The sequence below is a fragment of the Tuber melanosporum genome (assembly GCF_000151645.1).
Source record: "Tuber melanosporum whole genome shotgun sequence assembly, scaffold_52, strain Mel28".
NCBI lineage: Eukaryota > Fungi > Ascomycota > Pezizomycetes > Pezizales > Tuberaceae > Tuber > Tuber melanosporum.
In genome coordinates, this window is record NW_003299098.1 from 18,193 (window position 1) to 85,170 (window position 66,978).

Consider the following 66,978-nt stretch of genomic DNA (forward strand, 5'->3'; position numbering starts at 1 on the left):
TCCTGAGTGAGTTCCCTGTCCTTCAGTCCCCGGGGCAGAAGACTGAAACTGGGAGAACCAGAGACGAGATGCTGGAAACTGGTTGGCATGGAGCCTGGAAGGAAAAGAGGTGCCGGGAGAGTAAAGGCGAGGAGAGGGATAAGGAGGGATTCGAACGGCCCTAGCAGCCATCATAGCGACCGATGGCATTGTTGTTTGATAGAGTTTGCTGGGTGATCCTGGTAGCGGGGAAATTAAAAGGGGAGAGGTAGGTAGAAGCTGGCGAGTTGGAGGAAGAGGAAAGGACAGTTGTCAACCAAATAGCAAACAAACTAAACCATAACCCCAAACCCTATCTTAGATAAGCATGGCGCAACAAGTAGCCCATGAACCCTCCTGTGAGGCTGGTACCCAAGAAACTAGCGGCTGTGAGTTGAAGGGGGGTGGGTTATCACTCTAAACCTAATCACATAACCAATCATCCAAACAAAATAATAAAAAAAGCTATGTGCTGGAGCGAAAAACTTGGAGTCCTTGTTCTCTATATATTACCAGAGGTGCCCTATATATACAGACTTTTCCTTTCACAATTCTTCATCTTACCTTCAACGTACATGTTTCTATGGTGGGGGGTCACACTTCTACTTTTATTTTTGTTCGCAGAGATTTACATTCTCATAATGGGCCAAGGCTCTAGTTTCACTCCAGGTTATGTTTGCATGGTATACAAGGCAGGATGGCATGGAAGCACTATCCTCCCCAGATGAGGTTATTACGCATCGTCTAGTAACACTTCATTTCTTTAACGCTGAGTGATAGCCCGTGATAGCCCAATCTTGCCCGGCCAGCTTACTATTGAAACCTAATAATATGAATCCACTCCCCTGGAGCCGCAATACATCGGTCCACAGCCAATGCGCCCGTAAAGCCTATTCGTCGTGATCGCAAGAGTACAAGGTACTGGCCTTAGCTCTCCACAAAAATTAAAACCCGCATGAGGATCCCGGCATAAAGTAAGACCAGGTTCTCATTTACTCGTAGGACCAGAAGCCTGACCTATGGCACACAGTGATCCCGGAATCCAAATTTAACACTTTATCAATCAATCCATCAAGCAACGTTGAACTACTCGTAGGCAGAGGATAGGCCGCAGGGTGTAGTGTTCCCAACCGTCCAGCCTAGAGCTCGGACATTCGGTACAAACCCTAGTAGAAATCATATATCATACTACCAAACGAATAATTATAGTATCATGAAGCATTACTTGCACCGTCCTGTGTAGTTTCGCGAACACTGGCTGGACGAGTATGTTAAATCACTGTGCCCCTTACCTACTTTGAGCACTAACCCGGGGTGGATGGTGTCGGTATTACAAGTAAATCGTGGTGGCGCTCACCTAATCTGGGTGCTAACCAATAGTGGATGAAATTTGTTGGGTGAGTATATTGGTGCATATTATACTCATCCAAGGTTGTTCATCCGCTTTGAGTTAGCGCACAGATTACGTAAGCGCCACATGAATTTGAATTTAGGATACTCATCCAGTGGTCCTTTATCCACTCTCGGTTAGCACTCAAATTGGGTAAGCGAGACACTTGTTCCGCCTTAGGTTAATTTTAGGTAATCATTGCCTGATGAAGGAGGATTGACAGAAGAGGGATACCAAAGGGCCGGCGTCACTTTGCAGCGATGCCTAGAAACCTATTTTACGGTAGGTGAGGGTTCGGATCACAAATCAGGACTTCGTCTTCCGTTGTGCCGGGATGTTCCTCAAGGTTTCGGTGCGCATTCAGTGCCCGGGTAATCGGTATGGAGACGCTACTGTAAGGCTTGTACTTTGTACTCTCAGGATCATGATGAATGAGCTACTGTTAGAGTGTATCCTCTACGCGCGTATAACTCTTGCCTAATGTACTGTAGGCTCCGGGGGGCGGATTCGTGTGACACATGTCGGTCAGCCAGAGTGGCTGGCGGGAGTGGTGGCTGTTCACGGGATATCACTCGGCATCATTCAACGCTGTTTAGATAGTTGGCATAGTGAGCTGGAACGATGATTTGGGAAATTGAGGAACTCTTAGTGAGGTTCAGGATACCTGAACTATCTACTGATTGGGGCGAGACATAGAGCAGGAGCGAACGATGGTAGGAACGAGTGAAAGAGGTCCATGGAGGTATATTCAATCGTGTAAGAGTTCGAGGTGCGGCCACGGCATTTAATGGAATTGTGAAACTGTAGTAGAGACGGAAGCATTTTCAGTAATAACAGGAGAACTGAAGTGCTTCCCCATGCATGATGCGCGATCACGGCATATCACTCGAGATCAAAATAAAAAAAGGAAGTGCTTCTGCATGATGAGCAATAACCCCACTGGGTGGACATAGTGCTTCCATGTTGCCCTGCGATGTAGGCCGTGCAAACGCAACCAGGATCGAAGCTAGAATCTGCGGTGTAGCCCGCTATGGTAATGTAAATTCTTGTGAACGAAAATAGAAACGTACAGCCCCAGCCCTAGTTAGAAAACCACAGACAGCCTTTTTGCACCCTCCCACTACCGCCACCTATGCCCACTACCACATCCCAATCCGAATGACGAGGATGAGAACGCACTCAGCTATCGCGAGGACTACGAGATGTACTATGTAAATGGCGAGGACCATACCAGGAGCATCGGAGTAGGCATGGATGTCGGTGTGGGTATCAGTGGCCTGTGGTGTGATGGGTGTATCATCTGCGAACCCTTTCCTATTTCGGCCTGGACCCCCCCCCCCGCGAAGCTAAACGAGTATTCATGGCACGGGCGCACGAAACCCGTGATGTGGCTCCGCCGCACATGATCCCGATTAGGAAGCCGATAGCTATAGCCCACCGCCAGGTCACAATCCAAACCGTGCCTGTATCATGGCACTGTGCCATGTGTTGATCTATGTGTTAACATGTCGCCCCAGTCGACGGCATAGCTGGTGCTTGAGCGAGGTGGAAACCAATGCTGGCCGAATCCATGGCTTTCGAGGGATAGCAAATACTTTCCGGGGGTGTCGGTCGTGGTAGCTGTTTAACATGTAGGATGTATTAACGTGGTAGCTATGTTTAACGTGTAGGATGTATTAACGTGGGAGGGTGTGTTTAACGTGTCTGAGGAGCGAGAATGGGGATGGGCGGGTGGGTTGTGGGTGAGGAGAGGAGACGGGGAGGGAGACAGGATAGATGGTTGACCACAAAAGACCAGGTGCTGGTAGACATCTTGGCTGCCCGTTGCAAAGGATTCCCAGCGATTGGATCTGGTGAAAGATCGACCCTCGCTCCATTGTCCAGTAACAGCTTAACAATATCAGGGTTTTTTGTAGCAATGGCAGCCTGCAGTGGGGTGTCCTTCTTGCTTGGCGAAGAGTTTACATCAGCGCCAGAATTTATTAGTCGCTGTACGGCATCCAAATCTCCCTCGACCACTGCTGTTTGTAACTCACCGCCGTGGCGATCCACAATTCTTGAATCCAGTCTGTCACTGTCGAGCTTTTCCAAACTTTCCAATGCACCGCGCTTTACCACATATCTAAAGAAGTTCTGGGATATGGGGTGTTGATATTGCAGAATCGGTTTATATATCCAGGCTTTGACTAGGTTCCGAATTTGTCTGTTGTTGGAGCGCAAATCATAGGGATCACCGACTTCCGGCCAATCGGGCAAAGCAGGGAAGAAATCCGGTATTGAGTCAGTGAAGATCCGAGTCTCAAGAGTGCGGAGATAGCTTCGGACCTGTTTGAAAGAACACTCCAAGCAATTGGCGATCCAGATGGCCACTTGAACGGGAAGTGAAAGGCGTCTGCCTCTACATTGGACCCCTCTTCCAGGTTTTCCTTCTCTCGCCCCGCTAGCATATCCGCCATATCGTTAGCTTCGCTCGGCTCGAATACGAAAAGCCAGTGCAGTGGTACGGTCCCGAGAAGTTTGCTTTTAAGAGTTACATCGGCTCCCCTTCGCACCAAATAACGGGAGGTCGAAGCATGGCCGGCCATGCATGCCCTTTGGAGCGGTGTCTCACCGCCAATATCCAGGGAGTCGATACCATACCCACTCTCTACCAGGCGTTCGACCTCAGTAATCTGCCCAAGAGCAGCTGCCTTGTGAAGTGGATAGTTTCTGAGCCACCCGAGGGGGCCTTGAACATTGTAGAGAAGGCCAGATGGGCTGTACGCTCTCTCCTTCTCGATCGTATTGTAAGCGTAATGTGCATTGTATCCACCCGACTGACGAAAATCTGATAGGGCTAGCGCATATTCCTCCGGGTGCTCATGTGCAAACTTCCGGGCAAGAAGAAAGCCCGACGCAACGGCGTCTCGTTGCCATTTGGTGTCGTTATCTTCTAACATTTCTCGGAACCTACCATTGTTGCTTCCCGGGAGCAGCTTGCAAATCGCCTGAGGTGAGAGGTAACCTCTCATAGCCGACACCGCAGCACATGCTCCCCGTTTCCTCCGATACACGTTTGCTCGATCAACGCCCAACTCCAGGTCATCGAGCCGTCTTGAGAAGCACAACCTTAGCAACTGATACCCACTAATTTCCCGGCCGACTAGATCCGCAGATATATTCACCCGGGGTTTCCGGGATACTTCATCAATGCCGTTAACGTAGTGGGATGCAATATTAGCATACATATCGGCATCAACTTCCTCGAGAAACTTATGCATCGGTAACCAAGAGTAGTTCGGGTTTTTCGTTTTTTTCGGGAGCAGGATCCCTTTTTTCCTGTCCCTTGACTGAAAGTATTGGAAGGCTCCTAGAATCATAGATGAGTCGTTCACCGGGGCTTCGTGCTCTTTCCAAGGCGTATCGTCGTCGAATCGGCCTTGGACCCTATTTCATTGTAAGCTGCCGTCTTTTTTTGAGACTATAGGATTCTCATAGGTACCAAAATCCGGTTCGGTCGAATTCCTGCTGATCTACTTGTGAGAGCTGGTCGCAAACTTTTCCTAGATCTGACGCCCTCTCCTGAGGCCGACTTGGCAGTAAATATTGCATGACATCGCGTATACAATTTTGGGTTGGTTGGGAAATATTTGCACGCTGTAGTATGCTGCTCACTTCCTCGAGGCCAGTCTTTTGATACCCGTCGTGGGCACGAACAATTGTCCGTGGGATGAGAAGCCCAAGTGAGAAATAGTCACATTTTGTCAACATATCAATACTGACACCAACATCACCTAACTCCGGGGCCTGCCAACCGGGAGTTCCGATATTATATATCTTTTAATTCTTCTCCATATCCAACACAGAAAACCCAAAGTCCGAAAGTTTGGCAACACAGAAAAAGGGTGCTTCAGCGGGGAATACCAACACGTTATCTATTTTGATATCATCGTGGATGATCCCAGCATCGTGGAGAGCACCCAGCCCCTGGGCGACATCAAGACCCAACTTCTGGAGAACTTGTTCAGGAGGGTTCGGTATTTTCCTCTTGTGATTAGAGAGAAAGTGTCGCAGAGAACAATTGCCATTCCATGCTCGAGAATAAGTAACAGACTAAGTGGCTCAACCCTGGTACCACTGTCACCAAAATCAAACGCCCAAGCCAACAATTTGACAATATTTCGGTGGGTATGGATTGCAAGATTTGTGAGTGTGCGGACTTCCAGAGTCAACGCACGCAATTGTTCGGGGGTCCCAAAGCCAAATTGTTGAGATGTTGATGCCGGGGCCTGCGCATAGCTATGCATAAATCTTGCCCGTTTAACAGCAACAACCACCGGAGCTTTTCCAGAACCCTGGATCTTTGAAATATATGGTAAATCAAAAGGTGGGAAGGTTTCATGGACAAAGTGTTGGTGGCCAAATACGTCGAACTGCGCGCCGGAGCCTAAAGATTTACAACCTAGATGAACCTGAGACTGAAAATGTGGCCCCTCCACGTTTGCAAATTTCATCAACCTAACAAAATCCTGAAGATTCTCTGGATAATCTGAACGAGGGCTTGAAACTACTGGACCAGAAGATTTTTTGGTTTCGCGAGAAAGCAAGAATTCACTCAGAAGCCGGTTTCTCGAAGGATCGTATCCATCGCCGAGCAGGGGTGTTTGGAAATCGTCAAGTTCCATGGTAGGATCGTGCTAGGTACGATCCTGGTACTGTATGCTGAGCGACGATTCGGTTTCGTGAGCTTTTAAAAATGTTGACACATGTTTCGAATTGCTTGGATCTTGAAACACGTTGGGATTGAGGACCCCGCCCTTTGGCAGCTTCCTTGAGTGAGGTGTTCGATTGCACAGGTTACTCGTAGGGTTACAACTTGTGAATATTGGGTGGCTTCAGCCGAAAATCGCAAAATTTGACGAATTGTGAGGAGGGATGTGTCCCGCCGCGCCGGCACTGGTACCAGCACCCGTGCGAATAAAGTTACAAAACATGGCGCCAGGTGTTGACTCGGGTCGCACCGCATCCTGCACGGCGCCCTATCAAGACGAGCACTCGAGTATTGTATCGCATTGGAGTTCTCATGCAGGCAACATTCAACTGAGACCTCAGCCACTCAAAAATTCTAATTGGACACCCTTGAGTACAGTACCTACCGGTAGTACTCGTACTTGTATCGTGCGCAGGCTTTTGTGATATGACACTTTCATAAGATAAGGCATGAAGGTGCCCTGAAGGTCTTTTATAGTGATGATAAATAGCTCCCATTTTCTCTCCAAGGATGGTTGGCGCACCGATCTAGGAGTCTTGCATGTATTAGATTCACTCCCACCTTCTAACCTTCCCAGTTTCTTAACCATTCTTAGAGCCAATTTTGAACTTTTAGGTTCCGAATCATCAGCTATAATACCGCCATATTTCGGCAATGGAGGCGGCGGCTCTCGCTATCGCAGTCTTCAACGAGGTGTTCGTGATTGGAAAATTTATTAGGCAAGTCCTGGCAGATGCCGGAGACCAAGACGATAGTTTCCGGAGACTGGAGTCGGAGTTCAAATACCAGCAGACGCTTTTATCAACGTTCGGTAAACGATTCCTTGAGAGTAGATATATATATGAAATCGAAGGTGGTTTGAGGGACCAAATCAGGACGATTTTAGAGGAACTTAAACGCCTAGTTGGAGAATATGGTCGCCTGGCGGCGCGCTACGATAAGGAATACGCCGAGGCACTTAAGGGGGTTGACAAATGGTGGGAAATTGGCATTGGAAGTTCCGAAAGACAAAAGGAAGCAGAAGAACCCAAGGTGGTCCCCTTAGAGTCGATCGAAACCCCGGGACCAACGAATCCAGTTGTGCATGAAAAAAAATGCGCTTGGAGTAGCTGGCGCTTTCCTCGTGCTCAATTTTCCCAAAAGTTCGCGAGCCTGAAGTGGGCGCTGTCCAACAGAGAGAAGCTTGAATCTTTAGCCCGAGACCACGGAGATTGGGTGGGGAGGTTGATGGAGGTTATGAAGCTGACACTTTTCACCCGGGATGCCTTCTCGTTGAATTTGGACGAACTCCGAGATTTCCAGGGAAAGGATGCTAGAACCCTTGGAATGTCCAAGATCACCACGACTCGCATGTTTATCCTTGATCCCTCGCAGGGCGAGACGGTCGAACTCGACCCGAAGCTAATCACCAATACGCCGCAAGGACATTCCAGGTTCCCAACGAGCGCTGTCTCCCTGGTTGGGGAGGGCGACTTAAGGAACGGTAAATACAACAACCAAAATGTCTTGATCGAGTATAAACACGATCCAGAACCCCAACAAGGTACCAGTAACCCGGAAGTAGCAAAGGCGAGGATCCAGCTCTTATCCAAACTCCTAGGTGTCGAGTGCCGTCACGATGAGCCGACCAAATCAAACAACTTTACACTCCGTTGTCTCGGCTTCTTCCGTGAGGCTGGAGAGTGCCGATATGGTCTAGCATTTGCGCTTCCCCAGGACCGTAAGCCGGAGCCGATGAGCCTCCATACCGCCATCGGTTCCTTGACGGGACGGTCGCGACCGACTTTGGGCCAACGGTTCGCCATAGCACACGACATCGGCTACACGTTGATAGAATGGTTCCTCGTAGGTTGGGTTCATAAAAGCATCAACTCCAAGAATATATTGTTTTTTTCGCCAAGAACATCAAGGATTAGACTTCGATTCGCCTTATCTCTGCGGCTTCGAATATGCACGTCCCGGTGGGGAGGTTTCGAATGTCCATTGGGATCTATACCGCCATCCAGCCCGCCAAGGTTTGCCCACAGAGGCGTTCGGAAAGATCCACGACATATATGCCTTCGGAGTCTTGCTCCTAGAGCTCGGTCTTTGGCAGCTCACGCTCAAACTTATTGACCCGACGGCGAAGACCACGCCAAGTATCATTCAACAGACACTAGTAAAAAATGCAAGAGAGAGGTTGGGGCACTTTATGGGGCAGAAGTATCGGTATGCTGTCCTGCTCTGTTTGGAGAGTTCCCTGGCTGTCGATATGGATGATAAAGGGGATTCGAGGCTGATTGCTGCCTTTAAGGAGAGGGTTGTAGCCATCCTTGAGGAGGGGCGAAAACTCTGAGAAATTGCAAGCTCCTATCATCATAATGCCATCTTTCACGGGTGGTAACTAGCATTAGATCTGGGAGAGCGACTTTCCCATAGAAAAAAAAGTTACTGGCAGGGTGGCCGGGATGGAGAGCAGGGTTAGGTTTCGGGGGGTCGCAAGGGTGAATGGAGGTCACCTGCGAGGGGTATCATAGAGAGATACAGTAGTATTACCGGTAGTATTGTTATCATAATTATTATTATCATACGGTAGTTAGGAATGTAAAAGTCTGGGAAACTCTTCACCCTCCGCCCTTAAATACCACCTCTTTCGCACAAGAGATAGCCCCACTCCATGTCACTGGTATGATGTTGGTGAATCGGCAAAAAACTCACAAACGTTCCCAGGGGGCAGATTATTTTAATTAAGAGGAAGATGGATGGATGGGGGGAACTGGAGAGTTATGATATCGTACTTTTGTAGAAACCGGCGGGGAGCTTCGGGAATTTCAGTGGATACGGGGGAAATAGGAAAATCTTACTATACGTATACGCCTGTTTCTATCCGTCTGGTGGGTGTGTGATGCACATGACGGAAACGTTAGATGTTGCTACCGGTTACTTGCCGAGGTAACTTGCGTGAGTGATTATACGTGACACAGTAAAAGATTGAGCCAGATCAAGACTTCACCTCGAAGACGCGAGCTGTTCGAGCCTACCGTATTAATTAGACAGGCCGAGTTGACTCGGGTCTATCCCAGCTACCCGTAGTCTCCAACTGGATCGTGCCATACCAACTACTAGGATCTTTGATGGGGCAAGCTTGGTTCACGGTACGAGTAGACTTCCCGGTTCCCGACCACCAACTGGTACCATGGCCCACGGTGCTTGCTGGCATAGTCTGCTGACCGCACAGTTTGGCACAATTTGCCTACTCGAGTACTAGTTGGGCTAAACCAAAAGTGACGGTTGCCCATCCAAGACCCTGCTCGAGTGCCGTACCTTGTTAGAACGAAGGAGCCAATCATTCGACTTCAGATGGGAGCCTCCGAAAGCAACCAGATGGGAACCTCTGAGAACAACGAAGGGGGAAACCACTGGTCAATTTACGCCAAAATGGACTTGCAAGTTGGGGGTGAAAAGGGAATATGCCCCCCGGGATCCCTTCACCAAACCATATCCTTGACATATCGCAATATGGTATTCATGGATGGTGTCATGCCTACAGGTAGGGTGTTGCTACCCCAGACTAACTCTTGTCCTGGGGTTCCGGACAATCATCGGGAGGAGTTTTGCTCCAGTCTCGTGCCTCCACTCCCCTCTCGGGTCGTAGACATAAAGTTGTATCATACCACAGACGGCACCGCCGAAGTAAAAAAGAAACGTCCCCAATCCTTTAATTCCGCACGAATAGCTAGGACATTGTATCATATAATCAGAGGAAAGAAAGACGCAAGATAACGAATGATATCGGAATTTCAATTCAGCACAGTCGAGCCCTTCCACCCCACCCGCTTCGTCACTCCCATTATCAGCATCAAAAAAGAGAACGAAAACCAGGCGGAAAGTCCGATTCCAAGAAACTGACAAGAAAAGGAAGAAAAGAACAAAATTCCCCAATCACATTCAAAGAAAGACACCTTGCGGGTTGCAATCATCTAACTAATGCTACATTGTCACTACTCCCCTCGACCCCATCCAACCCAATCTCGTCCAACAACCCTCCACACTTTCACTTCCCCGCTGCGCAGGTCACCTATCTTGAAACTGTCGATTTTGACTTTTCTGCTCTCTCTACCCTGATCATAGGCCCTGACCTTCTTTTTTGTTCCATCCCAGTCCACAACTATTGCGACGTGGTCCGGCTTTCCAACATCCATTGAGTACTTTTGATGCAGGCCTCCTTTGTGTCCTTGGAATCTGGCGTTTCGAAACGATAGGATATCTCCGGCTCTGATCTCATCATTCAGTATAGTATTGGCATTGGCAAGGTTGGCATATACAAGGGCGCCATATGAGCGGTGACCGGCAGGGCTTAATGCATTAGGAACAAGTTTGAATAGTTCGTAAATTAATGTATGAGGCTCTCCGTCTCCCACGACAGTATTCTCGCGGGATTTAGCTCCATTATAGATATTGGCCCCGTATTTAGTCTGAAACTCTTCGAGTTGATCCTGTCGAGGGTTTGGCGGAGGCGGCTCATGTCGCTGCTCAAGGGACGTATTGGCGGAGTCATCGCGATCATAGCGTGCAGTCACAACTGTCTGGGAATAATCGTGGAAAAGAACATAAACATCCTTGGTCACTGTTGTTCTTCCGCCACGCCTAGTTGAGGTGGATTCTTCGACTTCAAAATAGAGTTCCTTAAAGCGATTCTGGAAGATAGGAGGAGGAGTGTTGGGGGTCATCCACCACTGAGACCGTTCTCCTAAATCAACATCTCGAGCAACAAACTCCGCAACCGGTCGGCCTTGCTCCATTGAGCGCCTGCCGGCTACGGGTCTAGAGGAATCCATGGATTGTCTACCGGCGCTGCCTCGGGGTTGGTCTCGCTGAGAGGGAGGTGCCTGGTGCGGCGGTGGTGGAGGAAGCCCGGATGTAGGTGGGGGAGGCGGAGAGGCAAGACGGGGAGATTCGTAACTGTAAGGATCGTAGTCGCCAGGGCCCTCATATCTCTCTGGCTCTTGAGATGGTGGAGCAGGTGGTGGTGGGGGTGGTGCAGCCCGTGGCATATCCATTGACTGCCGCCCTTTCCTAGATGGTGGGGGATTGGATGGTGGGGCCGGAGGTGGTGGTAGTGGTACGTTCCTAGGGGGTGCCTGGGGGGCGATAATAGGTGAGGGCAATGGTGTTCCCTCGTCGTCGTCATGACCGTCTCGCCTTCCGACCTCCTTGCCCTTTAAAGCATCTCTATGCGCTACCTTATTTCCAATATCCGTATCATAATCTGCCTCATACTCGGTCACTTCTTCCTCAGTATCGGATTGCCTTTGGCTTCCTGCAACATCCGGCCGGGATTCGTCCATACTGGCTCTGGGAGGGGGGGCGGTAGGAGGAGGTGGGGGGGGAGGGCGGCTCATAGAGGGAGAGACCATGGGGACTGGAGGCATTGTACCTGCTGCCCTCTGATAGCTAGCTCGCTTGTTCTGGCCTCCAGGTGTAACCGGTGAGGCGGTAGGTGAGGACTGAGTATTGGAGTAGCCTTGAGAAACACGTTTGCTCGTGGGTGACGTGGGTGATAAAGCATCGTAGCTAGAGCCTGGGCGTCCGCTGGGAATACTGGGGGGTCCAGAGGGCGGTGGGGGAGGGGCCGCCCGAAGCTCACCAAGTTCAGAAGTAGAAATAGTGAGTTTACCCGCATGAACGGAGAGTTCGTCATCAGAAACAGATCCATCGGAGGGTGTTCGAGCTGCTAGTGGCGGAATTTGCGTAGTAGGCGCTAAATAAGGTTAATTAACTTAGAAAAAAAGGGGAAAGTAATTATGATATAAACTCACGTTCGCTAGGAGGCGGAGGAGGTGCAGACCTCTCATTTGGAACAGGGGGTGGTGCAGGGCGGTCTGATGCTACTTGATTAGCAGGCCAATTCATATAATACGAAGAGGGGGTGCCCACCCTGAGGTATTGAAGGTGGTGAGATCTGCGAATGTCTCTTCTCAAGTATGGGTGATCCTGGCATAGGCCTCGGCCCCTGAGGATGTGGAGGGGTCGTCTGCTGGCTTTGCTGTGACTTGATATCTTCCACATCTACAACCTCATCCGGCGATTGCTCTTCGAAAACCCTTTTGCTTGTTCCACCTATATATCTGGCGGGCGCTTCAGCTTCGCTATCGGATTTTTGCTCAGCGGCGGGTGGGGATTGAACTCTGGGCAAGGCAAATGGCAAGGCGACTGGTGGCGATTGTGTGTAATCGCTCGAACCTTTGTTTTCACTCTCATCACCGTCATTTGAAGACCTCCTAAGACTCTCATCTTCCTCTTTGGGAGGCATAGATGTCGAAGAGCTCTTCTTTTTCTTTGGCGGCGGCGGAGGAGGCCCTCCCATGGGCATGCCGCCGAACATGCCATGCATACCCATCCCGCCACTCATCTTGGCTATTCTCTCCCTGATAGCCAGCTTTCTCGCTACCTCAGGATCGATCTCCTCATCGTCCGAATCCGGGTTATCTGGGGTGTCATCGTTCGCGCCCTCGTCGTCCCCATCATCCGATTTATCTTCCCTATGAGAAGTGGTCGGGAGTCGGCTTCTGCTAGTAATGGTTTCTTCACCAGTATACCCCGAAGCAGAAGAAATATCTGCATCACCCGCACTCGATTCCTCCACAACTGTGTCTTCGCGGGAGATATCGACACTCCTCTTCTGTTTCGGTGCCGCCTCCAATCCTTCCCCTTCAGTAGTCTGGGGCCTGGTGGAATCGTGAGACCTGTGTTCGTGGGAACTGTCCTCAGGGGCAGCACAAGACTGATCATCTTCCAGGGTTCTTTCGCTCTCATTTCTTTTCGGCTTCGAGGGTCTCTTGTTTTTCCATCCAAGCCCAGTAGGGTCTAGCTGCTGGTTTTGTAATAATGCCATCCTATCTTTTAGCGTCATTTTGGGCCCTTCGTCTTCCCTCTCCCTCTCTTGCTCCGTAGAACCCCTCGCAGGCGCTTCCCCTTGATCTGGGCGGCTGTAATTAGAGTCCTCATCTCTCCTGGGTTTTGGTATGTTCTGGATTGGCGGAGGGACATATGCGTGTTTGCTCGGGGGAGGCGGAACAAAAGGTTTCTTGATAAAATTGACGGGTGGCTTGTGAGGGTTAAAGGGCACAGGAGGAGCTGCAGAACCCTTATTAAACAATGCAAGGCGGTCCTTAAACGAAGATGGTTTCTCCAGAGGTGGGGGTTTAGACGATGACGGAGCTGATTTCTCAGCAGATGGTGCTGGAGTTTGCTTTGGGGGAGCCTTGAATGCGGGCGCCGCCTTCGCTACGGGTGGCGAGGAAGCAGGTTGAGCTGCCTCCAGCTTTTCTTGACGAATGGCAGTTTGAGTTTCAGAAGCTTTCGGGGCCGCAATTGATGACACTAGGTAGCTCTGTACAGCGGGGGGCGAAGGTTCGGCGACAGGGACTGGAGGAGGGGGGGACTTTACGCGAGGGGCATCGTCCTGATACTCGGCCGGGGGTTCCGGTTGATGTTCCTCCGTTACTTTTTTCCTACCACCCCCACTTCGAGTTGGCCTAGGAGGAAGCTCAACCAAGATCCTCTCAACGAAATTCCTCGGGAATATTCCCTGCCTCAACTCTCCTGTAGCCTTATCATGATACTCCCCGTAATACCAATCAGCATCTTCCTCCTCGGTAACAGTGATAACTTCATCAGCCGGGAAGTTGAGGTCATCGTCGTGTGGAGAGTTGTAGTCAAACAAGGCCTTGACCTTGAACGGTGGGACGGAAGTATTAGCCATGACAAGGAGCCAGTCACCGCCCAGACGGACGCCAGGTAGTGAAAGATAAGGGCGTAGATGGGAGGAAAAAAAGGAAAATTCTGGACAAAGATGTTAAGTTTGTTGGTGGCGATTCAGTGTTTTCGGTGGCTTTCTACCTGTAGGAGGCGACCCGGCCAACGCACGTCAGCGCATCACGGAAGTGATCACATCACCAACACCCCACCAAAAGCTACCTGAAGGAGTTCTCACCTGTAGCAGGAGTTAAGAAGAAGGGAGCAAAATAAGACCGAAGAGTAACAATGATGGAAAATGGTTGGTTGTTAAGGGAGGTTACAAGGAGTGAATGTGTTTTTGGAAGTGAGGTAAGGAATTAGCAGCAATAATGGAGGTTCTTGCTAACAGAAAGAGTTGACGGATGGAGCAGCGAGGGGAAATCCGATCCGTCCGTGTGGAGGGGAAACCGACCTTACCCACATCAAGGATCTCGCAGAGTGGCTTAAAGCGGCGCAGGTAGTATCTAGTGGCGGGTCTCGGCGAGAATCCGCGGCAATTGTCCCAGTTCGAGGACGCTGATTGGCCAATTATTGTGAGGATTAAACCTAAAAAGGGTCTGCTAGATCTGATATCGCTTATCAATTCGTACCGTTATCGGCCGGGCACATGATTTGATGCACCTTTGCGACAAAATGCCCAACTTCCGTGACAACTGACCTCGTCATCCTCTGAACGAAGCGAATAAAACCTCAACACATCATCTTCCCGCTCACCACCTACCACCCTTTCACCCTTCTCTACCGCCCCTGAATTTTGGTACTCGGATCATGACTGCCAAACAGCCAAAATCCATTCTCAAGAAAACCCGAGAACCTTCTTCCTCTGCCACAGCCGTCGTTGGCAGCACAATTGTTAGCGCGGGTCCACCAACATCCCAATCGAAGTCCCTCCCGACCCCAGAGGAAGCTCAGGCAATTGCACTCTCTCACGCCCACTCGATCCAGATCCGTAAAGTCCTCGAGCTCTCAATTTTAGCCTCCTTAGAGCAATTAGTAGACTTTCCACTTCCGGACAGCACTTCTACCGATCTAAAATGCCACCTCCGTTACTTCCAGCCCTCCGACTTCGATTCCTTAATGGAGGAAAGGGGGATCTGTGATAAATGCTCGAACCCACTATGTCCTAAACCCCGTAAGAGGTTAGCTGGCGGAGGGAAGTCTACCTATGCCCTCGTAGACAAAGGGAAGAAAACCATGAGGTTTGTGGAAAAAGAGAAGCTCGAGCAGTTTTGCAGCGATATTTGCGCTCGACAGGGGTTGTGGTTGAGGGTTCAACTGAACACCGAGCCTGCATGGACCAGAGCAGAAATAATTAGCGATGTTCAAGTCGATGAGAAAGGCGTTGTTTCGGGGTTGGATCTCACCGGCGAGAAGTGGCGTGGCGGGCTTGGGGCTGCAATCCTCTTATTGGAGGAAGCAGAAGAGCAAAGACGGCAGGAAAAATGGAACAACACCAAGGAAGCAGATATTGAAAAGCTTGCGGAGGAGTTGATGGAGGTTGGGATCAGTCTTGACAAGGAAACTCGAGGGATGAAGCAAAGCGATTCCTTGTCCGTTGATATCAAAGAGAGGGAGAGTGAAGGAGGCATGGCCGAACTCCCAGAGTTAATCCTGACAGATGAGAATGGCGACAGGGCTCGAGCTATCGAGGGGTATACACCAAAGATTGGCCCCGTATATACTCGAAAAATTAGCGGGGAGAAGGAAGAATAAATGTAAACTAGAGTTTATATCTGGCTTTCTAGATAGGCTTTTTTAGCTTGCTCTCTCAGCCTCCTTTATGCCCCCCCGGTGTAGTATTAGGCTAGATCTGCCGCAATATCATCTCTGTCAATACCATCCCGCAATTCGGCCGGTGATTCCTATCGAGTACTGTACAGCATTCTAGCTCCCATACTGGTACTGTACATTTTCTACCCTGAGGGTATTATCTAATGGGTAATCACTTTGGCAACACTCGTGAAAGACTTCCACTCTTGATTTAGGGCGCATCTGGTTGCCACGCTGAAACATCATTCTGACCCCGTGTTGTCTGGTTGACCAAAACAGAATGATCAAGTTGCGCTCAAGGCGAAGGTTTCCCCACCCCTTGATGATGAAAAGCCCTAACCCAGCTATCATACCCGCTATGCATATGCCGCAGCAACTCAAAAGACACTCGAAAAATATTCTCACATTCTCCCTCCCTCTACGATAGTATCGTACCGGTAGGTGACTACGTATAGTAATACGGCGGTCTTCCCCCCCCGCGGAACTTCGCTTTTGGGCGTTGGCTGGCTGCCAAGTGCTTTTATGTAAAAGGGTCGGGTCATTTATTGTATTGAACGAGTATGTTTTGAGTATGACGGGGTCAATGATTTTGTTTTCGGCTTTTTTTTTCTCCCCCTATTCTTTCTTTCTGTGATCTCCGGATGGGAATGTATTCGTGGTTCGTCGTGGAACGGGAGGGGGGGTAGTCATTAGGGGGAATAATGTGTTGTGGATACATGGGGGGCTTCGTATCGCATGATATTTGGATCGAGTGGATTTTGTGTGACTTGGGGTAGTAGGGAATTGGCCGCGATGGGCTTGATTAAAGTGGGTACAGCGAGATTCTATGTTCCAATAACAACGATATTAGTTAACCGTCTAGATTAAAAGATGCTAGTAATAATATCTGTTCGCCACCATCTATCTATACCACGCCACCCAATGTCAGTTGCTTTCCAACCATTCATGGCGATAATCTGGTCTATGTCTGAACAAAGTACAAACAAGCCACTCAACTCCAGCCTAAATATTACCATACAATTTCACCTCGAAGCCTCGCCCGTCTCAATCTCCACAGCAAGAATCACCTTGTTCCTCGAGACAGCACCTTTCCCATCTACAGATCCATCCGGAACCTTTTCAAGATCCACTTCCAACCCCAGTATCTTCCGAAGGATAACGTGCGCGCCAGGTTTAGAAATAAGTGCGTTTCTTTCTTGACAGTGTTCGCTCCTAATGCCTATACAATATTCTATCAGCAATCCAAGCCTTGAATAATAACGTTCAGGTGCAATACATTCAAAACATCCATCTAAACATGCACACCTTTCCATCCTCTCAACCGCCTGCTTGAGCAAAACATGGACGGACTCGAACGCCCGGAAGGTATACATTCCCGTCGCCCCCGCGTCATAAAAAATCAACCTAGCCGGACGTGTTCTACGCTTCTTCTTCAATGTGGGTTTCCCCTTTCCTTTTCCCTCAGGCTCTTCACTCTTAACAGCACTCTTACATTCCGTCTTGACAGCCCCCGACACGCTCGTAACGAAATTCCCAAAGAGATTCAAGACTGCATGTTCAGCTGCGTGCACCGCCGCTGCAGCATCTATATTTTTAAGCGTTAAGATGTCTAGTGCGGACACCGGCACATCCAGCCACATCCCCTTCGCCAATTTGGTAATGGGTGGGGAGTCAATTTCCACGGCGTCGAGGACCCGCTTCGCTCTATCAATTTTGAGAAATCCATAGATAACGGTGTGAATGCGGATGGTGCCGTAAAACGCCTTCGACAGGGACTCCGGAATTATGTGCACGACGGCGGTTTCGATGGGGTCTATGTCGGTGTAGTCCTGCGGTGTTGTGGTCCAGTCTACTGTTAGGCTTTCCACAGCTGCGTACCTGCTACTCAGATTGACGTTCTTGACGATGTATGTTTTCCCCTGAGAGAGAAATATACCGCCTTCGTAGAGGGTGAATGCCGCGTGATCTGGGTCTAGGGTTTCGATGATTTGGTTGGTGTGGTTTGTAGTATTTATTACGGATATGTGTGTTTCTAGGTCAGGACCTTCTCGGATGGAGACGTGTTTGGATGGATAGGGAAGGTAGCTTTCGTGAGGGTGGTACGATCCAGCGTTTTTCTGGGCTAGTTTGGATTCGGCGAAACCTTCGAGGTTAGGCCCAAAGTATTGGTGGTCTTCCAGCAGGTTTATGGGAACTTCGTAGGCAGCACACTGAAGATGGCCTTCACGGATTACGGGGTTCTCCAAGTCGACCTGAAGCTCGGCATTTGGTTTGGTGAATATCTCGTCGGGGTTGTCCATGTGGAATTGGTCCCGGGGGGTTGAACCTGCTACTAGAATTGAGAGTGAATCTTTGTTTCTTCTCCCGGCCCGCCCACTTTGCTGGCGTAGGCTGGATATTGAGTGTGGGAATCCGACCATAATAACGGCATCTCCCATGCACGTTAGCCCGGACAAAAGGCTGCTATCAGTAGATAGAAATACCTAAGCTGCCGATGTCCACTCCCAGCTCCAATGCACTTGTTGCCACGATGCCTAGCAAATGCCCTTCAAACATTTCCTTCTCTATCCGCCTTCTATCTTGCGGGGTGTATCCTCCTCTATAAGCCATAACTCTGGGCGCAACCTCCGGACGCCCCAGTCTTGCGAACTCACTCCTGACCTCCTTCACCAGCAGCTCGCAAGCGTTCCTCGCCCTACAAAAGGCAATTGCCCTAATACCACGTAATATCAACTGCGTAAATAACCTGGCGGTCTCCATGACTGGATCCACACGCCCGAGCGATAGATTTTCGGGGTCTTTGTATGGTGAATTCCAGCAAAGGAACTCTTTCCTACCGGCGGGAGATCCATCCACGTCAGTTAACTTAACAGAACCGACTCCAAAGATAGTCCGCATGTGCTAATTGAATTAGCTATTATTTAGTGCGACCAAGATATAGGAGCATTTACAGCTTCGGGATTGGCAACAGTTGCTGAGCAAGATACGAATTGTACCTTGGTATTACCAAACGAGGCACATACCCGCCGGAGCCTTCGCATGATAAATGCAGTGTGGGATCCAAAAGATCCGCTATAAACATGCAACTCTACCAATAGATCAGTCTTTGGGACTCACTTCACACACTGTAGTGGAGACACACCGTCAACAATTACGTATTTCAAGTTCTGGAGAAACTCCTTCCATCTATCCTTATTCGGCAATATACTGCAATGTAGCATATCCGGGTTAGTAAATATTACCCGGGCTTCTTGTCGCACCCTGTCTCTGTCTTCCAGCTCTGTGTCTCCATCATAGGTATCAACTACTACTTCGCCGAGAACATCCGTCATGTATCCCAACACTTCCACAAGACTCCTCTTCTGATCTTGCGCCAACGCCTTAGTCGGGAAAATCGCCATAGTCCTTGCGCGGGCACTCTGTTCCATCATATGCAGGATTGGAATCTGGTAAATTAACGACTTCCCGGAAGAAGTAGACGTAGAAACGATAACACTATGTCCATCACATAAATTATTAATTGCTTCCACTTGATGAGCGTATAATCGAGTAACGTTGTGTGCAGTATACAACGCGTTAACAAGTGCCTGCGAAAGTAGAAATTTGAGATCCCCAAACGCAGCCTCCTGTGGAGGTATCACCCTGTGCCCGTTCGGTACGATCTGTTCACGATAAAGGTCCAAGCCTTTAATTTCCTCGATGATTTCCGCAATTGGCTTGCGTTCCTTGGGAATATCGGAATTACCCCTCGTGGGCAGTGATTCCTGGGAGCTTGGCTGCGGATGCCCCGGCAATCTAGGAACATGCTCGTGACATCCATCCATGAGGAGCCCAACAGCATCAACCTCCTTCTCCGCACAGCCCTTTAAAAATTTGTTCACTGCTGCAACAAACCTCTCATTCCGTCTCTTTATAAGTGCCAAAACTGCCTTCTGAGAAACTGCCGGTGTCTTCCCGCTCCTCTGATTGATTTCCCCATCCAGGAACTCCAGGAATAAGACCATCCCCAGTGTCTCCTTCCCGTCTTCGTATATGTCTTTCGCCTGTCCCATAACGTGCAATTGCAACAACTCCTCATCGACATACGAAAACCGCAAACACTTCGGCGCAAGAAACTTCATTTGTGCAACGTCCTCGACGGTCAATTCCATCTTTGTCTGACCCTCGACGGCAGATTTTAGCATATCAAAGGTCGTCGCGACATGTTTACGTTGCGCACAAAAGGTGTATGTGAGGTTTAAGGCTTCGTGAAGTTTTTGGAGGTTCTTGAAGTGTGGTGGCCATTGAATTGGGATTGAAGCTGGGGTGATTTCTTCGGTAGGCCCTTTTCGAGGCTTCTTGGCTGCACTTAGTTTGGTCTTTGGGGTGCGTTTTCGCTTTATCTCGGGGTCCATTGTCCTCATAGTTCGGGTGGGTAGGGGGTTGTGATTATCATGGCTCGGGGAGACGCGTTAAGTGGTAAGCGGGCGGACTGTGCACGTGATTTAAGAATATTGCTTTTTTCATGATCGATTTCAACCTTTATAACAAATTATCGAAACCACGCCCATTCTTCACAAAATCTCACTTAAAAGCTCACAGTTAGAGCCTCAAACAGGATGCATAGTGCGGGAGGCGGCATACCTGAAAACCCTATCCACTCGCTGACAAGGGAACCTATCATAACTCATGCCGCTCGACTTGAGAGCCAAACACACCTCACTGAATGAGAATACCGGTATCATGGGCCCCAAATACCATAATATTATTATTGTGTTATATTATGATACCGTATCATAGTTCTTCAGTAACACACCTATTAGTAATGAAGCCCAACCACCCCTCTAGGTATGACGGGCTAAAATATTTGGGATTGAGCATTTTGAAACCCCTGTTACTGAGGTAATATTACATTGTGGCTTCCTTCAGTGTAGTGCCACTTGACAAGGCACCATTCCGTACGTACAAGCAAGATATAGATAATCTCTCGATGAAGACAAATAGGAAATCAGGGAGAGGTACATTAACCCTACTACCGCCATCTAGTCACAAACCAGTATGATACCCCCCGAATCATCTTGGGTTATTATTGACTATCCATGGATCAGGGCAGGAGAATTAAGAAATTCTGCCCTCTGGGGACAGAGAGGTTGAAGACCTAAGCCCTATTTAGCAACACGAAGTTCGAGTATGATATGATAGTTTTCTCACTCAAGCCGCATTTTCAGTGGTTTTCTCAACCAAATCGTTGTTTGAATGGGTTGGTGTGCTTAGCTGCATCCGTTTCCAAACAGGTTTCTACAATTTCAAAACTGCAGTTTGGGAACAACCTTTTTGCAGGGAGGGCAATATTCAGTTAATAAACCCTACTTTTTAACACCAGCTTTACTTAATCGATGTTGCTTAATTGGGATTTAACTTCTTGTCTTGATTATTAATTTTCTCCTTCTTTAACCTCAACTTTCACGATTACCTGATGTGTTTGGCAATGCACACCACTCAAATGTCGTGTTGCCAAACAGGGCCCTAGGCTTCCCCGATAAGGTTATAGAACCGAACAGTTCCTGCTATCATATAACGAGGTGGCAGAATTCGGTTCCAGACCACACACCTATCATAGGCAGCGGAATAAAAGAGAAAATATAAGACAAGAATCTTACAGAGTGTTTGGCGGAGTGTTGTTTGCAAAACTTGTTTTGAGACGACTGTCGTCTCAAATGACTGCATGCCAAACTGAGCCTAATTAGTTTGCCACTATTGATTTGGAACGGCAGCTGCAAACCCTTGGTTCTATACGGACTCTAATTCAAAACTGAATCTGAATCGGCCCGTGAGGTTGGGTATTGGCTGCCAAACCACTGGTAAACTTATCGTATTTCCTCAAATTTCGAGTTCAAGGAACTCGCGATCACGCTTTATCACTCGGTAGAAACCCCCCCCAGCAACGTTACCCACGCACCGCCAAAAGTAGTCGTAACCCACTAGTTAGGAGGAAACACCTCAGAAGGTTCGAGTATTCAACGTAATTGAGTCCGTAATTACACTAGAGTCTAAAAGAGGATCGTGCGAGCCTTGGATTTAGATTCTGAGTTGGCCTCCCACTTCCTTCTCCCTGTATTTTACCCCTATCACTCAATAAATACCACACTCTCCAGTATACTCTAAGCAGAAATGCCCCCTAAATCCTTCAAAGAAGATCCCCCCGAGAGCACAGAGCCCCGGCCACAGGATCCAGAACAAATGCCCGGAGCACCGGAGCCGGAAACAAGTGAGCCGGGAGTGCAGGATGCTCTCCAAAGGTTATTAGATATGACGCTGGGCCCAAACCAGGGTGTAGAAACTAAGGTTGAGAAAAATGTTGGCGGTGGTGGAAATGGTGACGGCGGTGGTGGCAGCAATGACGATGAGGAAGATCAGCAAGTATCGAATCTCTTGGAGTCCTCACTCGTTCTAAACTACATGTAGGTCTCTACCCAAGATTTTCGGTGCTGCATGCTAACAAAAACGATAGGCTCTCTGGGCCCACCGGCCCCACGCGGGAAGTATAGTGCAATTATTTCAGACTCTAGCCTTGAGCCACTTACCAATCCTGATTCCAGACTTCGATAGAAACGATATCAAACGACACAGGGGTCGAAAGGAGCGCCATTGTCAAAGCCCTTGAAGATTTCCTTGATGCCGATAATGCCCTCGATAACATGGCCAGCTTCGAGGACCCCCAAAAAGCAGTCGACAGAATTCGAGCACTCGCAAGCGAGGCAGGAGTCATCTCCTGGGATAGCACTCCACCCGATGGGAGTCAGGAAGATGGCGTGCCCAGACTGCCCACCGACGTTGTTTTAGAGCTGACACTTGGGAATCCATGGGAGTGGATGGGGCCTCTAAAAGACCAGACACTTCACATAAGTGAAAGGATACGATTTCTGTGGAAATGTGTCGAGGAACTTCTCGCGTTGTGCCATAGAGTATCCCACTTTTCCGGGAGATTCGCGAAAAGAGATGAACTGCGGTACAGTTTGATCAAGCTCGGTCTAAAACAGCTCGAAAATAGGGAGGTAAACCGGAGTCGAGCCAAGCTTAAATGCTTTGAGATTCTAAATTTGGCGTGTGCACTCATCGAGGCGTTCATGGAAAAGATTTCAGAAGAGTGTGAAAAGGGGGAGAGTGGGGGAAGCGAGGAAAGTGAAGGGAGTGAAGTGAAGGAAGAGAGCGGGGGGATCGGAGAAAGTAGGGATACCACTAGTTCTCAGGGATAAAAATAATGGATTCCAGAGTGAGAACGCCGGAGCGGCATAAAGGCAAGTGAACCTGAAGGCGGAGTCTGGGTCAGTCATGTGCGAAGGTTGCAGCCTAGCAGATAGCATGACCCCTCTGACTTTGAGAATAAACCCTTGCTAATGCTGTTGGTGGTGGTATTAGGGATAAATGGGGATATGGAAGCCGAGAGCCCCCAGCAGGATACTAGGAGTGATGAAGCCAAGGTTAACTTATACTGAATGTAACAAAATTACCCCCGGGAGACACCGCCCCGATTGCTTCGTGGAAGGTATTCAAGGATTGCATGAAGTTTACTGTATATTAGTGGTTATGAGCCCAACGAGCTACGTTTTGTTAGTGGGTCTTGCTAGTCTTCCCGGGGAACCTGTTATTCAAATATTCAAATCGGATCCACGACTACAAGCAGAAAGGTCTACAGATTATTTCCCAAATGGCTCGCTGCCTGGGATGGTATGATACTCCGTCTAAAGTACTAGGGAAATAAAGTGAAAGGTATTTTGAGGGCGGTTTGCGATTAGGAAATCTGAGTAAAATGACAGTGAAATTGAGGAACTACCGATAGCAGAAGGGGAAGACGTTCTCTAGTTTCAGTTTCTACAGAATTACACAGCATGAATCTAGTTGTTTCCATGCTCGATAGTTCCAATGCCGGGCGGAACAGTTGTTCTCGTACATTACAGTAATGTTAACAGTTCTCTCAGCGTTCTTACGTACACAGGTAACTTGGAGTTAAGCCTTCAAACAGTTTGTGGCCTTCTCGACAATTCCGATCCGATAGATATCCCCCCCCGGGAAAAATACCCCCTTTATCCACAACTAACCTCGATAGAAAATTCTTAAAAGGTGATATATAAGAGGTCTGGTCCACCCTGCTGTTGATTTTCAGAAGAATGAAGAAGTTATGAACTATCATATTCAATAAGGGAGCTCATAATTTATGATACTATCTAGTACTTACTTGTCTCTCCATATTGGTAGCGAAATATTCAACGATTTAACCAACTTGATCCCGGTTCGCAGGTTAGGCGCCACGGACGTAGACAGATTTCCAAATAAAGGATTACTATTAGTTGTGAAACTATCGCCATATTCCAATCCCACTAACAGTCAACTTATCTCGTTCAAGCACTGGGCATGGGACAAAAGATGTAAGGTGCATTGTTGATGCATAACCCGACTTCAAGTTTGCCTATCCCGGACATGTCCACAAGTAATACGCATGAGAGTGTACCGTTTCATGCAATCGATTACACAATATATAGCATCTTAAAGGCCCCCATTTCAAGGGATTTAAAAAATGCTTCTCCTTTTCGAAATCTAGAGAAGCGCAGCCTTTTGTTTATAGAGAGAAGTATGATGCTGCCAAAATGAAGAGTTTATCTTTGTGTATTTCTGGTATCAATATTCTTGTAAAAACCGAAAAGAACTCCTAGATGTCAACAAAGAAAAGTACACCCCACCATCTTGTTATATCACAGAAGAATGGGTTGTTTTGTGATGTCTGTGCGATGTTTACGCTGTGGAGCAGAAAGTATCATAATATCATGATAAGTTACAGTAGACTAAATCATGGCATTCCCTGGAACCCAAGCCCTGGATCGGTCATTCCGGGATGCGGGCCCACTGTCAGAGCGGGGGGCGTCCCGAACCACTGTACTCGAGTATGATATACGATGCTGTGACCACCTCTTGGACGGGCTAAGCTAGGTCGTAAGATTCGCGATCAAGCACTCTACTAGCAATCCTCCCCTCCAGGCGCTGCACTCAAGTAGTGTGCGGAAAAGCTTGCACTCGTACAGTACTGTGCCGGCATCCACCCGCAATAAATATCCTTATCTTAGTAGGAATGAACCAATAATATGGTAACTGAACAAAGAAGAAGAAAAAAGGGGGGGGGGATAAAATGTGAGCAAGCATGAGCAAGCATAGTCTACGGTGCCAGCGCCGCGCCTACTCTTGGGAAAAAGCATTTTGAACGCTAGAACCCATGGGATGAAATGGTAAGGTAAACAGTTGGGGAATTGAACCATCTTAAACGTCGAAATTAACCGTTGTAAATTTACTGCTACACGATTTTCCGAGTAGAGCACAGTTACACAGAGAATTGTATGTGTACAATTCTTGCGGGTGTAAGTCTTGTCGTATTGTGCGAAGGGCATTGGAATCTAGTCTTGGGGACAGGACTTGAGCTCCCTTTGTGTCCCCAAACCGCGATACCGCTTTGAGGCACTTTCGGGTACCATCCGGTGATCAGTCGAGTGATGCTCTTCTAGAGTTGTCACCACGTGACTACGCACCCAGCCACCTCACACAAAATAGTGCCATCATGCCAAATCCGACCGTAGCATCACAATAAATTTATCCACAAAATAAAGCGTCAGCTCTACGAGTACGGTACTCAAGTGCTTCATCAATTAGTCATTAGTCTAATCAAGCTCTACCCACCCTCCTAATTTACCCATCCATCCATCCATCCATCCCTCAACCCAACTCACCACCACCGCAGCAGCAGAAATGACAGATACCCCCACCAAAACCATCCTCGTAACAACCGGTGCCACTTCCCCCTTCCCCTCACTCCTCTCGGCAGCCCTCTCGGCCCCATTCCTGGCCACCATCCGATCCCTCGGCTACACGGACCTCCGCATCCAATACGGCGACTGCCAAAAGCTCTTCCAAACCCTCTCCGCCGCCGCCTTCCCCTCCTGCGGCAGCATCACGCTCACCGGCTTCAGCTTCGCGGACGACTTCCGCACCGAGGTTACGCATGCGGACCTGGTAATTTCGCATGCTGGCAGCGGGAGTATTCTTGATGCGCTGAGGTTTCAGAAGCGACTGGTTGTCGTGGTCAATGGTGCGCTCATGGATAACCATCAGAAGGAGTTAGCGGAGGAGCTTGGCAGCGTGGGGTATTTGGTTGAGGGGTCTGTGGAGTAAGTTTTTCATTTATTTATTTCCTGTAGGGTTGAGAGGGGGGGTTATGCTGGGAGAGATGTTGGGGCGAGCTAGCTGATGGCGGTATTTCCAAGTAGAAATCTTCATGAGGCTGCTAAAAAGGCGGAGACTTTTGAGTTTAAACATTTCCCTGCTGGTGGCAGTGGGAAGTTTTGCGATATCCTAGATGAGGAGGTTGGGCTTAATCTCGATTGATTTGATTCGGTATTCGGTGGACGAATTGGCGGTTCCTTCGGACAAGCTGATCAGATCTTTATGTTTATGTTAATATTAGATAGATGCCCGGCTTCATATCACCCTCTAACTTGATAACAAAAAGCCAAACTCACGACATACTGAGATTGAAACCACTGGGCAGGTAATTGGGCCGTAATTGAGAGATAAAAGGTATAAATACAAGATTTTAAGGAATCAAAAAAATGGTATAAGAAATAAAAGAAGCTCTCATGTGCTCTCGCGGTCCCAACCCACCCCGTTCATGTCGCATAAAGGAAAGCCAACGTATCTGAATCCTTAAACGCCCCTTACCCTACAACAGGAGCAGATCCCCGCCCTGTTGGGGAGAATATATAGGCTGGGGCGCGTTTTGATTGACGACTGGATTGGAGGTTAGCAATAATTCGAGCAAGGGGGAAAGGGGGAAAGGGGAAAACGAACCATATTGCCCACCACCAGCTACGGGCCCTCCGCTGACTGCAAACGGGTTTGTCCCTGATCCCCCCCCGCCCCCGGAAAAATAATCATCTGCGGCATCAACTGCTGCCGCGAGATCCCCGCCAAGTAGATTTCCCATACCCTCCTCTGAAGTCCTCTGCTCCACTGGCTGCTGCTGCTGCTGCTCAGGCTGGAGCGCTCTCCTATGCGCCTGTTCAGCGATCGCCGTTGGAAGCGTGTGCCTCTGTAAAGCCGGGCTATCCGCCAATCTCTTTGGGCGGGCAGTTCGGAACACCTGATTAACGGGCTTGAGATAGACTGTTGCTAGAGTTCCTACGTTCAAACACATTTCTTCAAGAGTAGTGGGGTCCAGTTTCTCAGTCTCCGCTGTGATGGGCGGTTTCTCGCCCATCACTACCTTCTTGGCTGTTGCAGGGTCTGCCGAGAGCAGTCGCCAGTACATGTAACCTCTGTCACGAAGATCGGGGTTATCTGTTTCTTCAGTCGCCCATTTGAGAACTTTTGGTACCAGATCTTGTCCCTTTGTTGGGCGTTGGATGAAGAGTTTCACAGTAGCTGTCAGCAGCGCGAGTTGCACTTCTACTGGTTCGTCCTGGAAGGAAAAGAGGAAGTCTTCGAGAAGGACATCACTGTTCTCAATCCTGTCCGCGTATTGGCCAATAACCCAGATCATGGCCGCTTTGGCTTCCGGCTCGTCCAGAGAATCGAGATTCTCACAAAGTGTGGAAATTATGGATTCGTATTGATTGGGATATTTGCGGAAGATATTCCGGATTACTACGGTAGCTTCTTGCACAATATAGGAGACTTTTGTTGAGACAAGCTCGAGGAGAGTGTTGATGCATTGACGAGCAGCTGGTTCAATCTTAATGGCCAATTTTCCGATCGCTCTGACTGATTTGCGGACGAAATGAACATCAATCTCAGTGGCGTATCTTTGGCCGCTAAATTAACATCGCCCTAAAATAAAGTGACTGAAGAGAGCAAGGGGAGAGATACTCACTCTCGCAATTCTGTTAGAACCTCCTCAATGTTGTCCTCGTTTGCCAACATAAATATCAGCTCCAATTTAGTGACCTTTACATAGATAGGATCGTTGTATTTGCAGAAAAATACTCTGATATCATTTCTGAGTACTTCTGGCCGCCGTTGTAATATCAGTAAAGCATTCCTCAGCGCGAGATATTGTACTTCGGGCCCTTTCGCCAATAAAGTGACAAGCGGTGGTGATAGCTTTCGGCAAAGAGTTGAAATCTCCTTTTGATCTGCAATGTAATTCATCAAGTAGAGAATCACACGGATACAGGTAAGAACTACGGCGGAGTTAGAGTGTTGCAGCCGAGGTGATATACGCTCAGCCATTATGACTGCTTCGGTAGTTTCTTGAGGAACGTAGGCCATTAGTGCTTCTAGAATATATGCTTGGCCCCATCTAGGAAAGTCAGCGCTTTCACCAACATGAAGAACACGGAGCCAAGGCAAGCGACGCTACCAAACTCAACATCGCGGGGCTACATACTCTGAGCAATCTGGTAGAATCTGAACAATTTTACTCGCATTCGTATGATCGATGGTGAGCCTTATATTCTCGTTCCTTTCCCAAATATCCATCAATGCCACCAAAGCACTAGCAACAACTGTGGGATTATCGTCCTTCAAAAGCCCGTTTAACCCTTCAATTAACCCTTGCTCCTTCCCACCCCCACTACCCTCTACCAGATCTCTATCGTGGTCGTAAAGCTTCGCAACACAAAATGCCGCCGTTTTTCGGACGTAGGGATCAGGGTCATGGAGAAGATGTCGTAGTGGAGCAACTGTAGCTTCGACGAATTGAGGGACATGGATGTAGGACATTGTTCGTAGCGCCAAAGCTCGCACAAGTGGATTATGATCATCCATATCCTAAATTGGTCAGTCGAGAGGTAAAAGGAGTGATAATCGGCGACCACAGTTGCGGGGATGGTACTCTGATCAGAATTGGAAGTGCGCGCTGAGCCATATCGGGCTTCATTCGACCGTAGTTTACCAAGAAGAGGAAACACCTGCGATTCACACTGCCATATCAGCAATTCTGCTCGCAAACCCTTCAACCTCAAGCTCGCACGTCCTAGCTAGGAGGGTGTCCCGAACATCTTCTTGATCTCCAGGGCTTGTATCTCCATGCAGTTGATTATGTCTGGAAACAATGCTGCCATATCATTGTTGCTCATAGTCATATTGGCCACAATCTTCTTAAGCGTAATCTTTTTTTTGGCGAAATTCTTGTCCTTCTTATCACTATTGAGTTCAGCGCGGAGCTCGGCGACTTTGCCCTGAGATTCTGAATGTTAGAAGGTACAGTTCAGAGTAAACTGACAGAAGAGCATACTCGCGCAAAAAAACGAGCATCACCTCCACTAGCCATTATAAGAAAATGATGAAGTAGGGGATTCTGGGCAGTATCAGTAAGGGGCTATTATCGAGCAGATGTGGGGGTGAGAGACACAGATAGTCTTTTAACGTGAAGAGTAGGTTTGGGGAGCTTCACCTTCAATCCTGGTGGAAGAAGGGGTTAATTAGTCAGCGGGTGTAGCCGAACCGCAGACCGTTTCTTTGCTTTTGACCTCAACCCAACTCATCGTCCCATCTCACTCAGACAACTCAACTCCTCGCCCGGAACAAACTCCCCCATCCAAGCATCCGTTCACGATACAACCGACAATCTACTCCTTCCCGCATAACCCACCGTTAGGCAATAACTATGGCACCTCACGGTCCACCTCGTCTTCCCCCCCCGCCTTCCCCCCAATGGGTGATTGATCTGAACAACCTTCCGTCCTCTCGCCCTAGGCCTAATCCCTCCATTCCCGATCCCCCCGGCTTCTCTCAGGGCTCCGCTGGCAAAGTATGCTTTATGTACCCCGTATGACCGTAAGTGAGCCTTACTTACCCTTTTTCCAGGGGAAATCAAGCAAATCCCATCCGACCCCTACGCCCACCGAAACCGATGATCTATTCCTGAAGAAAGCATGGGAGCTCGCCCTGGCACCCGCGAAATCTATCCCCATGAACGCTATAATGATGTACATGTCCGGCAACACACTCCAAATCTTCTCCATCATGATGACCGTCATGCTGTTCATGAATCCCCTCAAGGCACTTTCTACTGTTGGCAGCACCTTTGCTCGATTTGATAACGAAAGGACTCACACAAGACTCTGGCCAGTCAAGCTTGCTTACATTGGACTTCAAATTGCTACGATTGCTCTTGGTATATGGAAGGTTAATGGGATGGGGCTATTACCGTATGTTTCCCTCGAAAACCCCTGTTCTGCATGGAGATTTCGCTACTAACTGTTTTGTCCGTGGTCAGGAATACGCGCTCCGATTGGCTGGCTTGGGAAAGGGAGCGGCAAAGTTTGGAATTATCTGCAGTGGCACTTCAGTAGCAGCTGTTCCTACGAAGGAACGCTGCTTCCTCTTAGTTCACAAATGATAGCCCTATTCCCCCGTTTTTCCTTTTGATTAGTATGACGAATATCCACCGTTGAGTTGAAGAGACAAATCCGATATGATAGAAGTTATATTCTATGAGCAAAACAACCTAACCCGTCCATGACAACATACTGGTATGACACAAAATAGTCCGCCATGCTGCGCAACTATCACATACCCAAAGTATCATAATAATATTATTATTATTGACATTATGCCCAATCAAACTCCCGGTTCTAGGCATCATAATAATATTATTATGATACACACCTACAATTTAGAATCCGCCCACTTCGGCTCCCTCTTCTCCACGAAAGCCCTCAGCCCCTCCCTAATATTCTCCCCAGTCTGTAGCCCCATCCCCACCCCTTCCCTAACATCCCTCGTCGCCTCCTCCACGCTTCTCCCCTCCCAAGCACTCCTCACCCCTGCCCGACTCACAATAACACTGTCTGGCGAGTTCCCTGCAATCTCCTTCGCAACCGCCACAGCTACCACGAGCGCCTCCCCATCCCCAACAACCCTATTAACCAACCCCCACCCCCTCGCCTCACTTGCACTCAACATCCTCCCAGTCAAGGCGAGCTCGCTCGCACGCTGCAATCCCACACTCATCGTCAACCGCGGCAACACACCGGCAAATGCCGCCACCCCACGCTTAACCTCTGGAAGCCCCAGCATACTGCTCGCTGAGGCAACGACCATATCCATGTTGGCCAGCATCTCCATTCCCCCGCCGAGTGCAAGCCCGTCGACAGCGGCTATCACGGGCTTTTTCCCGCTGCGCCGGGAGAGGCCGCCAAAGCCGCCTTGCGGGTGGGCGACGATGGGGTCAGCGCCGCCGGATTGAGCGTCGTTCCATTCTGTTCTCGTCAACTATGTCCCGCAATATACAGGTTGCGGGCGTGAGATGGACCTTTCAAGTCCTGACCTGCGCAGAAAGCTTTCCTCTTGCCTTGGGGATTTCCAGTGACCACTGCGCAGCGGAGTGATGGTTCATCGTCGTACCAGGGCCATACCCGTGACATCTCGTTGTGGGTTTGGGTGTCTACGCAGTTCATTGCCTGCGGGCGATTGATCGTCACCACAAGGATATGGAGCGATGGGAAGCTTAAGATGAGGTTCTCTGCCGGGGGTGGTGGCGTGCGGAGCATTTTTGGTTTGAGTATTATGTTGTGAAGTGCTATGTGGTTTTTTTCCATTGACACAACGGTTGGGGGACCGTGATTTTGTTGTACTCGAGTAGGTTGGCGGACCGGGAGATACCGGGACTAATAACGAGTACTAGTACAAACCGGCAGTGCCGGACACTGAAAATTGAGAATTGGATCGCAGTAATTCAGGGCGCCTTAATAGCCAGTCAGTCTCTTCCCACCTTGGGTTAGACTAATTATATTTATCAAATTTCGGTAAATATTTTACCTTATTGGGTTTAGTGGCGCCGAAATATTGCTCAATACAGTATAATTAGCTTCAATACTCGAGTAGTGTTAATTTGCCAGCTCCCCTACTCGTGCGTCTCAGCCAAGAGTTGGCACCACAGTTGTCCTAGTCAATGGTGCAAGTTCATTTTCACTGAATGGGTATAGTAGCTGACGACTAGGATCGAGGTCTAACTATGTGAGGAATTAAAGGTGAACTTTACAGATGCTGGTATATATATAGGACAAGTGGTAAGTAAATCTAAGCATTAAACTTATTGTCTCCATGTCAGGTACGAACTTGTAAGAGGTTTAGATAAAAGTTTATACAAAACCGGTCCACCAACTCCTGGGGCATCTTATTCCACTTATATCTAAGTGCCTCAATTACCTCCTGTTTTGTCCGTTCACCTGTTCCAGTAAATCTATATACCATCATCCTATCCTTTAAGTAATTCCAACATGGTTCAATTTCATTCGGGTCAGGTGAGTTTGACAGCCAGCTTGAAATCCAATAAATACCCCGTGCTGCAGCTTCCGCTTAGTCTAACTTTACTGCTAGTGTATGGTTTCCAGCATTATCCTCAACTAACCAACAGTGTCTCCTAGTTTCTACTTGAATGTGTTCGACAAATAGTGTAACCGGTATGGGTACTCGGTTATTGGTTTTGTTTTATGTTTGTTTTAAGTATCGCTTTGATACTTGGTTTGTTTTAAGTATCGTTTGATACTTGGTTTTGTTTTATGTTTTGTTTTAAGTATCACTTTGATACTTGGTTTATTTTAAGTATCATTTGATACTTGGTTTTGTTTTATGTTTTGTTTTAAGTATCGCTTTGATACTTAATTAGTTTCACCAAAGTGTATCGATTGATACCTTTGATTAGTTTCGTTCATGCTAGACATGAACAGATTTGTGTATTTAAAGACCGCCTGTTTCTACGATAGAAAAGGCAGACTTCGACAGACAGTATTTCAATATACTTGGTTGAATGGTTACTTCTTTGTTCCCCAGTACACCCTCGAAGCCTCCTTTAGTTCTCAGCTCTCGCCTCCTCTCTGGAAGAGCAGGCCACCTGCCAACTATCGTATCTATTACCGATAACGTGATTAGCACCCTGTAAACACGTTACAAATAGATAAACGTGTGCATAAAGAATTTCCTTTCGATAAAGAAATTAATCTAACCCTCCTCTTATACTTCTTCTATGTATTTACTCCCCAAACTCCCAATATGGACGGCGTGGCATGTGACGTGGCTTATTTGGTCCTCAATTAGCATTATACTGAGCAATATTTCGATTTAATACCTAGAGGTAGTTGAATTCTTTGGTCCCAGTAATCATTGTATTAATTCTTCTCCACTCTCTTCATTCTATCCTTTCCCCGTTCTCCTGTTCATGCTCCTCATTATTTTCTCTCTGTTCCTCTTCACTTTCCCTAAACCAGATCCATATAGGATCTTTAAACCCGAGTGAGATACTTCCCGATACCATAATACTGAGACCTGATTTGACTTTTTCAGGTACAGCACAGGAATATGGATATTCTCTTTTACATCATGTAATATTTGGAAGTCTTCGGGGAGCTTCCACTTCAAAAATCATTTTGTTACTAAAGACGAATAATTCAATCAGTTGAGTAAGTCCCTAATCAACCAACTGTAAGCCTTTTTACTTACAAGCCATATCAAGGGACAGTTTTGTTCAGTATTTATAATGAAATAGTTGGTAATGTCGGTTTATTATTCTATATGCTGTTGCTCGTGAAACATCAACCTCTGCCTCTTGTGCAATCTCAGGAAATGTCATCAGCCGATAATCAATATCTTTGGTAGCAAGAGCTCTATTTGATTTGATTCTGGTAATCCCACAGGATATTTTTCTGGAACCGCAGGATGATGCCATTTCCTATCCCCAAGTGTAATGAGACTCCACGGAGTACTATTACAGTTAACCAAACCTAGACCCAGACTGGTATCAAGAGACTATTATGGTAGGAATAGTGGTAGACTAGAGTCTACCGGCTAGAAAGACTGTTAGTTAGGTACCTCTGTTAGGTATGCTATACTATATTAACAAGTATACAGGTACTAGTAAGGAGCGGTAGTTACCCTACTCAGTAGGGTAACCTAAGTAGTCGATTTGGGAGTTATCCTGAATTACTCGACCTTGAGTCCAGGTAGAAATACCCTACCTTTAGACTAAAGTTACCCTGCCTTGGGCTATGGGTTACCCTGTTATGGAGCCAAGTTACCCTACCTTAAAAGTAACTTGTTATGCAGGAGTTCGGGGGAAGTTAGTAGATTGTTTGTCATGCGAAACTACATAGGGTGTTGGAAACTCAGGTTGTGCGGATCACTCCTGCACAACCAGTTGAGCTCTAAACAAGCTGTAACTTGGAGGTGTAGTGGCTAACACCCCTCTCCAGCCCCATTATAAGTCCCTGGCATCATGAGCTATAGCCTAGAGAGTTGCTGCAAGCCTAGTGTATGTCTTTGGGTGGAGATACTCTTGTAACACCGTATATGCTCCCACTGTCTGTCCGACTGGAAGCTGTCTGCAGTATATGTAAGGGGGTAGAGGTGAATCTGGAGAATGGTCTCGAGGTAGTTTTGTGTAAAACGGACCAGAACTGACGGAGTAATACTACTTTGAAGTCTAAGGTAATATATGAGGTTACCGAAGGCTAGTAGGCGAGGTAACTGAAGTCCATTGCCCCGAAAGTGTAATAGTATTGGAGAATCGTTAAGGACTCTGAGACACTAGTCTAAGGTCACACTAAGACCTGTTCCTAGGAGGGTTGACTGTGTAATGATCCCTCCTCGGACAGTTAGTTCTTGGTGATAGGGAATGATACTTCTCTTCTTCTTCTGTCTCTTTCCTTTGTCTTACAATAGTACTAGGGCTCTGCCTACGTTACCGATAGTCCAAGACCTTTGTCTTCTATCGGGAATGCCTATGGTAAGCTTTCTCTAACTCTTCTTCGTGAAGTGCCTTCCTTGGCATAACGATAACATTGCAATAAAGATAATAATTGTGAAGGTGTTTTATATTCATTAAAGTAATAAGTAGGAAAAGTACTTAGAATTCAATCTAATTTTATTTATACTAGTACCGCTAACACTAGCATACGACTAGTCTCCCCCATGCCCCATAAAAACAAAGTATCTAAAATATACTACCGCGGACCATTCCGTCTTGCAACCACTCCCCCTAAACATAAATCTAAAAATCACTACCTAAATGGGCTCATGGGCGCTCATAGCAACTAGCACTGCCCCAGATTAACATACCTTCCCACCTCGCTACCCAGCCATTGTCTCATACCCTCACCCCTATCTGCCCCCAACACAATTTGGCCCACGTACTTAACAAAGGAAATATATAGTCTGTCCCAACATCTCTCCGTCCTCTCGTAATGCAACCCAAGATCCAAATTACCTTCTGCCAACACCAAACTATAAAAGGGGCAGCATGGTTCCTTCAGCAATCCATTCACCTTAGCCCACCTCCAGACCACCGATGTTCAGGTTGCCAGGTTTAGCTCGTCCTACTACTAATGCTGAGCATACCAAAACCGATCGTAACATATCCATAAACACCGAGGACATTTCTCGAAGTGTTCCGCAAATGTAGCGCATTTCTTGGTAGCCATAGCGGAAATGTCTGCAATGTAACAGGGACACTCGCACCGCCGCTGGTCGGGTAAAAAGAACCACTTTTTCGGTAATATCACCTCACCCGGTAAGACGTGGCCACTACCATCATGTTTCTTCTTGTACCAGATGCAGGTCATAGGGTCCCCTATCAACACTGTCTCCCCATCCCTTTCCACTATCAATGTGCTATTAAAGGGGTTACCTGCCACAACTAACTCCCCATCCACTACCCCAAAATGACGAGGGATTCCCAGGTCCAACCACCAATAATCTGTCTACCAGTACTTCTATCTCAGGACTGCTGAATCCTTATACAAGTCTTCATTAGTAGGACGCTCTCTAATATATCGGGGGCACTCAATCTAGTGGTGTCGGTTTTTCTTCCCATCACAGGTGTCATGGCCAACCATGCCTGTCCCACTACGGATCCTTAACAAAACATAGGAATCCATTTGGGTCAGGCCTCAGAGGTGTCGGAGTGCTTTCGGTTCCCGTGCATAATACTCGTACCCTTCCCTAGTATGTCAGGTCTCCTATTCCTCCATACGCAGTTCCCTAGCCTGGGCTGCATAACTAATCCTAAAGCTAACCCCTTCCTAAAGCAGAGGGTGCAAGGAGCATCGGACTCAGGCCTTAGCCTTTAGGTCAACCATCTCGTTACCGTCAATACCCACGTGACCTGAGACCCAACTAAAACTAACATGTGAGAATGCATTCAACAGGGGTACCATTACCTCCCACAACTCAGCCGAGTCACTATCGGAAAACATGTTGTCAACCATGATGTGGGCCGGTACACAGTCCAAAAGCACATGGACTGGGCACCTCTTGGCTATACTCTGTGCATGCCGCAGGGCACACACAACAGCAAACAACTCACATTCCACAGTACTCTAAGATGGTGGCACTGAGCACCCGTCAATATGGGTCAAGGCCCCTTTCTCAAACATCTTCCAGGCTACACCAGCCCTCTCAGAACACTTGGACCCGTCCGTGTATATAATCACATCCGACACTTTACAGAGGTCTATGTACAATGCCCGGTGGCATGCAGCCATTACCGCCTTGCCATTCCCAACTGAGAATGTCAGGTGGTAGGTAAGCTTCTTATCCGAAGTCTACTGATACGCTATCATGCCTTCCTCCTTCCATTGTAGCCATATTTCCCTGAACCAGGAATGTTGGTCACAATATCGGTAATTAATAAACTGGCTGTAACACCTCCGTTGTAGGTACTTTCCCTAAATAGCAACTGGTAGCATTCCGAACTCGGCTAACAGTATGTTGTTTGCCAACCTCATAGGCATTTGAAATGCTGACTGGACGCAGTCATTGACGTAGACCTGAATTTGCTTCACATACGATGCATGGTCAGTTATAAACTCAAGTCCATAGTAGACGGTCAGAAGGTAAGCTGCCTGCACTAAGTGGTAGGTCTCTCATGCTCCTAATCCACCAACACTTCCAAATCTCCTCCCCAACGCTGCAATCCTTCTCCTAACACCCCCTTTCCAACCAATACTTTACAAGAGAAGAAAAGTTAACAAATACATTAAACCTATATTCAAGAACCCGCAAGTCTTCCAAAGGCAAAACCATTTCTCCCAGTAATTCCATTTCTTCCCATGTCCTATCCCCAAACCCAATCCACTGAGTCTTGAGGACACTGAACCCCATTCCCCTGGCTCTGGCTATGCGATCGCAGTCTGTAAATATTTCTCCTACATGGTAGCAGGCAGCCTTGCTTACCTCTGCTGCTACCATAATAACCCCATTGTCGATGTATGAGACCACCAGCTATTGCACACCAGGGTAGTATCGCATTTATGGCCTGAATATATCTGCCACATACCTACAGAAAAGGAACAGGAAAAGGGGCGAGCCCTGAGGCACTTCTTTACTGATATGGTAGGGTCGAGAGATGCACCCGTTGAAGCGAAACCGGACTGATCGACAGGAAGCCCACCACCGGATCTATTGGCAAAGATATATGGGGCATCTCCTGGCCACCAGGAAGTCTGATAGGAGATCAACATCAATGTTATCAAACCCTCCTTTGATGTCTATGCACAAGATTAGACATTTATACCCCTCGTTATGCCTTAAAAATTTCAAGATGACTGCCATGGCGTCATGAATACCCCACTTTCAACGAGACCAGAATTGTGTTTCTCCTAGATTGAGGCAAGCAGTCAGTCTCAACAGGACCACATGTTCTGTGACCTTTACAGGTGTTAGCAGGAGATGTATTATTCTCCACGACTTCACGATATCATACCTGGGTTTGTCTAGCTTGGGTATGAGCACTACCTCAGCCTTGTGCCAGTCTGGGATATTGGGCCATAACCCGTAGTCGACTAGGTGCCTCAATGTTGCCATATCTCTTGGTCTCCAAAACTGTAGGAAGGGATAGCCAATATCATCCTCGCCTGGGCCTGTATTCTTAGGGGACCTGGTGAGGGCAATTTCCATTTCTTGAGCACTATCCATATCAATCTCAGAGTCCTCCTAAGGGGTGTTGTTAACAGGGGACAACTGTTGCGCAATCAGGTCGCTAATATCTGTATGTGTAGTACAGTAGGACCTATCTGGGCAGGACATGGAGGAAATAGTTTACTTAGCCTCCAGCTTCCATGCCAACCTAAAAATGTCTGGGTCTTGGCTCTCAGCTATCCTTTCCCTGGTGTGCTCGAATCTAGTCCTTAACAGGCATGCCCAGTAAACATATCAGGCCAGTTTGTAGTCCTCTGTTCGCTCCGTCCTGCGTTTGGAGTATCGACGTAGTCGGGCCACATCTAACCTCATCCTGTCCAACTCCGGTATCTACCACTCATATTGACTTCTGCCAACGGAGGCCCGTAGAAGTGTGTCCACCACTCGTCTCACTCCTTCCTACAACTTCCCATCTTCCACCTCTTGCAGGACATCCACCTGTTTCCCAACTTTCTCCCATACTACCTTCTTCCAGGCTGGTCTTCTATACATGATGTTATCAGGGAGGTCAACCACCAACTTGAGGGCCTGAGCACTATGCTTGCAGCCAGCAGTATCCACGTATCAATGCCTGACATATGGTACCCAGTGTAGGCAAAGATCGATTCTGGAAACATCTCGGAAGGTTGGTACTGTCAGGGTAACCATATTCATGTCGCGAGTCGGGGCCATGAACCACTGCTTCAACTATCATCTACCCGTGTTATTATGTTCTGCATTGGGGTCCCAATCTTGATATCTGGCATTGAAGTCACTAAACATAATCTGTAGTTCCCCAAGTTCATTCAATCAACCAACAAACTAGTCCCTAGTATTGCCAGGCCAGAACTAAACTCCAGCGAGTACTTTCTTCACCCTCTTTTTCCAATAGCCAACACTGGTACTGCTCTCTCCGTGCCCCACTATTTCAAACATTCTACAAATGTGGGACCAAACAAACACCTCAACACCTGACTTCTTAACAAAGGAAAACAAATCCCATCTATCAATATCTATAGGTACATGTAATCCCTTCAGGTCAACCGGTAGTTCAATAATAAAAAACAAATCAATGAAGGAAAAAAATCAAATGCCAGCACTCGATTCTGACTACTCCTCCCTACATTTAATGCCATTGTCGTAATAAGGATTAAAAGGGGGCCTCAACTGATCCACTCAGGCTGCAAGGGTCAGAGGCATAGGAGACACCACTATTCTGGTCCTGAGCGGTCCAAAAGGTAGCTTCCAGGTAGGGCTTGGTAGTAGCTGTGGTTTTTAAAATCCCACGCACTGGGGAAAGGGAGGGGGAGGGATGTTCCAGTTCCTTACATTTGGCCTTATCCGATTTCCATCGGAAGCCTTCAACTTCCTCATCGCTACTGATCTCATCCAGCCGTAGTGTTGGGGACCTCCGACAATGGCGGCGTCGTCTCTGGATCCTCCTTGTCTGACTTCCCTGTTGTTCCGATTCCTTGACAGGTTCCGTTGGTGGGGTCATCCCTTGTTTCGGAGACTATGACGATGTAGTTTGAGGCGACAACCTAATTCTAGGGCACTGCTTGTATCTGGTGAAGTGGTCCATCCGGCTACAAAGCCAATGCTGTCTTCTAGTATGTCCACAGGCCTGTCTTACACCTCTGGGGCATCAAAGCTTGCTGCATATATGTTCCCAGGAAAAATGTACTCCAAAACAAAACCGACAGCTTGGTGGGCGACTACATGTTGCCTCAAAGTAACCAGTCTCCACACACTTACCACAAACCTTTAGGGGTCTATGTTCTTCAAATACCCGAACATTATAGGCTCCTCCTCTCAGCCAAACTTTTCCCTCAACCAGTCTTTCCCTGATGGCCTCGTTCTTTTCAACCACAAAGCGGATGCCACATGTTGTAGCATTGGCCTGCCTCATAGCGTGAATGGATCCCATAATATCTGGTCAGGAAACAGTAACTATACCAGTGTTGGATTGCTCTAAGTCAGTGCGGAGGCCATCAAAGGCTGCGCTTCCTGTCCATCCTTCAACTTTCCAAATTGATCCTCTTCCTGTGTCAGCAAGCAGAACACCAGAAACGAAAATCTTCACCACTTCCAGGTTCCTCTGGAACTCAAATTCTGGGAGCGACAGTTCTCTAAGTAGGTCAAGCCTAGCCTTGTCAAGCCAGTTGCCTAGTTCAGTAACAGAATGTCCTACCAGGATCCAGAAGGTACAACCAATCTCAGGCCGGATATGCCTGGCCTGGATGTATGGGGCACTGCCCCAAATCTTTCCTTGGTTTGAAAAGGTCATATTGATCTGGTTCCTAATAGACTCAATGCCCACACCTTCTGGTAGGGCTACCTGCTTGCAGGTTGCCAACCACATAGTAATATGCCTCCTGCAAGCATCCGGGATTGGCGATAATTGTGGTGGCGCTGGTATCGAGTTGAGTGGATTAGGAGTCCCCTGTGAAACACGTTAGTACTCCTGTTGCATCGGGACTGTAGCTCCCTTAATGTTGGCCATGGCTGCAGGCCCTGACCGAGCCAGCGGAGCAGCAGGCGTCGCTGCCACTGGAGTCGGTTCCTGCTTATCAGCATTCCTCTCCTGAATCTTGGCCAGAGTCGCTGTCTCCTTCTTGCTACCAGATTCTCTGGTAGCCTTTCTTCTCCTTCTGGCAGCGCTGCTCAGGCGTCTACCACGTTTCCTTTCTCTTTTCTTTTCTTCTTCCTCCCCATCCTCTTTTTCCAAGCGCACCGATTTGCCTTCTCCTCCATGAGCTACATATAAGGTTACCTTCCCTTTGCTGGGGGATCTCCTACTGCTAGACTGGTGGGAGGAAGCTGCTGATGTGGGGCAGGTAGAGGGTGCCTGTTCTTCCTGAGTGGTGGAAGGCTTGGACACATATGCTATCCGATTTACCACCTCCATGAAGGAGGCTTTAGAAGTAGGGGTCACCGTAGCAGTTTTCTTTCCCTTAAAAGGGAGAGGGGGCGGTATCGTTCCCAATAAACTAAACAGGATATTGTTGGACCCCACTGAAGGGGATTGGCAGCGGGAGGACAACTTATCTTACAGGGCCTCTATCTCTTTCCCTTGCTTGCCAACAATATCTGTCAGTGCCTTCACTGCCCATTCCAGCAGGTGTACCCAGCTCCAGTAATTTACTCCACCCTGTGGTCCTTCATTACCAAATGTGGTGCAATTGTTCATCCAAGCACGGACATCATGTACTGTGTCATCCTCAATCAACCTGGACTCTGAGGAGAGGAGGGGCTGAGTGTTGCCAGAGTAGATGTCCTCTAACACTTCCAACCTGGATCCAATTATACTACCTGGGCGGGGCCCCGAAGAGGGAGTCCTACCTGCATCCAGCATCTTGCATACTCCTGCCATAATGGAGTCTACCTGAGCCACAGAGGCGTCGGCTTCCTCGGGTTGGGTATCTGGAAGTTGTACCTCCAACAGTGTCTGGGTATTGTGTGAAACTTCCTGAGAGCTCAATGGCTGTCCTTCTTGCAAAGTCTATTCTTTAACTAAGGCCGTTAGTGATGACACTATTGCTGGAGAGGGGGTGTGGATGCTATCACCCAGTCTAGTCGCTTCAGAGTTGCGTTCCTTCTTCCAAATCCATGGGAGTGTCCTGAGCCAACACCTCAGAGGTAGGCAAAATGTCTTTGGTTACCAGGGGAGATGGGGAGGATGGTGTTGCCTTAATGATCGATGGGAGACTTATAGGTGGAGGAACGGCCAGGCGCCCATGATGTACGTCAAGTGGCAGGCCTGGGAGGGTGGGAACGATCTGTTTTTTCTGGCCTTCATCAACATTGATGGCCCTCAAAAATTCTGATCCCAGAACCAGAGCAGTGGATCGTTTGGTGGGGGATGCCAACTGTGTACAGTACCCTGTTCCAGTAGTAGGAGGGTTATAATCCTCATCCTCAGGGTTATCTAATCTGAACTTTGGGGTGTTGTACAGTGCTCTTTCTCCAGACGATATCCCGGCCAAAAAGGAAAGAGTTGCTGAGACAGCCTTGCATATAGGGGACTGGCAAAGGAAACTGGGCATCTTGCTTTGAATGGCCCTAGTGAGGGGAGGGGTAATAGACCATGAACTTGCCTCAACCATAGCTGTAGCCGAGTCACTCTCAACTGGCAGCATAGAGGATTCAGGGACGATGGTCTGAGAGTCTTAGGGAGGAGAGGGTGTGGAGGCTGGAGAGTATGCCAAGCTGTGATCAGAGTTGAACCAAATGAAGTGTCTTGTGGTAGTGTCTTTATTCAAGCCACATGTGGCTGAACCCCTCCTAATTAGAAAACCCTTTACTAAAACCTCCACATCTTTCATGGTCGCAATGGTCATGTCAGCGACCATTTGCAGAACTCAATCATCAAACTGGTTTTACAATATTCTGACACCCTTGACAGTAGTGAAACTGTAGGAAATTAACGTTCCCTTTGGGTGCAACGTATGACCGTGTAGTTGTCGGGATAAGGCCAGGGTCAGCCTCAGTAGTAGGTGTAAGAAACAAGGCAACACAGGCTGTCTCAAGCAAGGAAGAGGGTTTAGAGTCGAACTGAATGGGGAACGACATCCTGGATGGGGGGGGAGAATCCGTAGAAGAAAAGGCTGTCGAAGACGCCATCTTCGCCCAAACTACACTCAGTTATTACCAGGATATCTCACACTGAAGTGCCTTTTCAGTGAGAACAACTAACTTCTAACCAACCGCCCGAAACAAAAAAATACAAACAAATAACAGTGATGAAGTATTTATTGTGAGCAAAATAAGGTAAAGTATTGGTTATACTCACTTCCGACAGGGAGTGCAAGAAGTAGGAAAAGTACTTCGAATTCAATCTAATTTTATTTAAACTCGTGACGCTAATACTGGCATACGATGAGCCCCTACCAGCATATGGATACCGCTAACTGATATCCCACTAATCCTAAGCTAACTAAGTCTACAGCCCCGCACCTATCATCCCCAAGTCATGCCCACACGGAAACAAATTACAAGACCATCAAACAACCCAGCATCCGCCCCAGTCCAAGTCCATAGGCCCTCTAGTCTGAAGCCAACCAGCACTAAGCGTAGCCGTAGCTGAGCAAAAGACCAACCCAACCAGGTTCCTCATTCAGCAAACATAAAATCACTACTACCCGGTCTGAAAACCGTCCTGAGAGACCTCTACCATAATAGAAAACCAACAAACAAACACATAAACTAAACCTACAGGAGACACAATGGCAGGGAGGAGGCAACCAACATGTCCACCTCTTATACCCACATGCCAGGCCGTCGACCCTATGAATCCACTTTACCAGTTGTCTCTGAAGTGCGTACTGGTGAGGAGGACCTGTACCCACTGCCTGTCCCCCCAAAATCAAACAATACAAACATAGGAAACACATAGAGGTGGTGACAGACCAAAGAGGTCAGTAGGGCCTATCTCCCACCGATAGTGCCATGCCCTCTACTGGCAGACCCATAGCCAAACCAAAGAAACCAAACAAGATCCACAAAGTCCAACACGTAAGATCCAAATAAGTCCAACCAGGTGGTCGCAACCCACTATCTACACAGGTGGCCATCAACCCGCCAGTCCATCAGAGAGCTTTGCAGCACTCAGCAGCTTTGCCAAACAGCCGAAGCCGGACTGGAAACACTTAATTAGTCCTCGCCGAATATGGCCCAGGCCCAACCAGTACTCGCAGGTGCCTCTCCCCCCCCAATCAGCCTCCCCCAAGCCCCACAAACCAGACACCACAGAGCCAATCGAGCCCCCCCAGCCCCTCAGACAGATCAATCATCCGACAGCCACAGGACAGCCCATACCTAGCCCAGTCACGCAGCCCCTGGTCTTAGCCACACTGTCCGAGCCCTGACCCTCAGCACCTTGTAGCCAGGGGGGGCCTACCAGCCACAGTCGGAAGCCTTAAAAGCGGCAGCACCAATACCCAAAGGCACCGGCACCAGCCACATCATCCAACCCAGTCGAACTGAAGTGCAAGCAAGTCAGGAAAAAGTAGGCAGAGCCAGCCAAAGCCAGCCCCACAGGTCCGGCAACAGGCATGGACCGAATGACAGGCAAGGGGCACCCCCAAATGACGTGATATGAAGGGGAAGAGCGAGCGAACAGAAGCAGATAAATAGAAGGTAGACCCTACTTACAATGGGTGAAGCTGCCCACTACAATCCATAACAGAACTACCTAAACATACAGACCATATGAATGTCTGGCAGCCAATCGTCCCACACCACCCCAGGCGGTAATAAGAGACCACACCAGGGGGTAACCATTTTCAGGGTCAAAGCCATCCCCACCGAAGCAAAGAGGAGAGACTTGACTGAACCACCTTAAATACCGCAAGGACAAAAAGCTCCAAGAGAACAGTGATAAACAACATCATAGGATTCCGACTATAGAAATGTAGCATAACGAGGAGAGGCTCAGTAGGCACTACACTGCTACTTGAGGAATGATGCGGCAGGTACGATGAGTTGAACTTGGGAAGGTTATCAGTCTAACCCAAGGGTGTTTTATATCATGAAACTAAGACCTCCGTTAAAACCCAACAACCATGAGCTGGCCCCAAGAACGACACAGGTGATCTCCCTAAACACAAAGTTCTATCCCCCCCAATGGAACACGAAACCTGGGAGTAGATAATAGAGAGGAAGCCGAAGATATTTTACCAAAAGAGGCTCGTAAGCGACCGTGATAAATCGCTTGAAGTACCAGTATCATGTGATAGCTAGCAGACAACGAAACGTAAAGCAAACAAGTAATCCGTCACGCAATGCCTAACAGACCTCAACACCAAAGACCCCAGGAACTACTGAGTGAACTCAGATATCTCTCCCAAAATCCAAGGCATCAAGGCCCACCATGGTACGAAAGAAATGCTCAGGATAAAGCAACAGCAAGGACAAGGAAAGGTACTTAGAATTCAATCTAATTAAATTTAAACTTGTACTGCCAAGACTGGTATACTGTAACTGGTATGGATACTCGGTTATTAGTTTTGTTTTATGTTTTGTTTTAAGTATCGCTTTGATACTTAATTAGTTTTACCAAAGTGTATCGATTGATAGCTTTGATTAGTTTCATTCATACTAGACATGAACAGATTTGTGTATTTAAAGACCGCCTGTTTCTATGATAGAAAATGCAGACTTCAACAGACAGTATTTCAATATACTTGGTTGAACAGTTACTTCTTTGTTCCTCAGTACACCCTGGAAGCCTCCTTTAGTTCTCAGCTCTCGCCTCCTTTCAGGAAGAGCAGGCCACCTGCCAACTATCGTATCTATTATCTATAACGTGATTAGCACCTCGCGAACACGTTACATATACAACAAGCCCCCACCGGCACAGAGTTTCCACTAACCGGAATACTACTAATCCTATGCTAACTAAGTCTATGACCCAGTACCTGCTATTCCTAAGTCTTGCCCACACGAGAACTAATTACAAGCTCATCAAACAACCCAGCACCCACCCTGGTCCAAGTCCATAGCCCCTCTGGTATAAAGCCAACCAGCACTAAGCATAGCCGAAGTCGAGCAAAAGACCAACCTGACCAGGTTCCTCGTCCAACAAACATAAAATCACTACCACCCGGTCTGAAAACCATCCTGCAAAACCTCCACCACAGTAGAAAACCAACATACACACGAACTAAGCCTACAGGCGATACAATAGCAGGGTGGAGGCAACCAACATGTCAACCTCTTGCACCCGCATGCCTGGCCATTGACCCTATGAACCCCCTTTACCAGTTGCCTCCGAAGAGCGCACCAGTGAGGAGGACCTGTACCCCCTGCCTGTCCCCCAACAAAAATAATATAAACAAAGAAAATACACAGAGGTAGTAACAGACCAAAAAAGGTTAGTGGGGCCAATCTCCTACCCGTAGTGCCATGCCTCCTCCTGCCAACCCCATAGCCTAACTAAAGAAATCAAACAAACCCCACAAAATCCAGAATGCAAGACCCAAACAAGTCCAACCAGGAGGTCACAACCCACTATCTGCACAGGTGGCCATCAGCCAGCCAGGCTACTGGGGAGCTTTACAACACTCAGTAGCTTCACCCAACAGCTCCAGCCAGACTGGAAACACTTAATTAGACCTCTCCCAACATGATGCAGGCCCAACCGGTGCTCGCAGGTCTCTCTCCCCCCCCAATCAGCCCCCCCCAAGCCCTACACACCAGATGCCGCAGAGCCCATCCAGACCCTCCAGCTCCTCAGACAGATCAACTAGCCGACAGCCACATGACAGCCTATACCCAGCCCCATTAGGCAGCTACTGGTCTTGGCCGCACTAACAGAGCCCCAACCCCCAACATCGTATAGCTTATCGGGACCCTCTAGCCACAGCTGGGAGCCACAAAGGAGGCAGCACCAATACATGAAGGCATCAGCACCACCCATACCATCCAACTCAGCCAAACCGAAGTCCAACCAAGCGAGGAAAGTGTAAGCAGAGCCAACCAAAGCCAGCCCCACAGGTCGGGTGATAGGCACAGACCAAACAACGGGCAAGAGGCACCCCCAACTGACCGGACATGAAGGGTGAGGGCGCATGAACAGGAGCAGACAAATGGAAGGTAGGTCCCACTTGCAATGGGTGAAGCCGCCAACCACAATCTGTAACTGAACCACCCAAACACACAGACAACGTGAGTGTCTAGCAGCCAATCGTTGCATATGATCCCAGGTAGCTACAATAACCACACCAGGGGGTAAGAGCTTTCAGGATCAAAGCCATCTCCACCAAGGCGTGGAGGAGATACCTGACTGAACCACTGTATATGCCGCAAGGACAAACTTCCAAGAGAACGTTAATAAACAACATCCTAGGGTTCCAACCATAGAAATGTAACATAACAAGAAGGGGCCGGACAGGTACCGCCCTGCCACCTGAGGAATGATGCAGCTGGTACGACGGGTTGAACTTGGGAAGGTCATCAGTCTAACCCGAGAGCATTTTATATCATGAAACTAAGGACTCCATTAAAACCCAACAAGAAACATAATCTGGCCTAAAGAACAACACAGGTGATCCCCCGAAAGACAATGTTCAATTCCACCAATCGAACGCGAAACCTACGAGTAGACGATAGACAGGAAGCTGAAGACATTTTATCAAAAGGGGCTCGTAAGGGACCGTGATGAGTTCCTCGAAGTGCCAGTATCGTGAGATAACCGGCAAACAACAAAATGAGAAGCAAACAAGTAATCCACCACACAACACCTAACAGACCTCACCACCAAAGACCCCAGGAACTACTGAGTGAACTCAGATATCTTCCCCAGAATCCAAGGTATCAAGGTCCACCATGGGTGCAAAAGAAAAGCTCTGGGTAGAGCGATGGCAAGGACAAGGAAAAGTACTTAGAATAAAGCGTGAAGAACCTATTCTCCTCGGCCACATCAGCCTCCTTATATAGTTTTCTTCCCGCCCGTAGTCATGTGACCCAAAGTAGTCACACATGCAAAACCCAATCATAATAAACTAGTCATGTGACCAAAGTGGTCACATGCTCAAAACCCATGACCTCATAGCAAGGTCATGTGTGAAAACTTATAAACCAATCATGATGCAATAAACAAGTCATATGACTCGACTGAGTCATATGCATGAAACCCATAACCTCATAACGAGGTCATGTACAAAACATACATCATATGTGCAAGGCATACCTGCAAGGCACACTCGCAAGGCCTACTCATTAGGTGCACGTCCCATGACTTATAATTGAGCCATGTGTGAAACATAATAAATCATAACATAATAAATCATATGACCCAAATGAGTCATATGCATGAAACAATAACATACCTATAACTCATAATCATGAGTCACGTGAAAACCTTTTCCGTGCCAAGCCACGTTCGTGACGGACCGTAAGTAGTCTCTATTAGTAGTCAACATCTGAAGGGGACTATTGCAGGAGCTATATGGTCATCATCCGGAATGATATGGAATAGAGTAGAACCGGATGGATGTTCAGGGGTTGCAGATGCTTGTAGAAGACTAAGTGTATATGGGTAGAGAGTTCTATAGTTGGTATCGCATCTACTTGAGCATGGCAGCTCGTATAACCGGTATAGATACTCGGTTATTGGTTTTGTTTTATGTTTTGCTTTAAGCATTACTTTGATACTTGGTTTGTTTTAAGTATCGTTTGATACTTAGTTTTGTTTTATGTTTTGATTTAAATATCACTTTGATACTTGGTTTGTTTTAAGTATCGTTTGATACTTGGTTTTGTTTTATGTTTTGTTTTAAGTATTTTTTTGATACTTAATTAGTTTTACTAAAGTGTATCAATTGATACCTTTGATTAGTTTCGTTCATGCTAGACATGAACACATTTGTGTATTCAAAGACCGCCTGATTTCACGATAGAAGAGGCACACTTCAACCAACAGTATTTCAATATACTTGGTTGAACAGTTTCTTCTTTGTTCCTCAGTACACCCTCGAAGCCTCCTTTAGTTCTCAACTCTCACCTCCTCTCAGGTAGAGCAGGCTACCTGCCAACTATCATACCTTTACCGATAACATGACTAGTACTTTGCGAACACGTTATAGCTCACCACTGATATGTCCACGATATGCAGAGTTTATACTCCTGCGGTTGCATTGTAAATGCAGCTGCTAAAAAACTTCTATTAGGTGGATGTTAGCAAACCATCAGAGTAGTCTAGTTCACTACGGGGAATCTTTGGTCCAACCTGTGGAGGTTAGCTAGGCTGTACAAGGGAGTTGGATACTTGCGAATACAGAGTAGTGATGCGAAGCAACTGGCATTATATGAAATCTACTTAAGTATAGGCAAGTTCTCCTCTACTCTGGCAATCAACTACCTCTCAAGATCAGGACTTAATTGAGTAAAAGCTGTACCTTAACGATATTAAGTTTTACCGTTTTGTTTCTTCAAACTCTACTGTTGAAACTTTTGATATTTATCATATTTGTTCACTTTGCAGAAGAATTCATTTCGGTACGGTCGCAACTTTGGGATCCATCTTCCCAGAGGAAGCTCCCATTACACCGAGTTTAACTATAGCTAACATGGTTTGGATATTCTTTTTTGCATTTGCACAGCGCTCCTAGTCACACATATTTAGTAAAGACCCCCACAAAATATCAAACCTTAAGGTACCCTGACTGGTTCTAGTAACATACCTTTGTATGTGTAACATGTTCGCAAGGTACTAGTCACATTATCAGTAAAGATATGATAATTGGCAGATAGCCTGCTCTTCCAGAGAGGAGGCGAGAGCTGAGAACCAAAGAAGGCTTCGAGGATGTACTGAGGAATAATGAAGTAACCGTTCAACCAAGTATATTGAAATACTGTCTGTCGAAGTCTGCCTTTTCCATCGTGGAATCAGGTGGTCTTTGAATACACAAATCTGTTCATATCTAGCATGAACGAAACTAATTAAAGGCATCAATCGATCTACTTTGGTAGAACTAATTTAAGTATTAAAGCGATACTTAAAACAAAAACATAAAACAAAACCATGTTTCAAACGATACTTAAAACAAACCAATTATTAAAGCGATACTTAAAACAAAACATAAAACAAAACCAAGTATCAAACGATACTTAAAACAAACCAAGTATCAAAGTGATACTTAAAACAAAACATAAAACAAAACCAAGTATCCAAGCGATACTTAAAACAAAACATAAAACAAAACCAATAACCGAGTACCCATACCAGTTACAGTACGGATAAAGATTTTGTGAACAGTTTCTCAATCTATTACCAGATAAACTGCAATCTCCAGGAAACTCATTTTTGTGCATATGCAAAGAACAACAAAAGCTCCTCTGGTCAATATCGATACGGTTTTTCCAGGAGCCATCACAGAGGAGATTGTATGGATACAATAGTATCTTGCTACCAATACCTCAGTATGATATTTAAAAGTTTTTTTTCTATTTTGCGGAATCTGCTAATTTCTTAAACTAGTTATATACTATCAAAAACTATACCTATTCAGTGAGCAAGAACATTTGCCACCTTCTAGGATAAATGTAGTGTTAACTTTTGGCTGAGACGTAAGAGTACCAATAATAGCAAAACTTTGAATCGCCCTAGCACCATAGCCTCCTGTAAGGTAGATACTCTTCACAGAAGCTCTTGAGCTTAACCATGCTAAGGTTCCTATTGATTATGTAACTGCGCGCAATTCCAAAATCTCACAGCACATCTATGACGTGCCTAACAGCTCAATGGAAGATACCAGCTCAACAGAAGATTTGAAGAAAAATTTATTTCATATTCAACTATGACTACCAATTCTTCTAAGCTGGTTTAACCTTATATTCCACCTGTTAACAGACTATTTCAGTTCTTTGAAAATAGGCTTCCAGTTTTTTTTTTTCATTTGCGAGAGTTTTCTCAAGCCTTTCTAGTTGCTGTTAAGCCCGCTGAACCTTCTTTTATGTGTTTTCCTCCTCTTTTTTCTGAATCATAACCCTTACCTGACCAGCGTATAAGACCCCTTCCTTTTACACTGAACAGTGGCTTTGGTATTGTCAGTTGCTACATGCAAGTTCGGCCACTTTGGTATGCTGGAGATCGTTCTGCACTTGAGCAGCCAAATGAGCTTTGGTGAGACTTCCTTTCATAAAAAGGTTCAAAGAGTTTCCAAAGCTCGGTGATGTGGAATCTGCTTCCCAAATGTGATTGGCATGTCGTTTGAGGGAATGTGTGGTTCACAGAGTTGAGGGGTATTCAAGCATCAAGTGTGATGAGGTGTTAGGAATACCAGAACACAATACCTAGAAACCACCCTAAGTAGGGTAACCCCACTCGGAATCGGAATCTCTAGTCTCCAACACCCCCCTCCGGCTCCCTTACGGGGCCCACACGTTATCATATATATCAATCTCAGTTGCATCCTGTGACTCTATCACTACAGAGTTGAAGGTATTAGAATAATACCATATACATCATCGCCATCTGTCTGTCCGTATTCTGTTCGCAGGATATATGATAGGGGACCTTCAGCTAGGCCTGGGAGGTTGAACGGAGTAATTCCGCCAACTACTCAGCGGGTTACTTGGCTTCAAAGAAATGACACCTTTGGTATGGACCGTAGATAACGGGATGATTTCGTACTAAGAGATGGTATCAAATGGTAAAGGATCGCTACTAGAGACCAATACAAGTACATACAGCAGAAGAGTCTAGACCTCCAAAAGACACTACTAAAGAAGCCAACGAATTTTACGGAGTGTTGCAACTGGGTTTCGGAATACGTCGTAGCCATGGGGTGATTCTCAATACTACAATAGTTACTAAAACCTACTACCCAGAGAGCAACCAAGGGATTAATTACCAGTCTAGTGGAGTGGCTTACTGCGAGTTAATAGGAAGTCATCCAAAGAAAATCTATTGGTTGGGTATGGAGTTACAAAGGATCGGAGTCAAATGACCTATGATAGTTGTAATGACGACCACCTTTGCAGATATTGTTAGGCAGAGACAACTTGATAGACTTCAAGATTGTCTAGGAAGGCTTGCACTTGGCTCATTTCATTTATGACTACTAGGAGCGAAGTAAAGTAGGTAAAGTAGGGTAGAATCGTAAAACCAATATTATATTGTTAAGGTCTCTTCTCCGTTGCGTGATGATGTCTAAAGATTGGAAGGCACTTCAATATTTATATTCCGCATCTGAGTGTTCGCGGACTACATCTATCTATCATACAACTATATACTTCTTCAATCATAATTTGCAACGTCGAGTTTTCTTCCAAGGTGCAAATACCGGTGAACCCTGAAAACCATTACACCCTCTTCGGTAATTACGATATTTCTTCTTAGGAAACGTACTGTCCCCAATAGTAATATACCGATTAGCAGAGTCTTTAGACTTATGGCCTAGTTCTTAAGTCGAACTGAGTTGGCTCCAATTGTCTTCGCCATTGATAAAATGATCAGTTTTATCCACGGCTATATCTGCAAAAGTGGTTGTTATTACAACCATCGTAGGTCACCTGACTCTGATCCTTTGTAACTCCATACCCAACCCATAGATTTTCTCTGGATGACTTCCAATTAACTTGCAGGAAGCTACTCCACCAGATTGGTAATTAATCCCTCGGTCGGCAATCCTTAGTTGCTCTCTGGGTAGTAGGTTTCACCAACTATCGTAGTATTGGGAATCACCCCATGACTACGTGTAACAATCCCTCTCTGTATAGTTAGTTCTTGGCGACGGGGAACGATACTTATCGGTTCTGTCTCCTTCTTTCTTTGTCCTACGATAGCTCTAGGTCTCTGCCTACGTTACCGATAGTACACGACCTTTGTCTTCTATCGGGAACGCCTATCGTAAGCTTTCTCTAACTCTTCTTCGTAAAGTGCCTTCTTTAGCGTAACGATAACGTTGCAATAAGGATAAAGATCGTAAAGGTATTTGATATTCGTTAAAGTAATAAGTAGGAAAAGTACTTAGAAGTCAATCTAATTTTATTTAAACTCGTACCGCCAACACTGGCATATGACGAGCCCTCGCCGGCACAGGGATACCGCTAACCAGTATACCACTAACCCTAGGCTAACTAAGTCTACGGTCCCGCACCAGCCATCCCCGAGTCATGCCCGCACGGAAACTAATTACAAGACCCTCAAACAACCCAGCGCCCTCCCCGGTCCGAGTCCGTAGCCCCTCTGGTATGAAGCCAACTAGCACCAAGCGTAGCCGAAGCCGAGCAAGAGACCGACCCAACCAGGTTCCTCGTCCAACAAAATCAAAACCACTACCACTCGGTCTAAATACTGTCCCGCAATACCTCCACCACAGTAGAAAACCAACAACAAACCAAACCAAATATAAACTACAGGCGACACAATGGCAGAGAGGAGGTGACCAGCATGTCCACCTCTCGTATCCGCATGCCAGGCCGTCGACCCTATAAACCCACTTTGCCAAGTGCCTCCGAGGAGCGTAATGGTAAGGAGGACCTGTACCCGCTGCCTGTCCCCCGACACAAACACATGAACAAAAGAAATACATAGAGGTGGTAACAGACCGAAATAGTCAGTGGGGCCTATCTCCCACCCGTGGTGCCTTGCCCCTGCCAGCCATGCCCATTGCCAAACCAAAGAAACCAAACAGACTTCCACAACACCCAGCACGCAGAACCCAAACAAGTCCAACCAGGTGGTCGCAATCCACTATCCGCACAGGTGGCCATCAGTCCAGCGGTCCACCGGGGAGCTTTACAGCACTCAGCAGCTTCGCCCAGCAGCCCAAACCGGTCCGGAAACACTTAATTAGACATCGCCCAACCTGACGCATGTCCGACCGGTGCTTGCAGGTGCCTCTCCCCCCCCAATCAGCCCCCCCCAAACCCCACACACCAGACGCCATAGAGCCCATCCAGCCCCCCCAGCCCCTCAGACAGAACAACCATCCAATGGCCACAGGACAGCTTATACCCAGCCCTACCAGGCAGCCATTGATCTTGGCCACACAAACAGAGCCCCAACCCCCAGCACCATATAGCTGAGGGGGGCCCACCAGCCACAGCCGGGAGCCACAAAGGAGGCAGCACCAACACCCGAAGGAACGGGCACCAGCCACACCATCCAACCCAGCCGAACCGAAATCCAACCGAGTCGGGAAAGAGTAAGCAGAGCCAGCCAAAGCCAGCCCCACAGGTCCGGCAACAGGCACAGACCGAATAACGGGCAAAAGGCATCCCCAACTAACGCGACAAGAAGGGGGAGGGCAAACGAACAGAAGCAGACCAACAGGAGGTAGGCCCCACTTGCAATGGGTGAAGCCGCCAACCACAGACCACAACCGAACCACCCGAATGCACAGACAACGTGAGTGTCCGGCAGCCAATCGTCCCACACCACCCCAGGTAGCAACAATCACCACACCAGGGGGTAAGATTTTTCAGGGTCAAAGCCATCCCCACGGGTGCGAGGAGGAGACGCCTGACTGAATCGCCGTAAATGCCGCAAGGACAAAAACTCTAAGGGAATAGCGATAAACAACATCGTAGGATCCCGACCGTAGAAACATGTAGTAACGAGGAGGGGGAGGCCGGCGAGGCCCCCTCCCTAGTGGGTTGATGCGGCCGGTACGACGTGTTGATACTTGGGAAGGTCATCAGTCTAACCCAAGGGCGTTTTGTATCACGAGAACTAAGGACTCCGTTAAAACCCAACAAAAGATATGAGCTGGCCCAAAGAATGACACGGGTGATCCCCCCAAACACAATGTTCAATCCCCCCAATCGAACGCGAAACCTGCGAGTAGACGATAGACAGGAAGCCGTAGACATTTTACCGAAAGGGGCTCGGAAGCGACCGTGATGAGTGCTCGAAGTGCTAGTATCGTGAGATAACCAACCCAACGAAACGAGACGCAAGCAAGTTATCCGCCACGCAACACCTAACAGACCTCAACACTAAAGACCCCAGGAACTACTGAGCGAACTCAGATATCTCCCCCAGAATCCAAGGCATCAAGGCCCATCATGATGGCAAAAGAAACGCTCGGGGCGAAGCGACGGCAAGGACGAGGAAAAGTACTTAGAACAAAGCGTGAAGAACTTATCTTCCTCGGCCGCATCGGCCTCCTTATATAGTGTTCTTCCCGCCTTTAGTCATGTGACCTAAAGTGGTCACATGTGCGAAACTAAATCACAACAAACTAGTCATGTGACCAAAGTAATCACATGCTCAAAACCCATAATCTCCTAGCGAGATTATGTGCGAAACTCATAAACCAATCATAACGCAATAACCAAGTCATATGACTCGACTGAGTCATATGCACGAAACCCATGACATCATAATGAGGTCATGTGCGAAACATAAATCATATGTGCAAGGCTTACCCGTAAGGCACACTCGTAAGACATACTCATCAGGCGCACGTCCCATGACTCATACTTGAGCCATGTGCGAAAGCATCACAAATCCCACACATAACTAATCATATAACCCGAATAGGTCATATGCGTGAAACAATAACATACCTGTGACTTATAACTATGTGTCACGTGAAAACCCCTTTCCTCGCTAAGCCACATTCGTGACACTACGACATGTTCTGAAACCCAGTTGCAACACTCCGTGAAGTTCGTTGGCTTCTTTATTAGTGCTTTTTTGGAGTTCTAGACTCTTCTGGTAGATGTAAATGTATTGGTCTCTAGTAGAGATCCTTTACCATTTAATACCATCTCTTTGTGCGAAATCGTCCTGTTATTTACAGCCCATGCCAAAGGTCTTATGTCTTTGGAGCCAAGTAACTCTCTGAGTAGTTGACAGAATCACTTTGTTCTACTTCCCAGACCTAGTCGAAGGTCTCCTCTCATATATCCTGCGAACAGGATCCAGTCGGACGGACGGCGGTGACATATACGGTGTTATTCTAATACCTTCAATTCTGTGGTAATATAGTCACAGGACGCAACTGAGATTGATATATATGATGACGCACGGGCCCCGTAAGGGAGCCGGAGGGGGGTGTTGGAGACCAGAGATTCCAATTCCAAGTGGGGTTACCCTACTTAGGGTGGTTCCTAGGTATCGGATTCTGGTATTCCTAACAGATATAGCTGTAGATAAGACAGATCATTTTGTCAATAGCAAAGACAATTGGAGCCAACTCAGTTCAACTTAAGAACTAGGCCATAAGTTTAAAGACTCTGCTAATCAGGGTATTACTATTGGGGATAGCACGCTTCCTAAGAAGAAATATCATAATTACCCAAGAGGGTGTGATGGTTTTCAGGGTCCACAGGTGTTCGCACCTTGGAAGAAAACTCAACATCACGAATTACGATTGAAGAAGTACATAGTTGTATGATAAATAGATGTAGTCCACGAACACGCAGACGTGGAATATAAATATTGAAGTGCCTCCCAAGCCTTAGACATCATCAAGCAATGGAGAAGAGACCTTAACAATATAATATTGTTTTTACAATTCTACCCTACTTTACCTATTTTACTTCGCTCCTTGTAGTCATAAACGAAACGATCAAAGTCCGAGCCTTCCTAGACTATCTCCTTCTACAGAAACGAATCTCGATTAGCCTAGACAACTTTGAAGTCTATCAAGTTGTCTCCGCCTAACATAAGGGGGTTCACAGTTCTGACTCCGCTGGTATACCTTGGTAGATAGGTGGGGGTGTAAACTCCCGTAGTTTAGATAGCATAATCTCCGGATTGTAAGGAAGGAGACCAGTTTTGCGGAAAGCGGAGATGATTGTAGTGCTCTTAAAGGCTTGGTCTCGAATTGAGCTGATAGCAGATAAGAATTCAAGCTTGTTGAAATCAAAACATCCTGTTCTTATAGCCTGCTCTACCGCCTTGGTATGATAGTGCTTGAGTGGTTGAAAAACAACTACATCTAAAGGTTACAGTAGATGAGTTGTATGAGGGGGAACACAAAAGGGAATAATCTTTTTTTCATCCCAGTAGTCAATCAACTCCTTCATGCAGTGCGATCCATAGCCATCAAGTCAAAGAAGCCTGTAAGCTCCAACCTGGCTCATGGTGGAAAAGTGATCAAAGTGGTACAACCACTTGAAGGAGAGATAGTCGTTCAAGTATCCGGTATCAGAATCACCAAGGAGGAAGTCCCCATCAAAATCTGTCTTTGTGTACCAGTTATCCTGGTATATTATACTAGGGAGAATCAATATTGGAGGTAGAATACTACCATCCCTACTAACCACCTCATAGGAAGTGACTAGTTCCCGATTGCTGGAACAGGCAAGATACGATTGCCAGTCAGGATCTAAGGTGATGATCCACTAATCCTTCCTGATTCTAATCCAGAAACCCGTCTCATTGAAGTTGTAGGTATCAGAGGACATAATCCCACATTCATCATAAATTTTTTTATACCGGCTAAACCAGTCCAAAAGATCCTCCAAGTGGTGAGTTTTTTTCCGGTCATAATCAAGCGACTTTTGCTTCCGAATATGGAACTCGGGATGTCGTTCTAGGAAAAGTGGAGCTCATGTTGGGCCGACAGTTGGGAAAGGGGCTCTCAGGTGAGGCAGGGCTGTATCTCTGTTTGAGGATCACATTGGCGCATCCAGTCACCATAGGAAGTCGAGCGGAGGTTCCAATACTATCTAGGCGTTTTAGATATAGGCAGACGGCCAATTCCTCCACTTCAGAAAGTCTTTTATTAGTCGAGGAATACTGAAACTTGGATTGACGTCCCCCCACTCATGCACGCAAACGACCTTCTGACACACTAAACTCACGGGCAATTGTGGCAATATTGGGCTTTTCGATTTCGAAAACCTTGGAGCAGGCAGCGCTGATCCTTGCATCAGTATCTGCATAGTTCTCAGATATTTTGGGTATGTGATCGTGGAGTTCTATGGGGCGAAAGGAGTTGGTTTTATCAAATCTTCCGTTGAGCTGTTAGGCACGCCGTAGACGTGCTGCGAGATTTTGGAACTGTGCGCAGTTACATAATCGGCAGGAACCTTGGCACGGTTACGGGTTGCGGTTGTTGTGTTATGGGAGTTTGAAGACACTAGATTATCACTGTAGGAACACTAATTGAGCCAAGTGCTACGCAGTAGGAGTTTGTCTTCCATAGTAAGGTTTGGCGCTTTTTTCTTTTTCATGTGAGCTTTCTACTGTATTGTGAGAGCATTGAGGTTGATTTTTCGGATGTTTGTTTAGCCGGTTTGTATTTATGGCGAGCCGAGGTTGGATCCGCCCTGGCGTGGCAGGGCCGATTTTTCTGCATGCCAAGAAAAAGAGAGATTAAGCTACCCTACTCGTACTCGTACTGTCAGAGCAATTGTGCAGCATGACAGTCTACTACGAGTACCAAATTATAAATTTATGCCCAACCAGAGCTCCTTTGAAATTAGCTAACACTATACGAAATCGCCACCATAGCACCTCCTCCATTTGAAATCCCCAACCTTATCCATAGTCAATTCCTTCGCTCAAAGATCGACTTGTACGAAGCAAACAATTAGCACCACGTATGGACCCCCGAGGGAACGGGGACCACCTGTCATCTGAAGCATAACAGTTGCTGAATTATAAAATGTCACGGGTCCCCCGCAAATTTACCTACGGCAGAGGAAGAGTCCACAGCACCGGAAAACAAGCAAAAAGAGGGACTTTCTAAAAACACCCCCGCAAACTCCCATGAACAGCCCCCAGTTATGGAGAGCGTCCTATACCAGTGCTCGAGTGCACCGGTATCTCTGTCCTCAAACGGGTGATATGGCTAGCCTCCAACCGCAAAGACCACTATCATACCGTCGGAAGTTACAGCTTGCCAAAGTGCCAGTGATCCTTGGTGGGATCGTTTTAAAGGTTAAAATCTGTTGGTAGCCCGTAGACGGCCGGCACGGTATCCTTATCATGAATCTTAAAAAAATTCTGGTATTGCGCCCCTGGAGTCCCGATATATCTCGACGATGGATGATGGGGTCAGTAATTGGGTGGTGGTATAATAGTTGCGGGTGCAATCACCGAAACCTAGAAGTATCCCTAACTACGATACCTGCGAGGAGGACAAAAACATCATCCATTGCTCCTGAAGAGGAAAATTCCACCATTTTCTTCTCCCTTAACAAGACCAGTTGCTTGTGGAGGTTTTGTGGCCCTTGGTTAAAAGGTTCAGTCTAGTAGTACGAGTACTGTACGATACCGCAGTGGGGTAAGTTAGATAAGTGATAAGCAGTGCAAATGTTCTGTCGACTGTCTGCCGGATTTGGGTAGAACGAGAAAAAGTGGACAAAATGAGGAAACAATAATATGGTGAATCATAATAACGACATTATCGTGATTATTATTATTTATTATAATGGATAGTGAAGGGGGACAAAGGGAAATGCTCAGGATTACAGGTGCCCCAAGCGATCACACTCTCGAGTCTCATCAGTGGTATTAAAGCGTGGGATCGAGGTGAAGAGGCTAAGAGCTCGGAAGGGTTAAGTTACTGTAGTCGCACCACTCACCTTGGCAACCTCTCTGTTGTACAAAACAAACAAACACCCATGTCCAAAAAAGTCCTCGAAAACAACCTCCTTACTAGCAGAAGCTCAACTTCCCCCACCTCTGCTTTTCATCCCGTCCCGTCCTCACCTCCATCCCATCAACTTGCCCCTCCATCCTTTTTCTTCCTCCTTGAATACTACACTTTACCTGTATACAACGAACGAACTCAAAAATGGTGAGTAGAAAGCCTCTCTCCCTTTGTGGCTCGGGTTACGGCGGGGGGAAAGGAAGAAAAAAGCTAACATAATTAACCCCCTTACAAAGGCAACAACAAACTACAAGGAAGCCTTCGCTCTCTTCGACAAGCGCGGGAATGGGCGTATCCCGTTAAGCTCCCTGGGCGACCTTCTCAGGGCTTGTGGACAGAACCCCACGAATGCAGAGGTTGACGATCTCATCCACGGCTCTGCACCCAAAGGCGATCGTGAGCACCTCCCCCTTTCCTTCAAAAACTAGTAGCTAATATTTGGTTAAAAACGCAGTGGACTTTGAGTCGTTTTTGAAAATCCTGAACCGTCCGAATGGGTTCCGTGATCCAGGGGAGCCGGATGAGTTTGTTAGGGGGTTTCAAGTATTTGACAAAGACTGCACGGGTTACATTGGGGTTGGGGAGCTGCGATACGGTACGCTTTTTTTCTCCCCCGACACTCGCTCCGTGTATTGTGAGCTAGTTGCTAATTCAACGGTGGATAGTTCTTACCTCTCTTGGTGAGAAGCTCACCAATGAGGAAGTTGATGAGCTACTCAAGGGCATGAACGTTCATGGCGATCAGGTTAACTACACTGGTATACACCTCCCTCTAGATCAGGCTCGAGTGTGTTTGAGGCTAATATCTGAATAGATTTCGTCAAGATGATTCTCGCAAACTGATTTTATTTTGTTTTTAAACGATGAGCATGTCTGGATGAGGGGACAAGCGCTGCCGGAAACGGCACAAATATTCCCCTTTTGGTTTCGTTATATATCCTTCTACCCTGTCTTTTTATTACTGCTGCTACAATGGAGTTCTCTCGCGAAATGCCGGACCAATTGGTTAGCTTCAAATAAGCACTTGGGCGGGATTAAGTCGATCCATCACATTATCACTCGGGCTTTTTGTAGTTTTTCACATAGTCACCGTTTTCTGCGCCAGGAGTACCATGCAAAGGGGCCAACAGCCTATAGACGGCACGGAGGCCATGCGTGACCCTTGTATTATATATCACATCCCAAAAAAGTAGCGAAGTAGTAGAAACCAAAATCCGCCAAACTGCCAACTAGAGTTTGTACGTCACCTTGCTCGCACCGGACATCTTCTTGAACTTGTTGATAAGTGTATTCGTAGAAGCGTCGTGTCCAGATACGTCTCCGGGCTTCTCGAGCTCAGAGCCAATTTTCTCTATTCATATTGTCAATCACCATTTCTCACTTTCGCTAGGATGGAGAACTCTTACTGGCAAGTGACTTGCCCAATTCGACACCCCATTGGTCGAACGAGTTGATGTTCCAGATGGCACCTTCAGTGAAGGTGAGGTGCTCATAGTAGGCGATCAAGGCACCAAGAGCGCCGGGGGTGATCTTTTGGGCTAGTATGGCGGTGGTTGGGCGGTCGCCACGGAATACCTTGTGGTTCTTGAGCTTCTCAGGAGTACCCTCTGCAAGAACCTGTCCTTCATCCTTTCCGACCATGAGAGCCTCGGCCTGCGCAAAAAAGTTGGAGGCCAACATCCTTATTCTCAGGTTAGCTTGTGCTGGCCCCCGTAAAGAGGGTGCCTACTTACAATTGATGCTTGTTGTCTGGCGCGACAGGGTTGTGAGACTCTGCAGCCAGAATAAAGTCAGTAGGAATAAACTTTGTTCCTTGATGAAGGAGCTGGTAGAAAGAGTGCTGAGCGTTGGTAGCTGGCTCCCCGAACAAGATAGCACCAGTAGTGTAATTTACGATGCTACCGTCACGAGTAACAGACTTTCCATTCGACTCCATGGACAGCTGCTGGAGGTATGCAGGGAAGCGGTGAAGGTATTGGTCGAATCTGCCCCAAAGCGTTTAGTATTAGGTATATACAAGCGCCGCCCATGAGAGGAAACTTACGGAGAGACCAAGTGAGTTTGAGCATTGAAGAAATTGCTATACCAAACGCTCAAAAGACCTCCAAGAATGGGGATATTCTCTTCCAACGGCTTGCTCAGGAAGTGATTATCAATGGCGTGAGCACCAGCAAGGAACTCATGGAATCTATCATAACCAATGTAAAGAGCAACACTCAATCCAATCGCCGACCAAACAGAGTATCTTCCGCCAACCCACGACTCGAAACCGAACATGTTCTGGGCGTTAATTCCAAATTTGGTAACCTCCGCCTCGTTGGTAGAGAGAGCAACAAAATGTTTTGCGATGGCAGATCTATCCCCATCGATACCCTTCTGCTTCAAGAACCACTCTTTTGCTGTGTTTGCATTTGTACAAGTTTCAGCGGTGGTAAAGGTTTTAGAAGCAACCAGGAACAGTGTCGACTCCGCGTCGCAAGACTTGAGAGCTTCGGTGATGTGGGTACCATCAATATTTGACACAAAATGCAAGGTCAAGTCAGGGTGTCCGTAAGGTTTTAGAGTCTCCGTAACCATGACCGGCCCACTGCGTCATTGTTATCATTCAAGTTCGTCAAGAGTGGCAGGGAGAACCTTACAGATCGGAGCCACCAATCCCAATATTCACAATGCTCTTGATGCGCTGACCAGTATGCCCCTTCCACTCACCGCTGCGAACCTGCTCCGAGAACTCCTTCATATGTTCTATTACGGAGTTAACGTCCTCAACAACGCTCTTCCCATCGACTTCCATAGTCTTATTCGAAACATTGCGTAAAGCCATATGGTATACAGCTCTCTCTTCAGTAAAGTTGACCTTCTCACCCTTGAACATTCTGTCACGAAGCCCTTCGACATCAGCCTCCTTGGCTAGTTTGATCAGGAGCCCAAGGGTCTCTTCCGTGAGAAAGTTCTTGCTGAAGTCAAAGTAAATCTCGTTTCCGTCGGCATCATTAAGGAACGAACGAGAGAACTTCTCGGCCCTCTTGGGATCCTGAGCAAACAAATCCGACAAGTGCAATGTCTTGACAGTATGATAGTGATCCTGGAGAGTTTTCCAGGCAGGCAATTCTGAAGCAAGACTGAAAGGCATGGCTTGTTCTTGTTTCTTTACCGTCAACGGTATATTCCCACATGAAACCTCCAAGCTAAGAAAAGCAAGCAAAAAAAAAAATCTCTTCATCCGCACAGAAGGGCAATAAAAAGGTGATACCCCCATCGTACAAGATGGAACAGCAGCTGAGCGGGGAAGCAGAGCGGGGTGCATCTCGAACTTAAAAAAGAACATCCTATAATAAAAATAGGGAAACGAAATTGAAAGAAAAAATTACAGAAATTATAAAGGAATCACAACGTACCTTGATTTGTTAAAATAGAAACCTTCCCTACACAAAAGGATATAGCGATGATTCCGAACACCGATTGTCTTTCTCCGCTTAGAGAGAGCAACTGTTGTCGATGGTTAACGCAATGAACGATAGCAAAGTTAAGATGGAAAGGGCGGAAGCGGAAGTATATGTTGCGTTTGACCAAACATAAGAGCAACCAAACCAAGCATTTGGTGGGGCACCCATTGCCTGACGTATGCACGGATAAACAAAATGAGGGGCCACCCCTAACACAAGCATCACTGCGCGATTTTCAGTCAAGCACCGAAGATTCTCCAATGGTGAGCAACAATTTGCTAAATTCCCGACATGCCCTGCCCTGCAATGCAGCTGTAAGGAAGAAAGGGAAAAAAAGAAGAAGAGAAAGAAGAAAAAAAGAGGGCCCCCTGAGCCCCACCATTTTGTTGCATAGTCTACCTCTGGCTGGCTCTGGCTCCAGAATGTGGGGGATTCTGGAGAGTGGGGGGGGGGTTAAGCAATTTGGTAACGCCGGTACAATAGAAGCACGGCGCAGAACATAGAGCACCTTGAAGTCCGATAATGCCCGGGCCCCATGCAGGTGGGTTGTTCTCGTGGCTTCTATCGTATCGTACCAGTATGCTACTCGGGGATTGTTTTTGTTTGGTTTTCGTTGGGTTAGTGTTTCAACCGGCATGATCCATATTGCTTCATGGGTTATCAATCGGATATCTCATATAATCATATTTGACCCTCCTTTGCCGGGATTGTGTTGAAGGAAGCTTGGGTGGTCCTGGGCTTTTGACTGCGGTAAACGCAGCCGTAGATGACCACTAAGTTACCGGGTAAAACTAACGGCGGCTTGATGGATTTAGGGACGCTGGATAACCTTGCCCATAAATTTGCCGTTGTCTGCGTCACTTTGTTCGGTTGGTGTTAGAAATATGGCGCTGTCATAGGCGGGCCCCCGAGGAGATATCACTTAACAGGTCCAGCCATGGGATTAGAAACCTAGGGACACAGCATTGTATGGAACCATCTGTAGACTCAAATTAACGCTAGTTTTTCTAGTGGCGCCGTACTGTACATACCCAAGTTTACCAGCCAGCTAAATGCGCCCCAATAGTATGCAAAGAAACCCGCAGTGAAGAAATGAAAACAAAACCCAAGATTCCGACCATGAATATATATATATTTTGTTACTTCCGCCCTTTGTATTTAACCCAGAGTGAATCCACAGTCTGAAATACAGCTGTAATGCCCCTCTGTTCCTCCTCACTGAGGCCCCTCTTACCCCATCTCTGCTGGGCCTTATCTGGATGCCATCGAATTCTGTCAACCTTCAAAATGTCTAGGAGGCCATCTTCGCCTAGGCAGCCCCTGATATCCATATAGAACCGCTCCAGAGACACCTTCTCGATATCCTTCAACTTTCCAGATTCAACCGGCCACGGAATATCTCCATCCATCTTACCAGCCAAGATCTCTCTCCATTTCTCGAGGTATCCCTTCTGTTGTTTCTCAACCCGTGTTTTTTCCTTGAGCCTTCTTCGCGTTTTCTCTTCTCGGCGTCTGGAGCGCTCTCCCTCCTCCCACATCTTCTGCTCCTCCTCATCCCGCTGTTTTTTAGCCCTCCTCGCTTCTTCCCGTCTGTTTCTCTCCTCGATAATGTGCTCGTGCGTCTTCTCCCACATCTTGGATCGTACGTATTCTGCGTACTCCTCATCTGTCATCTTCTCCAGCTCCCCGCGGCCGTCAGGGCGGGGATAGACATTGATAGGCTGACCGTAGACCCCCTCCCAGAATGCAGCGCCTTCGTCGTCCGCCATAGCATCGAATAGTGATTCTCGGAACGCATCTTCTGCAGTAGCGAAGTTTGCCGAAGCTAAATTGGGTATGTAAGTGTCGTCATACTCGGCTGGATCGTCATCGGGTGGTTTATGATGAGAGCGTTTGCGACGGCTTGAGGAATGAGAATGCGAGTGCGATGAAGGGCTACGATGGTGATGCGAATCATTCTGGTGTTTCCTTTTAAACTTGAATTTAGACTTTCGAGGCCGGGGTAGGTCGTTCGCTTTTGACTCCGGAGCTCTACCCTCTTTCTCTGGCGGGGGTGAAGCTCTTGATCTCGATTTTGATTTTAGCGGAGAGGTGGGGGGCGCGCTTGTCCTTAGAGGAGCAGGATCTTGCGTAAGGCCATAGAGGACTCCTAGTCGATCGTTGTTGACCTCGAAGGGGCGCATCTTGAAGTTGGAGTTGGTTATGGTCACAAGGTGTGGGTTGGGGATCGTTTAAAGGGAGCCTCATTGTGTAAGCCAAGCCATCAGTCCCGCAGCAACTGAGCGTACCACGTGATGCGGCTCAACCCTCACATCGAATTGTGAGGCTCCCCAGGCTTTCTCTTGCATCCCTCCCCCTACAACCCACGGTACAAGTGCTGTTGACAACCTAGAATCTCACCCAATCCAATACCACGATGTCAGCAGCAGATGATCCCTTTACCTGTCGGCTTTCCTTCACAAGGCTTCTTTCCCGACTAAACGCCTCTGCTGGAGCTTCAAAGCAATGTGCTCAATTCGCCCTCCGAAACCGCGAACTGGATGAGGACCTGTTCAGCGTGATACTGGAGCAGCTCCAATCGGTACTTCGATCCTTCTGATCTGGAGAGAACCTGCTAACAGTAGAAACCAGGAAGAGATCACAATGAATACACGCGTCAACATGCTCTACTTTATAGAGGTCCTATGCGAACACTCTGTGAAAGCTGACTATAGCGGCTACACCAATATGATTCAACGGGATATTCTGCAAGTAGTCGATGCTGTTGTTCCGAGCGATCCTGAGGGAGCGGCAAATGTTGGTACAGTTAGGAAAGTTATGCAGAACCTACGGAGCAAGGGGTTTGTGAATGAAAGGTCTATGGAGGAAGTTACTGCTCTCTTAAAAGAGAAGGAGAGGGAGCACAGGTAATTCTTGAGATTCTAGTCAGGATTGGGGCTATATACTGACGACTATTAGAGAATCCATTGCCTCCCCAGAAGAGAGTGTCTACGATGACGACGACGAGGAGCCCGGTAACGAAGGTAGAAATCCCAAACGCAAGTTTGACGATTCGATTATACAACAGCGGATGGAAGAAGATAGAGAACGGGTAGATACCGTTAATTTAAGAAAATGGGCTGCCTCTTGTACTAACTGTGGCATAGCATAAACGGCTCAGGGAAAACATCTGGGCCATTCCGTTTCCGGGAGATGGCCTTCCGAATCCCGAATTTGAAAAGTCGTGGGATCAAGTTAGCGACCTTAACGAGGATGACTATGAGATTATGAGAGAAGAGAATCAGATACTGGCAGCATCAATTGTATGACCTTGTGGGTATTTAGGTACAGGTTCATAAGGGGCTGGCGTTCCGGGATTTCGTACTATTCAGAAGGGTATTTACATAACTACTAACTAGCATAGTGGCAAAATACCCCCGATGTCCATAACATTGCAACTCTGTAAAATAATTTATACAAAAATAAGAAAAAGGGATTGTAAAGATGAATTTTCGGAGAAACCATGAATCTTATCCCGTGATTCATCGGAATATACACACTCCGCCAAATAATGGTTTCCGTAAAATATGCATTGGGGGTTAAATATCTCCCACTCTAAAAGCTCCCCAATATCCCTTACTCTAAAGCAGCCACAGCCCCCAGGTCCTTCAAAGTCTTCTGTATCTTCTCCGCCTCCTCCTTGACGAGGCCTTCCTTCAGCATCTTCGGTATGCTCTCTACAAACTTCTTTGAATCCACCAGAGACAGTCCCAGCAAACTCTTAACCTCCTTGATGATCTTCGGCTTGGAACCGGCTTCGAAAGATACGAGCATGACGTTGAACATTGTCTTCTCCTGTACCGGTTCGGCCGCGGCTTCTTCTTCTGCGGCAGCAGTGGGTGCAGCGATTGCCGGGCCTGCGCTGAATGATTGCAGTGCAACGTCGGGGATGTTCAAGCGGGACTGATATAACAACATTATCCATTAATGCAAAGGTCAGAACGAATGAAAATTCAGGAGGGGCGAACGAACCTTCAAGAGAGAAACCAAATCCGCCGTCTCCATGAGGGTCAAGCCAGAGATTTGGTCAACGATTCCGGAAATCTTAGGATCTGCAGTCGCAGCAGTGGTATTCCATCGTCGGGCGGGAGCGTAAACTACCAGTTGGGAAAGTCTCAGGCTGGAGGGGGAAGAACGTGCTATTCTGACACAACATCTTGACGCGAGGGCCATTTGTGTTTTTCGGAGGTATGTGATTTCGCCAAACTGAAATTGGGGATGGTGGGAGGGGTGGATTGTTTGGCGGGGTTGATTGGGGGGATTTTCGATGTTGAAACGATATTTTTTGTTATCCGAATGAGATTTGAGAGTTTGTGATGAGTCAGCGGGATGGATGGATGATTGCTGTGCCACAGAGTTTTACTTTGGTGGTTTCTTTATCTTACCTCCAATACTTGAGGAAACCGCTTGAACTTCCTTTCATTCAAACACACACCTTCAACAGTCAACACTCCACGCTCAAATTTTAGACTTCAGCGAAATTTTCATTTCTTTCTATCATGTCTGACGCTGGCACTCCTGCGCCTACTACTAGCGGCCGCCGTGAGAAGGTCGCCTTCCGTTTCTGTCGTGAATGGTATGAGTGTTCAAACGTTTGATGGACATGAAACCCTTTTTATTAACTTGATCGTAATAGCTCCAACATGCTGTACCCTCATGAGGTCTGTTTCGTCTGCCGTAATGGCCGAGGCGAAGATATTTATAGACCACTTTTAGGACCGCATCAATAACACTCTCATGTACCGCTGCCGCACCTGTCAAGCTACAGAGAGCGCGTCGAACAACTGTGTCTTTAGAAATACTCTAGGG

The 66,978-nt window shown here is 47.4% G+C and overlaps 15 protein-coding genes; 6 read left to right on the top strand and 9 right to left on the bottom strand.

Moving 5' to 3' along the window:
* Nucleotides 1-2,420: 2,420 nt before the first annotated feature.
* On the bottom strand, nt 2,421-4,767 carry GSTUM_00009025001 (uncharacterized protein; the record flags this gene model as incomplete). XM_002840435.2 has 2 exons in its annotated part: nt 2,421-3,349; nt 3,445-4,767. One exon carries the CDS (start codon nt 4,765-4,767, stop codon nt 3,595-3,597), a length of 1,173 nt encoding a protein of 390 aa, XP_002840481.1. The 3' UTR covers nt 2,421-3,349; nt 3,445-3,594.
* A 2,353-nt stretch (nt 4,768-7,120) lies between these two features.
* On the bottom strand, nt 7,121-8,517 carry GSTUM_00009026001 (uncharacterized protein; the record flags this gene model as incomplete). XM_002840436.2 has 1 exon in its annotated part: nt 7,121-8,517. The coding sequence occupies one exon, from the start codon at nt 8,515-8,517 to the stop codon at nt 8,314-8,316; it is 204 nt and encodes a 67-aa protein (XP_002840482.1). The 3' UTR covers nt 7,121-8,313.
* A 1,415-nt stretch (nt 8,518-9,932) lies between these two features.
* Nucleotides 9,933-13,902, bottom strand: GSTUM_00009027001 (uncharacterized protein; the record flags this gene model as incomplete). XM_002840437.2 has 5 exons in its annotated part: nt 9,933-11,490; nt 11,575-11,898; nt 11,957-12,019; nt 12,075-13,528; nt 13,610-13,902. 5 exons carry the CDS (start codon nt 13,900-13,902, stop codon nt 10,139-10,141), a joined length of 3,486 nt encoding a protein of 1,161 aa, XP_002840483.1. The 3' UTR covers nt 9,933-10,138.
* Nucleotides 13,903-14,618: 716 nt separating this feature from the next.
* On the top strand, nt 14,619-15,776 carry GSTUM_00009028001 (uncharacterized protein). XM_002840438.2 has 1 exon: nt 14,619-15,776. Exon 1 carries the CDS (start codon nt 14,706-14,708, stop codon nt 15,648-15,650), a length of 945 nt encoding a protein of 314 aa, XP_002840484.1. The 5' UTR covers nt 14,619-14,705; the 3' UTR covers nt 15,651-15,776.
* Nucleotides 15,777-16,729: 953 nt separating this feature from the next.
* Nucleotides 16,730-20,101, bottom strand: GSTUM_00009029001 (uncharacterized protein; the record flags this gene model as incomplete). Its single annotated transcript, XM_002840439.1, has 4 exons — nt 16,730-18,138; nt 18,191-18,608; nt 18,659-18,795; nt 18,850-20,101. 4 exons carry the CDS (start codon nt 20,099-20,101, stop codon nt 16,730-16,732), a joined length of 3,216 nt encoding a protein of 1,071 aa, XP_002840485.1.
* A 5,377-nt stretch (nt 20,102-25,478) lies between these two features.
* GSTUM_00009030001 (uncharacterized protein) lies at nt 25,479-26,356 on the top strand (the record flags this gene model as incomplete). XM_002840440.2 has 2 exons in its annotated part: nt 25,479-25,897; nt 25,997-26,356. 2 exons carry the CDS (start codon nt 25,479-25,481, stop codon nt 26,112-26,114), a joined length of 537 nt encoding a protein of 178 aa, XP_002840486.1. The 3' UTR covers nt 26,115-26,356.
* A 92-nt stretch (nt 26,357-26,448) lies between these two features.
* GSTUM_00009031001 (uncharacterized protein) lies at nt 26,449-29,102 on the bottom strand (the record flags this gene model as incomplete). XM_002840441.2 is given in 9 exon segments in its annotated part: nt 26,449-26,516; nt 26,577-27,529; nt 27,598-28,026; nt 28,114-28,247; nt 28,279-28,286; nt 28,304-28,496; nt 28,561-28,636; nt 28,725-28,906; nt 28,963-29,102. 9 exon segments carry the CDS (start codon nt 28,996-28,998, stop codon nt 26,449-26,451), a joined length of 2,079 nt encoding a protein of 692 aa, XP_002840487.1. The 5' UTR covers nt 28,999-29,102.
* Nucleotides 29,103-29,224: 122 nt separating this feature from the next.
* GSTUM_00009032001 (uncharacterized protein) lies at nt 29,225-30,173 on the top strand. XM_002840442.2 has 3 exons: nt 29,225-29,478; nt 29,535-29,878; nt 29,947-30,173. Exons 1-3 carry the CDS (start codon nt 29,335-29,337, stop codon nt 30,020-30,022), a joined length of 564 nt encoding a protein of 187 aa, XP_002840488.1. The 5' UTR covers nt 29,225-29,334; the 3' UTR covers nt 30,023-30,173.
* A 165-nt stretch (nt 30,174-30,338) lies between these two features.
* On the bottom strand, nt 30,339-31,222 carry GSTUM_00009033001 (uncharacterized protein; the record flags this gene model as incomplete). The annotated part of the gene is made up of 2 exons (XM_002840443.1): nt 30,339-30,931; nt 30,985-31,222. The coding sequence occupies 2 exons, from the start codon at nt 31,220-31,222 to the stop codon at nt 30,339-30,341; spliced, it is 831 nt and encodes a 276-aa protein (XP_002840489.1).
* Nucleotides 31,223-58,655: 27,433 nt separating this feature from the next.
* On the top strand, nt 58,656-59,675 carry GSTUM_00009035001 (uncharacterized protein; the record flags this gene model as incomplete). XM_002840444.2 has 5 exons in its annotated part: nt 58,656-58,805; nt 58,921-59,080; nt 59,139-59,279; nt 59,350-59,442; nt 59,499-59,675. The coding sequence occupies 5 exons, from the start codon at nt 58,656-58,658 to the stop codon at nt 59,525-59,527; spliced, it is 573 nt and encodes a 190-aa protein (XP_002840490.1). The 3' UTR covers nt 59,528-59,675.
* Nucleotides 59,676-59,792: 117 nt separating this feature from the next.
* Nucleotides 59,793-62,682, bottom strand: GSTUM_00009036001 (uncharacterized protein). XM_002840445.2 has 6 exons: nt 62,083-62,682; nt 61,324-61,825; nt 60,729-61,271; nt 60,418-60,669; nt 60,091-60,365; nt 59,793-60,035 (listed from the first exon to the last, which is right to left on the bottom strand). Exons 2-6 carry the CDS (start codon nt 61,815-61,817, stop codon nt 59,914-59,916), a joined length of 1,686 nt encoding a protein of 561 aa, XP_002840491.1. The 5' UTR covers nt 61,818-61,825; nt 62,083-62,682; the 3' UTR covers nt 59,793-59,913.
* A 519-nt stretch (nt 62,683-63,201) lies between these two features.
* Nucleotides 63,202-64,313, bottom strand: GSTUM_00009037001 (uncharacterized protein; the record flags this gene model as incomplete). XM_002840446.2 has 1 exon in its annotated part: nt 63,202-64,313. One exon carries the CDS (start codon nt 64,311-64,313, stop codon nt 63,270-63,272), a length of 1,044 nt encoding a protein of 347 aa, XP_002840492.1. The 3' UTR covers nt 63,202-63,269.
* A 173-nt stretch (nt 64,314-64,486) lies between these two features.
* On the top strand, nt 64,487-65,438 carry GSTUM_00009038001 (uncharacterized protein; the record flags this gene model as incomplete). XM_002840447.2 has 4 exons in its annotated part: nt 64,487-64,711; nt 64,762-65,036; nt 65,089-65,221; nt 65,277-65,438. Exons 1-4 carry the CDS (start codon nt 64,547-64,549, stop codon nt 65,436-65,438), a joined length of 735 nt encoding a protein of 244 aa, XP_002840493.1. The 5' UTR covers nt 64,487-64,546.
* Nucleotides 65,439-65,596: 158 nt separating this feature from the next.
* GSTUM_00009039001 (putative mitochondrial 54S ribosomal protein MNP1) lies at nt 65,597-66,410 on the bottom strand. XM_002840448.2 has 2 exons: nt 66,142-66,410; nt 65,597-66,072 (listed from the first exon to the last, which is right to left on the bottom strand). Exons 1-2 carry the CDS (start codon nt 66,340-66,342, stop codon nt 65,746-65,748), a joined length of 528 nt encoding a protein of 175 aa, XP_002840494.1. The 5' UTR covers nt 66,343-66,410; the 3' UTR covers nt 65,597-65,745.
* A 189-nt stretch (nt 66,411-66,599) lies between these two features.
* The window catches only part of GSTUM_00009040001 (uncharacterized protein), an 852-nt gene continuing 473 nt past the window's right edge, over nt 66,600-66,978 (top strand). The window contains exons 1-3 of the mRNA XM_002840449.2: nt 66,600-66,745; nt 66,806-66,830; nt 66,886-66,978. The exon at nt 66,886-66,978 is cut by the window's right edge and continues 54 nt beyond it. Of these exons, the coding sequence (XP_002840495.1) occupies nt 66,669-66,745; nt 66,806-66,830; nt 66,886-66,978 (195 nt within the window). The 5' untranslated portion in view covers nt 66,600-66,668.

Bases quoted from the DNA above. Each gene is read 5' to 3' on its own strand.
- GSTUM_00009028001 (XM_002840438.2), top strand. From the start codon at position 14,706: ATGACTGCCAAACAGCCAAAATCCATTCTCAAGAAAACCCGAGAACCT.
- GSTUM_00009032001 (XM_002840442.2), top strand. From the start codon at position 29,335: ATGGCACCTCACGGTCCACCTCGTCTTCCCCCCCCGCCTTCCCCCCAA. The intron at 29,479-29,534 runs GTATGCTTTATG...CCCTTTTTCCAG, and splicing joins CTCAGGGCTCCGCTGGCAAA to GGGAAATCAAGCAAATCCCA. The intron at 29,879-29,946 runs GTATGTTTCCCT...GTCCGTGGTCAG, and splicing joins AATGGGATGGGGCTATTACC to GAATACGCGCTCCGATTGGC.
- GSTUM_00009036001 (XM_002840445.2), bottom strand. From the start codon at position 61,817: ATGCCTTTCAGTCTTGCTTCAGAATTGCCTGCCTGGAAAACTCTCCAG. The intron at 61,272-61,323 runs GTAAGGTTCTCC...ACAATGACGCAG, and splicing joins GGGATTGGTGGCTCCGATCT to TGGGCCGGTCATGGTTACGG. The intron at 60,670-60,728 runs GTAAGTTTCCTC...GCTTTGGGGCAG, and splicing joins CAAACTCACTTGGTCTCTCC to ATTCGACCAATACCTTCACC.
- GSTUM_00009039001 (XM_002840448.2), bottom strand. From the start codon at position 66,342: ATGGCCCTCGCGTCAAGATGTTGTGTCAGAATAGCACGTTCTTCCCCC. The intron at 66,073-66,141 runs GTTCGTTCGCCC...TTGTTATATCAG, and splicing joins ATTTGGTTTCTCTCTTGAAG to TCCCGCTTGAACATCCCCGA.